The sequence below is a fragment of the Aegilops tauschii genome, chromosome 3 (assembly GCF_002575655.3).
Source record: "Aegilops tauschii subsp. strangulata cultivar AL8/78 chromosome 3, Aet v6.0, whole genome shotgun sequence".
NCBI lineage: Eukaryota > Viridiplantae > Streptophyta > Magnoliopsida > Poales > Poaceae > Aegilops > Aegilops tauschii.
The window spans coordinates 199,055,178-199,127,266 of NC_053037.3; positions in this window are offsets into that span (position 1 = coordinate 199,055,178).

Consider the following 72,089-nt stretch of genomic DNA (forward strand, 5'->3'; position numbering starts at 1 on the left):
TATTACTATTCTGCATTTTCCGCTCGAGGAGTCATTCAGACACTCGTTTGGCACCCAGTATTTTATTTTGGTATATTTTTATCCTTATGTGTGCATCATGGTTTCTCGTATATTTTCGTGACGGATGTATGATCGACTATTAAATCTGGAGTATGTTGGATATATTATACCCGTGTTCTTAATGTTTGCGAGTACATTCAAACGTACTCACTGGCTTGTCCCTGGCTATTGTCTTGGCCAGATTGCCTTGCGTGGAGGTATGCATCACGGTGACACCCTCGGAACCTACGCTGTTGACGTGTGCAGCCTCGCGAAGATAGGAGTTATCCTGGTCAGCTGTTCTTGTGGGAAATGGAGTCCCATAGACGCAGATGTTTCCAACCGCTTCCGCCCTCAACCATTAGAAACCAAGTGTTGTACTCCCAGGCCTAAATGGTCTTGTACTACATATTTTTGTTCCTTGCTTGGAATTCTTGTATCAAGTTGGTACCTCATCAGCTAACAGTAATCCTGGGGCTGGTGAGCACACATGCCGTTTTTCTGGGAATCTATATCCCAAAAATCCGGTCGTGACAGACTTGGTATCAGAGCCAGGCTGACCATTGGCTAATCCTATCTTAGCCGGGTCGATAAACTTAGGTTAACCAAACCATCAGACCTTAGCCTGACCCCGGTCAAGCTTCCCGCGTAAGGTAGCTCCACAGTGACCCGACGCCTTTTCGGCGGACGGTGCCCAACCTATCAACCTAGCCCGTCGATCACGCGCCAGTGACCGACGTCCAACCCGTCTCTATCGCAAGCGTGCGGAGGAAGACTCCGTCCCCTTTTCCTATAAAATGGGCACGCTAGCCTCGGCACAGCACAGCCTCTTTCCCCCAAACCCAGCCACGATGCCTGGCCCCATTGTTCACAATGAGACCACAACAACCAACCTTGGAGGTTTTGTGACCGTGCTCGCAAACCTCACCCGCCATGCCTACGCGTTAGAAGAACCTCGTGAGTATGTTGTGTACCAAGGACCCATGTACGGTGAAAGCCGTCAGTACTGGGCCACTGTGCACATCTACGGTAGGGGTCTGTCGCCAGAACGCCCCTACAGGTTCACTGGGAGGACAACTCCCTTCGAGCCTCAAGCCATCCAACTCGCAGCCCGAGAAGCTATAGTTCAACTCCGGCACTTGTCGCCCAGAGTTATCTGTCGCTCGTTCTACTACTACCCCAGTCGTGACGGGTATGGTAGGCCGCCCCAAGTTGCCGACGGAGACCACGAGACGGATCCTGCGCTGCTGCACCTGGTGCGCTATGTAAGCGCACTAGAGCAACTGTTCGACCAGGTCACTCTGGATCTGATCGCAGCTCGTGGAGAGCTGGTTCGCCGAGCCCTGGCGAGGAGAGAAGCGGAGCCCGACACCGACAACCCAGTCGTGCTGTTCGGACACCCGATCGATCCCCCGAGGTCTGCTCCAGCCATCCACCAGAGCACTTTGGTGACCCCAGAAGCGCTTCGTCGCCTTTTGGAAACTCATTCCAACGGGATTTGGGCCAACAACCCCCGGGATGGTCATCACCATCTCCCCGACCCTGCAGCACCTCAGCCTCAACCAGCAAATCCCGACGGTGAGAACCGTGGAGAAGCATCGGCGTCCGCAAGGCCAGCCCACTTGGACATTAACGAAGTAGACTAAGTCGCTCAGAGTTGTATCAAGCCTTAGTTTTCCTACGCTTTGTAATGTGTGGCCTTGTATCGCTTTTGTTGCATGCTGTCTGTTTGAGCGCTCTTATTTCTGGAGTAGTAGCTATGCATGTGTACGTTGGCGTACAATTGCATTTTTTTTTATTTCTCGGGTGCAGCCACCTAGACCAACCCCGTCAACTCCCACAGTAATGCGTCCCATTTATGTGACGTGTATATCTGTGGCTTTGACCCGAGTACAGGACCGTCAGCCAGTCGCCTTTTACCCTGGTAGATATCCCAGCCCCGGTGCTATATAAAGGCCACTCCGTGACCTTGCCCAGCACCCCTCACCTTTGTGCGCAGCACCCACAGCCATTCATTGCCATGTCGACCCCCAGCATTTATCTGAGAACCCCAGACGCAACCCCCGGCAGCTTTGTCAAACTACTGTGGGACTTTACCTGCAGTACTATGAGTGCCACCCGTCCACCCCAGTACGAGTTGCTCAAATCGAGGATCACTCCTTCCACCTCGAAATATTGGGCAGTGGTGCACATCCCTCCCGCATACCCAAACCAAGATCCCACGGAAGTCTCCTTCGTGGGGAAATCCATGCCGACTCCGCAGATGGCCATAGAAGCTGCTGTGTACGAGGCGCTCACCCGCCTTCGATTCGCGGTGCCCTACGCCAGTGAGCGAGGGTACTATTATTTTCCGAGCCGTGCAGCACCCGGAGAAGTTGCATCTTTCCCCGGTGGGCGCATTGAGAGAGATCCAGTACTGGCCAACCTTCCCCAGTACGTCATTGCCCAGGAGCGTTTAACTCAGCGGGTAATGGGTTATCTCCAGAGCCTCGCTGATTTAAATCCTCGGATCGCTATTGGCAGGCCCCTAAGGCCTGACCAAGAAGGGCGCATTCATCGTCTGGTCAACCCGCTTCCCCCGATAGAAGAAGAGTGTGCCCCAGTGCCAGAGGCGTTTTCTCAGGACCCTGTCGCTTTACCGTTTTCCATGTAAACGCCTCCGATGTATTTATTATCCCAGTACTTGTATTTATGTGTTGCAGCATGTTAGTAAAATCTTTGTGCAACGGATCCGATTTTTCTTTAGTTCCTGTTTTGTGAGCAGTGTTACTGTTGTTAGTGTTGTTTTAATTATTTCTTCTCTCGCAACGTGTCTTCGAGGAGATTTCTTTTCCCCGAGTTATTACTGCGCATATATGCATTTTTCCCGGCATAGAATTTTTTTTTTATTATTCGCGCAGCACCATTACAGCAGACTCTCAGCAACCACTACTCGACCTCGAGCACTGTTACACATCCCTGAGCACATTTTTGCGCCTATCTAACTACACTCGAAGACACCAAAGTCTCAGTGAGAAAGACTTGTGAGTGTTCATTTGAGCGCGAGCTGCCCCACCACTCCGACGGCAGTCAGCCCCGATGCCGCGCCTAATCCACATGATCGCCGCCACCGCGAAGAGCTAACACTCGTGCGGCAGCATCACGACGATCATCCAGGATCATCGCGCATAGGAGCACGGAGAACCCCAGCAGCACCGCCAAACCTCCACACACCAGGACCACATACCAGTCCGGCATTGCCTCCGCCATTGGAGCCTCGGCTCGAGCTCCTGCCAGCAGCTATGGAGGAGAAGGGAGGAGGAGTAGGAGCGAGGCCGGATGTGAGGAAGAAGAGAGGAGCACCGCGATCGTTTTATAGCCCGAGATCGGTGTACGGTGGGCGAGGTCCACCAGCGCCACCCGTCGCTCGGCCGCCGGTGTTCAGAGGCGAGCCCGCGATCAGTGCCGACAGCGCCCTGGCCCGCGAGGTGAGTGCACGCTGCACCAGCAGCACGCACGTCGCGCACTACCACGGTACGGCCTTGATGCCCTACGAGCTAGGCATCGCCGGTGGAGGAAGCGCGGGAGAACGCGCGAGGGAGAAGAGAGAGCCAAAGGAAGGAGAAGAGGCCGACAGTGGGCCCTGGGCCCACCTGTCAGCCAGAGAGAGCACTGTGCTCCCGGGTGCGACCAGCGTATTTTAGTAATTTAGAATTTATTCTAAATTACTGTATCCAGTAGAAATATCTCGTTTTCTCTAACCGTGGATTTTTCCACACCGCACCAGTGTGCCACACTGTGGTTTTACACCACTTATTGCCCTCTCACTGTAGCCTTTTGGTTTTTGTGCAACTAGAGGTTTTCATTGATAAAAGCGATTTTATTTCAAAAACAATTCTTGTCCAAAACAACTTTTAACAAATCTCGAGGACGAGATTTTTCTTAAGGGGGGTAGTGTTGTGACACCCAAAATTTTTGGCCTTATTTTGTTTATTAAAATATTGCCAGGAAATAAAAACTTTTCCCAATTATCAAGTTTTGCCTTTTTGTGATATTGGATTTTTGCCTCTAGTGGGAGAAACCTTCAAAGATATTGTTGGATTTGTTTACTCTCTTTTGTAAAACTATTATTTATCAGTGGATTCAAATGTTGCAAGATTTATTTATTCAAAAAGCTTTATCCCTTTAAAATGTTTTCCTTTTGCATTTGGGGCCTATTTGCACTACAACCTTTTGATAAATGCTCCTAAAAATTCCACTAAAATTTGGGGATGTCATGTGATGGTTCCACATCACTTTTATGCAAAGATACCTCTTGGCCATTGGAGATTTTGAGCTCTACACCAACTTTTCCAATCTGGTCCAGTAGGCACTTTTGCACTGCAACCCATTTAATTATTCTTCTGAAAATTCTTCCAAGTTTTTGGAGATGTCAGTGGATGCATACAATTCATCTTCAAGCAAAAACCCAATGATGTTCTTTGGAAAATTTGAGTGGATCAACCCCTTTTGCATTCTGGTTCAATTTGATGATTTGTACAGCAACCTTAATTTTCTTTGCTCTAGTAACCCTGAGCTTTTTCCTGCTTGTAGCCCTCCCTACCAAACTCTTAAGTCCAGGAGATTGGGCTCATTGGGGATTTTGAAGTGCATGTTCTAAACCCCTTTTCTTTCTGCCCAAAACTGGAGTTTTGCAAAACTTGCACTATCAACTTTCTGTTTTTGCCAAACTAATTTCACCACCATCTCCCGCATCTAGAGAGACACTGATCTGGGGACTTTGGCCACTCCAAGAGTTGCCTAAGTGCACTTGGCATTCTGTCGAACACATGGGGTGCACAGTCAGTTTTGGCAAGCTCTCTGGTTTGCATTTGTGGACTTGAACCCCTGGCCTATCAACCTTGTCCACAGAGTGCCTAGCCACCCCTACCCTCGATCTGTGCTTTGCCAGCTCCACCCTCGCGCTCTAGACCATGCTGGCATTCCGTCGAGCACCTGCCGTGCGTGCTCTGGGCGCGCCCCGAGCGCACGTTTTGCACGCGCGCGCACTACGCCGACACGCCGCACTGCCGCGCTCGACGTGACCCGACCCTGGCTCCCTCTGCATCGCTGAGCCACGCACTAGCCTCCCCCCTGCTCCACGATCCCTCTGGCGTCCTGCTGCACCGCTGGCCGCGCCCTTGGCGGCACGCCGGCGTCGGCAGCGGATTCCGCCGCGGACGGCGCCGCCCAAGCCACCAGCGCACGACAGCTGCCCCGGAGCACAGGCCGTGCTTATCCCCCGCTCGTCGGAACGCGTTCGTCGCCGCCCAGATGCCCTGCACCTACAGCAACGGCTGTCGCCGGCGATCCTATCCTCTGCCACCACGGGAACCTGCCTCGAGCGCTATATAAAGGGCCCCCGAGCCCCTCCGAGCACTCAGGCGACACCAGACTTCCCCCATGGAGCTTCCCGCGCAGTAGATCGGCCTGTAGTGGCCGTCCTCCCCAACTCCGGCCAGCTCGGCCGCCGCCAAGCCCCGGTGCGATTCGTCGCAACCGGCCACCCTCTCGCCCAACCAGCGCCACCAGAAGCTCCCCCGTAGTCTTGCGGAGCTGCCCAGCTGCCCAAACTCGATCGGAGGCCACCGGAGCAACAATGTCACTTCACCACCGTAGCTTTCCCCCGCCGCGGAGCTCGCCGCCGGCGATTCCTTCCACCTCCGACGACCCTTCAACCACCCAATGGACCGTCTCGGTCTAGCCGTTCCATCCCCGCCCGCAGATGCCCTCGAGGAGCCGCCGTCCGTCGCCGGCGATCGCCGGAGCCCCGCTCCCGTCGGGCAGAAGAAAGGAGATGGAGGGAAGACCAGTCAAACCTGACCAGTGGGCCCTCTGGACCCACTGTCAGTGACCCGCGCAGCGCCCTCTCTCTGTTTAAGTGGAGGCGCAAACCCCCGAGTACGTCTCTCTGCTGCGAAAGCGTATTTCTGCTGAAGCGTTTTCCTTTTTCTGGTTTTATTTAAAAAAACAGATTTGACTAAACTTTGACTAGCTATAACTTTTAAAATAAAACTCCAAATGAGTTGATTCTTTTTCCTACCTCTCTCAAATTTCATCTAGTTTATTTTAAGATTTATTTCAAAAATATTTGACACAGGTTTTGGTATTGTGTTTGAAATATTTGTATTTGTGTATTTTGCAAAATAGGATTTTTGGAGGAAAAGGAAAGCTTCCAATAAGTGCATCCTTTGCATACTCTTGAAGGCAAGCATTTCTGAACTCTGGCATAATATTTGTTGTGGTGTTTGGATACGATCACAGCACCTTTTGTCTTGGAGTATAAGTGACAGTTTATGTATCGATGTAGTCTCGTGCATGAGTGCACTTTCGAGTTGTTTGAGGCCAGCAATGGATACCCTAAGGATTTTGATCGCCCTCGTGAGCTTCTCTTGCACACCGGTAGGAAGCGGGAAAGTCGTGGTCTTGGGTAGACACGAGCTTGTCCCTAATCCCTCGTTGTGACGAGTATGCCCGGCATAGCATGGTGAGGCTCGAGGAGTGGTGATTTATTTCACTAGTGGTAATATTGTTGGTGGATACTTGGATCACCTGAGTCGGTTGTAGACCGAGTCTTATTTAGTAGCTTCCTTTTGTCGGTACCACCACTTGTCCCTGCAGGGGACAGGGTATGGTTCAGTAGGTTGTCAACCCCTTTCCAAAGCACACACCGTACAGAGGGGCCGTGATGAAGGTCCCGTGGCCACGGATTAAAGCCTGTCATTCGGTCCGGGGGCATGGGTGTTTTCGGTTGTAGCCGAAGGGGATAGCTTCCCCAGTTTGCGCGCGGTATAAATTTTGTGATCCCATGCTACGTCGAGGTTGTAGCCTCCCCACTTAGAGTTTTGCTTGGCAGGTGTCGTGGGTGATTCCAGGCACTGGTGAGTTAAGCTGGTGTGTGCAGGTCAGGCGTGTTTTCAATCAAAAGACCATAGACGGAATTAGTCCCGAGGGACTAAGTAATCCCGTTACTCGTGGAAAATGGTACTCCCTCTGCAGAGGATATATCCTGTCGGATAGTCATGTTCTTGAGTAGGACCACAGTCTGAGTTGAATCTTTGTAACGGTATTCGGATGGAGAACGATTTAACTAGAACCCTGTAACGGTATTCGGATGGAGAACGATTTAACTAGATCTTTGTAACGGTATTCGGATGGAGAACGATTTAGCTAGAGCTCTGTAACGGTATTCGGATGGAGACGCGGTTAACTGGATCGTAGTAACGGTATTCGGATGGAGAAACGACTGTACTAAACATTGTTTATGATTATGGCACATATGTATTGTGATCTTTATTGTTTTGGACTAACCATTTATTTTATGTATATTATTGAGTATCCCTGGGATGGTTCTACCTCCTGGATATTCACTGTGATTATCCTCGTATAAGCCCTTTCTGAGGTGTCGCTCAGACGCCCGACTGCGGCATGCTTGTTGTTCCTTTATCTTTTATAAGCCCTTTATGTGGTGTCGCCCCGACGCCCGACTGCGGCATTATTATTTCTGCATTTTCCGCTCGAGGAGTCATTCAGACACTCGTTTGGCACTAGTATTATTATTTCTGCATTTTCCGCTCGAGGAGTCATTCAGACACTCGTTTGGCACCAGTATTATTATTTCTGCATTTTCCGCTCGAGGAGTCATTCAGACACTCGTTTGGCACCAGTATTACTATTCTACATTTTCCGCTCGAGGAGTCATTCAGACACTCATTTGGCACCCAGTATTTTATTTTGGTATATTTTTATCTTTATGTGTGCATCATGGTTTCTCGTATATTTTCGTGACGGATGTATGATCGACTATTAAATCTGGAGTATGTTGGATATATTATACCCGTGTTCTTAATGTTTGCGAGTACATTCAAACGTACTCACTGGCTTGTCCCTGGCTATTGTCTTGGCTAGATTGCCTTGCGTGGAGGTATGCATCACGGTGACACCCTCGGAACCTACGCTGTTGACGTGTGCAGCCTCGCGAAGATAGGAGTTATCCTGGTCAGCTGTTATTGTGGGAAATGGAGTCCCATAGACGCAGATGTTTCCAACCGCTTCCGCCCTCAACCATTAGAAACCAAGTGTTGTACTCCCAGGCCTAAATGGTCTTGTACTACATATTTTTGTTCCTTGCTTGGAATTCTTGTATCAAGTTGGTACCTCATCAGCTAACAGTAATCCTGGGGCTGGTGAGCACACATGCCGTTTTTCTGGGAATCTATATCCCAAAAATCCGGTCGTGACAACAAACCCCTCGACGCGCCCCCGAGCCTCTGGACACCCCTATTCTCCCCCCATCGCCTCTCCCTCGCCTTCCTCCACCATGGTCAACGCAGCCGCAGCCACCTCGCCGGAGTAGCCGCCCCCACCGTCGACCTCGCGCCGTTCCACCGTGTCCAACAGCTCTGCCGCCATCCACTCCTTCGAGCAGGTCGAGCCCCGAGCGCTCGCTTGCCCCGAAGCCTCTGCTCTGACCTCGCCTCCGCCGCTCACCGTCGGAGATCCCCTCCGCCGTCACCACTGCAACAGCGCGCCCCCGATCTCGCCGTCCGCTCCGTCGCAACCACCGTGAGCATGGCCACCTTCCCATCCTCTCCTCTCTCCCTCTCGAGCTCTGCAGCCACTGCACGAAGCTCACCCGTACGCGCCGCCGCACGAGCTCGTCGCCGACGAGGCTCCGGCCATCCAACGGCCGCTCCACCGTGGCCATTAGCTCCACCGCAACGCCAGGAACCCATAGCACCATCGCATGTCCCTCGCCGTGCTCTCTAGCAACGGATTCAACCACGCCCGTACCCCGGCAGCTGCACGGCTCGTCGCCGGCGTCGATTCCGGCGACCCCGAGCTCCACCACCACCACCAGTCGACGCGGTTTGCCCCCAGCTACACGTAGGTACTCTCCGCCGTCCTTTTGGTCGCCGGAGGAGGGATCCCGCACTCCACCGCCGCGTCTGGACGTCGCCGGCGGCTAAACGCCGGCGAGTCAGCGTGGTTTGACCGCAGGTTGACCCCCCAGAGTCACTGACACGTGGGGCCCGCCTGCTAATTAATCTGAGTTAGAGATTAAAATTAATCCTAATTAGCTAATTACCTAACAGTGACACTGACACAGGGGACCCACACGTCAGGTTTGACCTGGACGACCCCGTTGACCTGCTGACGTCACACTGACGTCAGGCTGACGCAGTAAAGCATTACTGGAATTATTCTTATATTGGAAATTCCAGAAATTATCACAAACTTCAAAAAATCATAGAAAATAATCTATAGCTCAGAATGAAAAGATTTATATATGAAAAATGAGCAGAAAAATCCATTCTATCCATCTGTACTGGTTTCATGCATGATTAAGCAAGTTAACCTACTGTTTTATACAGAACAAGTTAAAGCACTAACATGGGCCATTTATGAACTTGGAATTTGAATCTTTGATTCAAAATAGTCCAAACCCATCTGGACTTAGTTGCACTAGCCCAATACATCCATCTTGCCATGTCTCATGCATGCATCATATTGTTGCACTTGATTGGTGTTCATTGTGCTTCGATGTGTTCATTGTGGTAGGTCCTGCCTCCGAGGATATTCACGAGTATCCAACCGAAGGGCAGTATCCCACCACCACTCCGTCAGGCAAGCAACCCATTGATCATTTCGATACAAACCCATCTTCTCGCTTCTGCTCTCGTTTACTGCATTAAGACAACGCGATTCAAACTGCTATTTGTTGCGGTAGTTGAACCCACATTCCTTTGCATGACCTGTCATTGCCACAGTAACTAGATGAAACCCACTAGCATGTGTAGGAGTTGATTGAGCCATGTTGTGTTCCTACAATGCTATGCTTGCTACGCTTAGAGTCGTGTCAGGTCTGGCTCATCAGGGCATCAGGGTGATGAACTAGAGTGAAAGTGTGTGTCGGTAATGAGAGTGAAGTGCTGAATACGATTTGGTAAAGGTATCGACGGGAGGCCATGTAGGAGTACATGGTGGGTTGTTTCATTGAGACCGTCCCTAAGAACTGAGATCTGTATGCGTGATTTAAGATTCAGCTACTACCATGCATTGGGCCCGAAACCAATGGACCCCCTCGGCTTCTTAATCACCCTTGTCCTCTGTCCAGGAGTTGCACGTAGTTTCTGGTGTTTGTAGTAAGCTGGAGGCCGTGGACAGCGCTGACCAAGGGGTGGGCTGTGATGCGGTAGGCTCATGGCACGGTGTACCGAGTCGCCCGTTTGGTGTCCGGGAACCCTGCACACATCGTTTGGGGCCGTATGTGGAAACCTCGGCCGGACTCCGTGCGGATGGAACCTAAATAGGCGATAAACCTGGACTAGAGACTCGAGTGTTTAGGTAGGCTGTGGCCGACACCCACGTTGGGCTTCCGCTTGAAGGTTGCCGAGTACACGTCGTGTACCAACTATAAGTGGTGAGAGCGTGTGTGATGAAGTACACCCCTGCAGGGTATAAAACTATTCGAATAGCCGCGTCCGCGGTAAAGGACTACTTGGTCGCTTATGCAGTTCATAGACAAGTAAATGGATACTACTAAAAGCCTCAAGATAAGTGTGAGTACCGTGGATGGCCCTCTCGTGGGATGACGAGGGAGGATCCACGGTGGGGTATTGAGATGGTGATTAGTGGACTCGTGTGCGAAAACTATTTCATAGCCAAGAGTCAAAGCTGGCTTGCTGCAATAACCCCACTACCTTCTTGAGAATGAACATGTGTAGTAGGATCTGTTGTAAGACTTGCTGAGTACCTTTGTACTCATGTTGCTTCAATTACTGTTTTCAGACGACAACACCGCCCCTTCTGATGGGTTCTACGTAGAACTCGACGACGACAAGTGACTTGCCACCCAGGTGGTGATCTAGGCTTGTGAAGGGCCTACGTAGATACACAGGCTTCATCAAGCCTTCTTTCTTTCTAGCGTCTGTACCCAAACAGTTTGCTTCCGCATGTGCTTGTATGATTGTATGACTTGAGTGTCGGGTCATGTGACCCCTATCTGTATGAACAAGTTATGTAAGGCTCTCTGGAGCCCTTTAAATAAAGTACTTTGAGTTGTAGAGTTTTGTTGTGATGCCATGTTGTATTTGCACATATCGAGCATATTGTGTGTATGTTTGAAATGCTTGGTATGTGTGGGATCCGATAATCTAGTTGTTTATCCTTGGCAGCCTCTCTTATGGGGAAATGTAGTCTAGTGCCTCCTTGAGCCATAGTAGTCCGCTACAGCCCGGTTCACCGGAGTCCTGCTAGCCCAGCACTACTGCTCTGGACACCTGACTGGCCGGCGTGTGATTCATATCGTTCCTGTGTCTGTCCCTTTGGCGGAATGTCACGCGGTGAGATCCGGAGTCCTGTTAGCCCAGTGCTACAACCCGGATTCACACGCTGCTGACTGACACGTTCGATGTTGATTCATGTATGCCTGTCCCCATACGTTAGTGCCGCTTTGGGTTCACGACTAGCCATGTCGGCCCGGGTTCTCTGTCATATGGATGCTAGCGACATTGTCATATACGTTAGCCAAAAGGCGCAAACGGTCGCGGGCCATGGTAAGGCGACACCCGTGGGAGTACCGTGCGTGAGGCCGCAATGTGATATGAGGTGTTACAGGCTAGGTAGGTGTGGCTTGGAATCGGGGTCCTGACAGCGTATCGCTGCTCTCTCCCGACCTCTTCCCCCTCCTCTGCTCCCTCTTCCTCTCTGCCCGAGCGGAGCTCGTCGACGCCGCTCGCCGTTGTCGTGGCCACTGAGCCCCCTCGCCTAGCTAGGATGCCCAGTAGCTCCGCCACCTCGCGCTACGCCTCTCCACCGAAAGAAGCCACTCCGGACGCCCTGCAACAAGCGCATCGTCATCGTCTTCGAGCTTCGGCCGCCGGCAACCCCACCGTCGATTCGACGTCGTCCGTGCCTCCCCGAGCTCGCCGAGAATCTCTTCGTGACCGCGGTGAGCCCCCGGTCATTTGCCCCTAACCCTGTCCCCGTTGGGTTGCCGTAGCACCATTCCCCACGAGCACCGAAGCTCGCCGCCATCATTGCCAACGAGCTCCGTGCTCCTGAGCTCGGCCGCTCGCCCGAGCATCACCAGTGTGCTCGCCGCGCCCCTGTGAACCTGAAGCCCCCACGGGGTCGCCCTGCCGTGCCCTGTAGCGCCATCTCCGCCGTTTCCCGAGCTCCGGCCGCCGCGGTCGAGCTCCTCGCCATCGCATCCGGCCACCGCAGGCCCGACTGGCGACACCGCCCGACGCGCGCTGGTCTGGGCTCTCGAACGAGCCCAGCCACGCTGCGAACGGGGCACCACAGCCCGCGCCCGAGTGCCCCGCCGCGTCTGCTACCACCGGCGGCTAAACACCGGCGTTTTAACCCCGGTTGACTAGGGGGTTTGACCTCCCCTCTGTCACTGACGCGTGGGCCAACCCCACTGACACTTTTAGTTAGTATTAGTTTAACACTAATTAACTTAGGTTAGTTAGTTAGTCACTGACGTGTGGACCCCACACGTCAGGTTTGACCTGGACGGCGTCTGTTGACCTGCTGACGTCAGCATGATGTCATGCTGACGCAGTATTGGTTTTCTGGATTTAAAATAATTCAGAAAATTCCAGAAAATAGTATAAACTTCTAAAAATCATAGAAAATAATCTATAGCTCAGAATGAAAAGATTTATATATGAAAAATTATCAGAAAAATGCAATCTATCCATCTGTATCATTTTCATGCATGTCAAACTAAGTTATACCTGCTGTATAGGTGAAAACATGATAATGACATTATAAATGCTAAATATGGAGTTTGCATATGAACCCTTAGTTCATATGGACCTCATTTAAACTGCTTCTAGATGCATTAGTGTAAATCATAACATTCTTGACATGTCATGACCATGCATCATATTGTCGCATTGCATTGATTGTGTGCTTCTCTGTTTGCCGGTAACCGTCCCCTCTCAGTAGCCGATGCTCCGATGACGTGGTCGATGACACCGATGAAGAACTATAATATCTTCAGAAGTGCCAGGCAAGCAAAACCCATTTGTTCATTCCGATACAATCCCACTCTCTCGCTCCTGCTCTCTTTTACTGTATTAGGACAACAACGATTCAACTGTTACATGCTGCGGTAGTTGAACCCCTTATCCTCTGCATGACCTGTCATTGCCACAGTAAATAGATGAAACCCACTAGCATGAGTAGGAGTTGTTTGAGCCCTGATGTGCCTACTCATTCATGCTTGTTTGTCATGCCTGCTACTGCTTAGAGTTGAGTCGGGTCTGATTCATCGGGGATGAATTGGAGTGGTGATGAACATGTCCTACTGTGTGTGAGCTAAGTGTGTGAACACGTTTTGGTTAAGGTAGCGGTGAGAGGCCATGTAGGAGTACATGGTCGGTTGTCTCATTGAAGCCGTCCTCAGGAACTGAGTTCTGTGTTTGTGATCCATGATACAGTTACTACCACGCATTGGGCCCGAAACCAATGGACCCTCTCGGCTTCTTAATCACCCTTGTCCTCTGTCCAGGAGTTGCAAGTAGTTTCTGGTGTTTGTAGTATGCTGGAGGCCGTGGACAGCGCTGACCGAGGTGTGGGCTGTGATGCGGTAGGCACGTGGCACGGTGTACCGGGCGCCCGTTTGGTGTCTCGGGAACCCTGCACACATCGTTCGGGGCCGTATGTGGAAACCTCGGCCGGACTCCCTGCGGATGGAACCTGAATAGGCGATAAACCTGTACTAGAGACTTGAGTGTTTAGGTAGGCTGTGGCCGACACCCTCGCTGGGCTTCCGCTTGAAGGTTGCCGAGTACATGTCGTGTAAACGGCGGTAAGTGGTGAGAGCGTGTGTGTCGAAGTACACCCCTGCAGGGTTAACATCATCTATTCGAATAGCCGTGTCCGCGGTAAAGGACTTCTGGGTTGCCTATAATAGTTCATAGACAAGTGAATTGTCACATCCCTAGCTTCTGACATTGCACTAGGCTAACTTCATGTGTGCATCATGTTTAAACTTTGAAAGAAACTTGAAATGGGGATTCCCTAAACCCTAGCATTAAAGGAATTCACTAGCTTCAACCAAAATATTTCCAGTAAATCCAAATGGCTTTAAAAAATGTTCATCATTCTTGGAAAATGCTGGAAACAGTAACCAGAGGTGATGCACATTTTTCCATGGCATATTTGGGCTCTGGATTAAATCATACTCTATTTGCATTTGGGCATTTAAATGCTATTAAATATTTGAAATGCTCAAGTAATCATAAACTACAATGTTTACTGTAGGATATATTCCCAACAGTGATCATGAGTAGTTTCATGATTTTTGGAAGTGTCTAAGTATTTTTAATAAAGCCCTAAAGACTACAGAATATTAGAAAACAGAAACAAATAAAAAAAGAGAGAAAGGAAACCTACCTGGCCTCACCTGTCGCAGCCCAGCTGGCCAGCCCAGCTGGCCGGCCCAGCCCAGCGCCGCTGCCAGTCATCTCCCACCTCTCGCCAGTAGGACGAGAGGCGTGTGGCCGCCGTGCGCGCCCACGCGCCGCGGCCACCTCCTGCTTGCCGCTTCTCCCTGGACGTCCCCGGAGACGGCACGCGCTCCCCTCGACCCCTCCCGCTCTCCCCCGTGCTCATTCCCTCCCCTGGACCTCACACTCTCACCCACCCGAACGGGTTCGTCGCCGCCGATCGCCACCACCGCGGCCATCGCCTCCCCCTCGCCTCTCCGACATGCCCAGGAGCTCCGCCACCGTCGCCTACGTCTCTCTGTCGACTTACGCGACACCAAACGCCCCGAAGTGCCGCCCCCGACCTCGTCTTCGTCGTTCGGCCGCCGAGATCGCCAGCGACCTCCCGTCTTCATCAGCTCCTCCCCGACCTCGCCGACCCGCTCGTCGTGACCGTGGTGAGCTGCTGGCCGTTCCCCCCCTCTCCGTTCTCTTCCTCGCATGCCGTAGCGACCGCACCAAGCTCGACCGCACCCGCCGCCGCTTGCGCCAGCCGCCGACGCGGCCCCGGCAACCAAACAGCCCGGGCGTCGTGTCCAACATGCTCGCCGCCTCGCGTAGTTGCTGTAGGTGCCATGAACGCGCTGCCACGGCCAGTGCAGCCCCGTAGACACAAACACCCGAACGCCAGCGCCGCCCCGAGCTCGTTTCCGGCGAGCTCCGTCCGTCCCCGCTGCTGCCGCATTCCGCTCTGGATGCGGGCGAGCCCCAGCTCCCCGCGCGTGCCCTCCTCTGCTCGATTGGGCGCCGGAGAAGCAATCCCGAGCCCTTTCACCGTGTCAGCTGCCCCCGGCGGCTAAACGCCGGTGGTTTAGCCCCGGTTGACCAGGGATTTGACCCCCCTTGGGTCATTGACATGTGGGCCCCGGCCCCACTGACATTTTGGTTAGGTTTAACTTAAGGCTAATTAACTATATTAATTAGCTGAGTCGATGATATATGGGTCCCACTGTCAGGTTTGACTCTGGTTAGGCGCTGTTGACCAGCTGACGTCACAGTGACGCAGTGCTGACGCAATAACTCATTTCTGGATTTATTTTTTATATAGGAAATTCCAAAAAATGTAGCAAACTTCTAAAAATCATAGAAAATAATCTATAACTCAGATTGAAAAGATTTATATATGAAAAATGATCAGAAAAATCCAATCTATCCATCTGTACTGGTTTCATGCATGTCTAAACAACCTAACCTTGCTGTTTAGTTCAAAACATGATAAGGCACTATTTAAATTCATAATTTGAGTTTGGGATTTAACCTTTGGTTCAAAATGACCCAAACCCATCTGTTTGTAGTTGCATTAGCCAAAACACATTCATATTGCCATGTCTTAGCATGCATCATAATTGTTGCATTGCATTGATTGTGTTTCCTTCTCTGTTGCCGGTAATTGTCCCCTCTCGATAGCCGTGATGCCGACGATGAGTTCAATGACACCGATGAAGAACTATAATATCTTCAGAAGTGCCAGGCAAGCAAAACCCCCTTGTTCATTCCGATACAATCCCACTCTCTCGCTCCTGCTCTCTTTTACTGCATTAGGACAACAACGATTCATCTGTTACTTGCTGCGGTAGCTGAACCCCTTTATCCTCTGCATGACCTGTCATTGCCACAGTAAATAGATGAAACCCACTAGCATGAGTAGGAGTTGTTTCAGCCCTGATGTGCCTACTCATTTATGATTGTTTGTCATGCCTGCTAAGCTTAGAGTTGTGTCAGGTCTGATTCATCGGGGATGAATTGGAGTTGTGTGAACATGTCCTACTGTGTGTGAGCTAAGTGTGTGAACACGATTTGGTAAAGGTAGCGGTGAGAGGCCATGTAGGAGTACATGGTGGGTTGTCTCATTGAAGCCGTCCTCAGGAACTGAGTTCTGTGTTTGTGATCCATGATACAGTTACTACCACGCATTGGGCCCGAAACCAATGGACCCTCTCGGCTTCTTAATCGCCCATGTCCTCTGTCCAGGAGTTGCACGTAGTTTCTGGTGTTTGTAGTAAGCTGGAGGCCTTGGATAGCGCTAACCCGAGGGGTGAGCTGTGATGCGGTAGGCTCGTGGCCCAGTGTACCGAGTCGCCCGTTTGGTGTCTCGGGAACCCTGCACACATCGTTCGGGGCCGTATGTGGAAACCTCGGCCGGACTCCCTGCGGATGGAACCTGAATAGGTGATAAACCTGGACTAGAGACTTGAGTGTTTAGGTAGGCTGTGGCCGACACCCTCGCTGGGCTTCCGCTTGAAGGTTGCCGAGTACATGCTGTGTAAACGGCGGTAAGTGGTGAGAGCGTGTGTGACGAAGTACACCCCTGCAGGGTTAATATGATCTATTCGAATAGCCGTGTCCACGGTAAAGGACTTCTGGGTTGCCTATAATAGTTCATAGACAAGTGAAAGTGGATACTCTAAAATGCGCAATATAAGCGTGAGTCCTATGGATGGCGTTCTCGTAGGGAGACGGGAGCGGATCCATAGTGGAGTATTGATATGGTGAATATGTGGACTCGTGTGCGCCACCTCAAAAGAGTTACTTGCAGTCGTAGTTAGGATACCCACCGAGTCAAAGCTGGCTTGCTGCAGTTAAACTCCACCACCCCCGTTGTTGATACCGATGCATATGTAGATAGTTCTGATGTAAGTCTTGTTGGGTACATTTGTACTCATGTTTGCTTATTTTATGTTTTGCAGAGAGACTTCAGTCTCGCTAGTAGTTCCGCGTGGACTTCGACGTTTAGCTTGTTACCTCAGCTACGATCTTGTGCCCTCGGCAGGATCTAGTAGATAGTCAGGCTTCTCAGCCTTTTTCATTTATAGTTGTCTGTACTCAGACATGTTAAGCTTCCGCATGTGTTTGACTTGTATGCTCTGAATGCTGGGTCGAGAGACCCATGTTTGTAATATCTGGCTCTCCGGGAACCCGGGCTGTAGCAGGCTAGGCAGGACTCCGGATGTCACCGCGTGACATTTCCCCGAAGGGACAGACATAGGAACGAAGTGAATCACATGCCGGCCAGTCAAGTGTTCCGGAGCAGTAGTGCTGGGCTAGCAGGACTCCGGTGAACCGGGCTGTAGCGGACTACTATGGCTCATGGAGCACAAGACTACATTTCCCCATAAGAGAGGCTACCAAGGATACACAACTAGGTTGTCGGATCCCACACATACCAAGCATTTCAATCATACACACAATATGCTCGATATGTGTAAATACAACATGGCATCACAACATAACTCTACGACTCAAGTATTTATTCATTAGGCTCCGAGGAGCGAGATATTACAAACATGGGTCTCTCGACCCAGCATTCAGAGCATACAAGTCAAACACATGCGGAAGCTTAACATGTCTGAGTACATACAACTATAAATGAAAAAGGCTAAGAAGCCTGACTATCTACTAGATCCTGCCGAGGGCACAAGATCGTAGCTGAGGTAACAAGCTAAACGTCGAAGTCCACGCGGAACTACTAGCGAGACTGAAGTCTCTCTGCAAAACATAAAATAAGCAAACATGAGTACAAATGTACCCAGCAAGACTTACATCAGAACTATCTACATATGCATCGGTATCAACAAAGGGTGTGGTGGAGTTTAACTGCAGCAAGCCAGCTTTGACTCGGTGGCTATCCTGAACTACGACTGCAAACAACTCTTTTGAGGTGGCGCACACGAGTCCACATATTCACCATATCAATACACCACTATGGATCCGCTCCCGTATCCCTACGAGAACGCCATCCATAGCACTCACGCTTATCTTGCGCATTTTAGAGTATCCACTTTCACTTGTCTATGAACTCTTATAGGCAACCCAGAAGTCCTTTACCGCGGACACGGCTATTCGAATAGATCATATTAACCCTGCAGGGGTGTACTTCGTCACACACGCTCTCGCCACTTACCACCATGTACACGTCGTGTACCTCGGCAACCTTCAAGCGGAAGCCTGGCGAGGGAGTCGACCACAGCCTACCTAAACACTCCAGTCTCTAGTCCAGGTTTATCGCCTATTCAGGTTCCATCCGCAGGGAGTCCGGCCGAGGTTTCCACATACGGCCCCGAACGATGTATGCAGGGTTCCCGAGACACCAAACGGGCACCCGGTACACCGTGCCACGTGCCTACCGCATCACAGCCCACCCCTCGGTCAGCGCTGTCCACGGCCTCCAGCATACTACAAACACCAGATACTACTTGCAACTCCTGGACAGAGGACAAGGGTGATTAAGAAGCCGAGAGGGTCCATTGGTTTCGGGCCCAATGCGTGGTAGTAACTGTATCATGGATCACAAACACAGAACTCAGTTCTTGAGGACGGCTTCAATGAGACAACCCACCATGTACTCCTACATGGCCTCTCACCGCTACCTTTACCAAATCGTGTTCACACACTTAGCTCACACACAGTAGGACATGTTCATCACCATTCCAATTCATCCCCGACGAATCAGACCCAACTCAACTCTAAGCAGTAGCAGGCATGAGAAACAAGCATGAATAAGTAGGCACATCAGGGCTCAAACAACTTCTACTCATGCTAGTGGGTTTCATCTATTTACTGTGGCAATGACAGGTCATGCAGAGGAAAAGGGGTTCAACTACCGCAACATGTAACAGTTGAATCGATGTTGTCCTAATGCAGTAGAAGAGAGCAGGAGCGAGAGAATGGGATTGTATCGGAATGAACAAGGGGTTTTTTGCTTGCCTGGCACTTCCGAAGATATTATAGTTCTTCATCGGTGTCATCGAACTCATCGTCGGAATCACGGCTATCGAGAGGGGACAATCACCGGCAAACAAGGAAGAACACAATCAATGCAATGCAACAATTATGATGCATGATTATGACATGGCAATATGACGTGATTTGGCCTAATGCAACTAGCAACAGAAAGGTTTGGGTTGATTTGAACTCAAGGTTCAAATTCAAATTCAAACTATGAATTCAAATAGTGCATTATCATGTTTTCACCTATACAGCAGGTATAACTTAGTTTGACATGCATGAAAATGATACAGATGGATAGATTGCATTTTTCTGATAATTTTTCATATATAAATTATTTCGTTCTGAGCTACGGTTGATTTTATATGATTTTTAGAAGTTTATACTATTTTCTGGAATTTCCTGAATAAAAATAAATTCAGAAAATACTTTATTGCGTCAGCTTGACGTCGGTGTGACGTCAGCAGGTCAACAGACCCGGTCAGGTCAAACCTGGCCAGTGGGGTCCACTGGTCAGTGACTCAGTCAACTAAGAGGGTTAATTAGCACTAACTAAAAGTTAATCTAAGCTAATTAGTCCATGGACCCACACGTCAGTGGCTGTGTGTTTAAACTTAAGTTAATTTAACACTTAGCTAATTAACAGGGGCCAGGGCCCACTAGTCAGCGGCTAACCTAACTAACCTAAATAGGATTAGCCCTAACTAACTTAGTTAGTCGGGCGGGGCCCGCAAGTAAGTGAGAGAGAGAGGTCAAACCTCTGGTCAGACGGGGTCAAACCCCAGGTCGAACGGGTCAAACACGCCGGCGACTCGACGCCGGCGAGTCCAGACGCGGCGGAGCACGTCGGAAATCGTCCACCGGCGACCATTTGGACAGCGGATTGGTGCTACACGCAGCTGAGGCTCGTGCGCAGCTAGCAGTGCAAGCGGGAGGGTCTGGGGTGGACGGAGTTGACGACGGCGGGCTCTTTGCGGCCGCCAGAGTTCGGGCGAGGTTGGGAATGGCGCTGTGGGGCACGGCGGAGCGAACGGCCGGGTGCTACGGCCTCCAGGTGATGTGCTGAGCACGGTGACGCGCTCCATGGTGAGCTTGCGCGGCTGTGGCCACGGCTGGCGGCGAGAAGCTCTCGGCCGCGGTGGGTACGAAGCTAGGGGACGAGCGTGGGCACGAGAGTAGAGGGGAAAAGAAGAGGGGCTCACGGCGAGTCTGCAGGGGTGGTTGGTAGGCTCGGGGGCGCACTGGTAGTGGCGAATCGACCGACGAGGAGCCTCGGTGGCCGGTGACGGAAACGGCGACGGTGGCGATGAAGCTGTGCGTCCGAGGCCGGGAGGATCGTCGAGGAGGAATAAGCATATGAGGCGGAGCTCTTGGACAGTTCGGAGAGGCGAGGTGGTGGCGATGGCCGCGGGTACGGCGATCGGCGTCGGTGAGCTCGCTCGGTGGCGCTCTGTTTTTGCGGGAGAGAGGGCCAGAGGGGAAAGTGAGAGAGAGGAGAGAGCGGTCGGGGCTGCGTGGCATCGCGAGGGAGGCCCAGGGCGACGAGGGGGAAGCGGCAGGAAGTGGGAGGTGGCCGGGGCGCGTGCGTGCGCGCGTCGGGCACGCGCCGTCCTCCTGGCAGGGGGAGGAAGACGACAGGGGAGGAGGAGGTGGGCTGGGCCGGCACAGGGCCAGGCCAGGTGGGCTGCACAGTAGGTAGGTCCAGGTAACTTTCTCTCCCTTCTCTTATTTGTTTTGGTTCAGTTTTTCTATTCTGCTTTTCTGTTTTTGATTTAGTAATAATACTAAACCATTTTTAAAACTCCTGAGAAAATTTGTGGGCACTTTTAAAATGTTTACTAACAGCCCTCAAATGTTTTCAGAATTATTGAAGCATTTAACATATTTATAGCCATTAAATGCTCCAATTCAAATACTTATGATTTAATCCAAAAACCTGAAATGACCTTGGGAAAATATGCACCACATTTTGTCAGAGGTTTCCACCAATGTCAAAAATGATGGACTTTTCCTGAAGTAACTTGGGTTTATTGGAAGTGATTTTATTTGAGCCTATTTGAATTTATTTGGTGCTAGGGTTTGGTCAGTCCCCATTTCAAGTTTCTGAGAATTTAAACATGATGCAAGATGATGATGCAATAACAAGCAAGGCCAAGTTAGGGCTGTGAGAACTCACCCCCACTAAACAAAAATCTCGTCCCGAGATTTAAGACGTGAGGTGAGAAGACAGAGTGGATGCAAAGCTAACACGATCTTCACGATCCAGGTTGCACTTCATAAGAACGTTGATTCGATCATCATCTTTGTCCCGACGTCTTGCTTTGAGAACTCCATCCAACATGATAACGAGAAGGAAGGGGAAATCTAGAAGAATCGATCTTCTCAAAGATCGAGCAACTGACAAACAACTCACGGAATGAGACATAAACCACCTCTTGAGCTAAGACACAAAACACACATCAGGGTGATGGGAAGAGACTGATGGCGAAAGTTCAAGTTGGTAGGCAACAATTCCACGCTTGGGTAAGATGGGACAAAAGTTCAAAATAGCGAGGGAATAATTGCTACGATTCCATAACGGGGCACCTTGGGGAAGGTGACCCGTAGAACTATTACTTAAGTGGCAAAAAGAATTACTTTTGATCCTAAGATCATTGAAACTCTTTATACTAGCCTAAGGCAATTTACAATTGATCGTTTCAAAAAACTCGAAGAAATGTCATACTTGGACTAGGATGGATGACGTGGACTACCTTGTTGAAGACAACGCAATGGATGACTTTTGCTTATCACCGGAAAGGTATGGGACCCATGGTAAGACCACTTGAAGATGATCTTGATCAGTAATTACAGAGAAGGGTAGTCCATAGTAGGACGGCACAATGACGGTGCACGCTGGGAACAAAAATGGAAATGCTAGGAATGATTCGAGTAACTGGGGAGAAGCTCAACAGTAGAGAGTGAATCTACTGTTTGAAAGGTTTAGCATAACCGAAGGAAACTGGGAGCTATCCCAGTTAGTGCCAATGATAACACCTAGTGCTTGTGCGTGCTCTCAAGAACTTGAGCATTTCCATATTCATCAAGGTTTTACCAACATCCGTGTCAAGGATCCTGGCAACACAACATACCACCATGATGAATAGTGATGGACGATGCAGATGCAAAGGAAGATAACACCTTCTCAGATTTCACCTTAGCGAGGCCAAGGAAGCAAAATCTGGATGATCGACCGAGTGACATTTAGCACTCCGCTTCTAATGTTCTCCTTGATGTACTAGCGTAACCCATTAGATGTGGTTTGGTATCTTGAACATCAAGTAGTAGGTCGGACTTCGGGAGCGCAGGAATCCATAAGGAACAACTTTTAGAATAGATCATACGAAATCCTCATGGAGAAGATGGTCAAATTGCTTAATCAAGAAGCTACAATAATGGATCTTTCGGCTAGGATGTGTTGGCCATGACATCCACTTTACTGGTTATCGAGAGGGCAATATTATAATTCTTGGGAAATATTCCAACCATCATGTCTGCCTGAGATTCAGATCTGGTTGGTGTCAGAATATTCCAGACTCATCCAGTCTAGAAGGAAAAATGAAAGTTTGCAACACAAATCGACGGGATGACGTTGCGAGATTCTCAGGGGATGAACTACGATAGCAAGCTCCAAAACATGAGCTGGTTCTACTACATACATGTGAGCACGTTGTCCCAGATAAGCATGATCACATGGTAGTCCTATAATAAAACACTACCGAGTTCAGCAGGGGAACCATCATCGCAGATAATGAAGTTCTCAATTAAGCCCGGGTTAGCTCTTAAGAGGAACTCCTTCTCCTGGAACAAATCAGTTAGTGGCTTGGTGTGCTAGGAACACATATAGAACGAAGGTTGCAAGTCTCCGAACCACAGAATACTTCGCACATATGCATGACTGACTTGGGATGATCCCAGAGGAAGCAAAACAAACTTTCTCGAATTCACGGCGGCAACTTGCATCTAATGCACATGAATTAGAGTAAGTCACTTCTTTCATCCAACATATGCTTCATGAACGGAACGCGAAGATAATGCTTGTAAAGTTTCCAATACTAGCTGGATGTTCAACATGAGTCATGGACAAGGTAGAAGTGTTGCTGATGGGCTCAACAACAATTCATCCAGGTTTCCATGGAGATGGAATTCCATAATTATGTGAACAAGTGATAGCATTGGTCAGACCCAAAAGGTATAATGGTGTATGCTCGAGGGATCAACCACGAGTAAGACAACATTATGAACATCGTTGGTTCTGATTTGACTTGATGATAGCCCATACTCAAATCAAAGTCTTGATATGAGAATAGGTCCAACAACTGATCACACGGACCAATCGATGAAGATATCATCTATCTTCAACACACGCAAATATATCCCTTGAAATGAACTAAGCTGGCAAGCTTTTATCTTCCAACTCTCCAAGTTATTGTTTGGCTTAACCAACTAGCTCAGGGGTATCCGACACGGATTCTTGGAGAAGGGGTGGTTACGCACTAAGGCCCTGCTAGCCTTCCTACGCGGCCTATCACCTCGAAGGCCCTGCTAGCCTTTGGTGGGAAAACTTTGAGGCTATGCGCCCAGCTGGCCAAATCACTACTTGGGCTGAATTCAGTGAGGCTTTCCGTGAGCATCACATTCCGGAGGGTCTCATAGATCGTAAGCGGGAAGAATTCTGCAACTTCACCCAAGGCAGACTGACCGTGGATGCATACAGCCATGAGTTTGGAAATCTAGCACGCTATGCTCCTGAAGAGGTATCCACCGACGCCAAGAAGCAGGCAAGGTTCCGCAAGGGACTTAGCCCCGAGCTTCGCCGTGATCTTCGTCTACACGAGTGCACCTCCTTCCAGAAGTTGGTCAATAAGGCCATCAGTGCTGAGACAGGACAGACTGACTATGACGCTACATGCAAACACTCTCGCGATTTTGGTTCCTCATCTGGCTCCGGATCCCAGAAATGCCGGGTCTGGATTCCAAACACTGCTCTGCCACCTAGGTTCACCCCGAGGCCATCCTTCGAGGCGCCTCGCCCCAACCAGCAGCATGCACCACCCAAGGTCTATGGTGGCCCCGCTGCTAATGCCGCTCCACGCCCCAATATTGTGACATGCTTCAAGTGTGGAGAAACGGGTCACTATTTGCGCGAGTGCCCCCGAAACAACCTCAATCAACCTGGACAGTCCGTTGGCCGTGGTAAGCCAGCAGGAAAGACTTATTACGCCAAGCCAGCCTCCACTACACGTGGCCATGTCAACTATGTTTCAGCTGAAGAAACTCATGAGGATCCCAACGTCGTCCTTGGTACGCTCCTTGTTAATTGCCATCTGGCAACTGTTCTTTTCGATACTGGAGCATCTCATTCATTTATCTCTGAGAGCTATGCTCGATTACACAACACCACATTTTGTGACATGCCCACCTCCATGGTAATTCAAACCCCTGGTTCTAAGTGGCAAACCTCTAGGATAAGCCATAGAAATGAAATTCTTGTCGACAGATTGGTCTTCCTTGCATCACTAATAGCTTTCAAGTCCTCGGACATAAACATCATCTTGGGTATGGACTGGATGTCAGCTCATTATGCTAAGATTGATTGCTCTACTAGAACTGTTCAACTCACCCATCCGTCGGGCAAGACAGTCAATGTTTTGACCCGAGTGTCTAAGCGTCAGCTTTACTCATTGAATGCCAACCCTCTTCCAGACCTCGAAGATGTGTCGGTAGTTTGTGACTTCCCGGATGTCTTCCCTGAAGAACTGCCAGGTATTCCACCTGACAAGGATGTTGAATTCGTGATAGACCTTGTTCCAGGAACCATCCCAATCTCTAGAAGACCCTATAAGATGGCACCCCTAGAGCTAGCCGAGCTTAGGAAACAACTCGATGAGTCCTTGAAAAAGGGTTTCATCCGTCCTAGTTCTTCTCCGTGGGCTTGCCCCATCCTCTTTGTCAAGAAGAAGGATGGTACGGATCGGATGGTTGTAGATTACCGACCTGTCAACCTAGTCACTATCAAGAATAAGTATCCGCTTCCCAGGATCAACGACCTGTATGATCAGCTCGCTGGATCCTCAGTCTTCTCTAAAATGGATTTGAGGTTGGGCTACCATCAAATCAAAATCAAGAACGGGGACATTCCTAAAACGGCCTTTGTTACTCGTTATGGCCAATACGAGTATACTGTCATGTCCTTCGGTTTAACCAATGCTCCAGCCACCTTCTCTCGGTTAATGAACTCAATCTTCATGGAGTATTTGGATAAATTCGTCGTAGTATACCTCGATGATATACTCATCTACTCCAAGAACGAGGCAGAACATGCCGAGCATCTAAGGCTAGTACTGACAAAACTTCGAGAGCACCGCCTTTATGCTAAATTCTATAAGTGTGAATTCTGGTTGCCAGAAGTGACCTATCTAGGCCATGTAATCTCTGGTAAGGGTATTGCTGTCAATCCCTACCGAGTTCAAGCCATCCTTGACTGGACTCCACCCGAATCGGTCAAGCAAGTTCGGAGTTTCCTTGGCTTAGCGAGCTACTGCCGCCGCTTCATCGAGAATTTCTCCAAGGTTGCTAAACCTCTAACCGAACTCCTCAAGAAAGATAAAAAGTTCGAGTGGACCCCACAGTGCGAGTTCAGCTTTCAGGAACTGAAAAGACGCCTGACATCTGCCCCCGTACTCGTACCACCAGATTTTTCTAAGGACTTTGTTATCTATTGCGACGCCTCGCGACAAGGACTAGGTTGCATACTCATGCAAGATCGTCATGTGATTGCCTACGCTTCCCGACAGTTGCGTCCACATGAGGATAATTATCCCACACATGATCTAGAGCTTGCAGCCGTAGTCCATGCACTCAAAACATGGCGACATTACCTTCTCCGTAATCGTTGCGAGATTTTCACCGACCACCAGAGTCTGAAATACATTTTCACCCAACCGGATTTGAATCTCAGGCAAAGACGTTGGGTCGAGTTGATCACAGACTACGACATAGGAATAACTTACACCCCGGGCAAAGCCAACGTCATGGCTGATGCGCTAAGCCGTAAATCCTATTGTAACAACTTGATGTTACAACAAAGTCAACCACTTCTCCACGAGGAATTCTGTAACCTTAACCTTGACATTGTTCCTCGAGGATTTCTATCCACCCTGGTGGCTTAACCTTCACATTGTTTCTCCGTTGATGACCAAGGTGTTGTGTTCTTTGGAGACCGTCTAGTGGTTCCCAAGGTACGCAACCTGAGGCGATTAATCCTTAAGGAAGCTCATGAATCTCCTCTCACCATTCATCCCGGTAGTACTAAAATGTATCAAGACCTACGCCAGAGGTTTTGGTGGACTAGGATGAAGAGAGAAATTGCTCAATACATTGCAAATTGCGACATCTGCTGTCGCGTTAAAGCAGAGCATCAACGGCCTGCTGGCACCCTTCAGCCTCTGGCTATTCCTGAATGGAAATGGGATAAAATTGGTATGGATTTCATTACCGGGTTTCCCAGGACCAAGAGAGGGAATAATGTTATCTTCGTTGTGGTCGATCGTCTTTCCAAGGTAGCCCACTCCCTACCTGTTCGTGAGAGTATAACCGCTAGCCAGCTAGCAGACTTGTACATCTCCCGAATAGTGTCTCTTCATGGTGTTCCATTGGAAATTAATTCAGACAATGGAAGTCTCTTCACCTCTCGATTTTGGGAAAGTTTCCAAAATGCAATGGGAACTCGTCTCTCCTTTAGCACCGCCTTTCACCCTCAATCAAGTGGTCAGGTAGAACGAGTTAATCAAATTCTGGAGGATATGCTCCGAGCTTCTGTCATCTCTTTCGGCATGGATTGGGAGAAATGCCTTCCATTCGCCGAGTTCGCTTATAACAATAGTTATCAAGCTAGTTTGGGCAAAGCCCCTTTCGAGGTTCTCTATGGACGAAAATGTCGAACGCCTCTTAACTGGTCAGAAACCGGGGAAAGACAACTCTTTGGCCCGGATATGATCCAGGAAGCAGAAGAGCAGGTTCGCATTATTCGTGAGAAATTGAAAACCGCCCAATCGCGCCAAAAGAGCCATTATGATCGCAAACATAAGGCTATGACTTTTGAGGTTGACGAGAAGGCTTACCTTCGGGTGACTCCTTTAAAGGGAACCCATCGATTCGGTATAAAAGGCAAATTGGCTCCCCGTTACATTGGACCCTTTCGCATTCTTGCCAAGCGAGGAGAAGTTGCCTACCAATTGGAACTACCTCCGCATCTTTCCAAGGTTCATGACGTCTTCCACGTTTCCCAACTCAGGCGTTGCTTCTCGGATCCTATCCGTGGAGTGGACCACCAAACGGTTGATCTCCAAGATAATCTCACATATCGGGAGTATCCCGTTCGAATCCTTGATCAAGCCGAGCGTACCACTCGACGCCAAAACATCAAGTTTCTCAAGGTTCAATGGTCACACCATTCTGAGAAAGAAGCTACTTGGGAAAGGGAGGATCGTCTTCAACTTGAGTACCCCACCTTCTTCCCAACGGATCCTAAATCTCGGGACGAGATTCTTTTGAGTGGGGGTGAGTTGTCACATCCTAGCTAGTTCATGCATTAGAGTGTTGCATCATGTCTATTTTTCATAGAAACCTGAAATGGGGATGCCAGAAACCCCCAGCACCCCCCTGAAACAACTAGGGTTTACTAAAATCCTTTTCAATGAACCTGAAATGCCCTCCATAAATGTTCACCATCTTTGGTCCTGGCTAAAACCTCTGCCAAAAATGGTTTCATATTTTTGGAGGCCATCTTGGATTTTTGCACAAGCCATAAGTATTTGCATTTGGGCATTTTAAATCCTATAAATATTTTCAAATGCCCAAATAATCTTGAAGGTATTTTTAGGCTGTTGAGAATAATTTCAAAGGTGCCTCAGAATATTTTCAGGATTTTCCCAAATGAAATAGTATTTTTACTATTTCAAAACACAGAACAGAAATAAATAAAAAGAGAGAAAATAGAAAGCAGAAGGACTTACCTGGCAGCCCACCTGGCGGCCCAGCACTGTGCTGGCCCGCGTGAGTCAGCTGGGTGCTCTCGCCAGAGCAGGCAGAGAGGTGATGGCGGTGAGCGCGAGCTCGCCACGGCGCCACCTGCTTGTCGCCTCGCCCGTGGATGCACTGGACGAACCCCTCGACGCGCCCCCGAGCCTCTGGACACCCCCATTCTCCCCCGTCGCCTCTCCCTCGCCTTTCCCCCACCATGGCCGACGCCGCCGCTGCCACCTCGTCGGAGTAGCCGCGCCCACCGTCGACCTCGCGCCGTCCCACCGTGTCCAACAGCTCCGCCGTCGCCCACTCCTTCGAGCAGGTCGAGCCCCGAGCGCTCGTTTGCCCCGAAGCCTCGCCTCCAACCTCGCCTTCGCCGTTCACCGTCGGAGATCCCCTCTGTCGTCGCCACTGCAACAGCTCGCCTCCGACCTCACCGTCCGCTCCGTCGCAACCACCGTGAGCCTAGCCACCTTCCCATCCTCTCCTCTATCCCTCTCGAGCTCCGCAGCCACTGCTCGAAGCTCACCCGTACGCGCCGCCGCACGAGCTCGTTGCTGACGAGGCTCCGTCCATCCAACGGCCGCTCCACCGTGGCCATTAGCTCCACCGCAACGCCAGGAACCGATAGCACCATCGCATGTCCCTCGCCGTGCTCTCTAGCAACGGATTCAACCATGCCCGTACCCTGGCAGCCGCACGGCTCGTCGCCGGCGTCGATTCTGGCGAGCCCGAGCTCCACCACCACCACCAGTCGACGCGGTTTGCCCCCAGCTACACGTAGGTACTCTCCGCCGTCCTTTTGGTCCCTGGAGGAGGGATCCCGCACTCCACCGCCGCGTCTGGACGTCGCCGGCGGCTAAACACCGGCGAGTCAGCGTGGTGTGACCACAGGTTGACCCCCCCAGAATCACTGACAAGTGGGGCCCGCCTGCTAATTAATCTGAGTTAGAGATTAAAATTAATCCTAATTAGCTAATTACATAACAGTGACATTGACACAGGGGACCCACACGTCAGGTTTGACCTTGACGACCCCGTTGACCTGCTGACGTCACACTGACATCAGGCTGACGCAGTAAAGGATTACTGGAATTATTCTTATATTGGAAATTCCAGAAATTATCACAAACTTCAAAAAATCATAGAAAATAATCTATAGCTCAGAATGAAAAAATCATAGAAAATAATCTATAGCTCAGAATGAAAATGATCAGAAAAATCCATTCTATCCATCTGTACTGGTTTCATGCATGATTAAGCAAGTTAACCTACTGTTTTATACAGAACAATTTAAAGCACTAACATGGGCCATTTATGAACTTGGAATTTGAATCTTTGATTCAAAATAGTCCAAACCCATCTGGACTTAGTTGCACTAGCCCAATACATCCATCTTGCCATGTCTCATGCATGCATCATATTGTTGCACTTGCTTGGTGTTGATTGTGCTTCGATGTGTTCCTTGTGGTAGGTCCTGCCTCCGAGGATATTCACGAGTATCCAAATGAAGGGCAGTATCCCACCACCACTCCGTCAGGCAAGCAACCCATTGATCATTTCGATACAAACCCATCTTCTCGCTTCTGCTCTCGTTTACTGCATTAAGACAATGCGATTCAAACTGCTGTGTGTTGCGGTAGTTGAACCCACTTTCCTTTGCATGACCTGTCATTGCCACAGTAACTAGATGAAACCCACTAGCATGTGTAGGAGTTGATTGAGCCACGTTGTGTTCCTACAATGCTATGCCTGCTACGCTTAGAGTCGTATCAGGTCTGGCTCATCAGGGTGATGAGCTAGAGTGAAAGTGTGTGTCGGTAATGAGAGTGAAGTGTTGAATACGATTTGGTAAAGGTATCGATGGGAGGCCATGTAGGAGTACATGGTGGGTTGTTTCATTGAGACCGTCCCTAAGAACTGAGATCTGTATGCGTGATTTAAGATTCAGCTACTACCACGCATTGGGCCCGAAACCAATGGACCCCCTCGGCTTTTTAATCACCCTTGTCCTCTGTCCAGGAGTTGCACGTAGTTTCTGGTGTTTGTAGTAAGCCGGAGGCCGTGGACAGTGCTGACCAAGGGGTGGGCTGTGATGCGGTAGGCTCGTGGCACGGTGTACCGAGTCGCCCGTTTGGTGTCCAGGAACCCTGCACACATCATTTGGGGCCGTATGTGGAAACCTCGGCCGGACTCCCTGCGGATGGAACCTAAATAGGCGATAAACCTGGACTAGAGACTCGAGTGTTTAGGTAGGCTGTGGCCGACACCCACGTTGGGCTTCCGCTTGAAGGTTGCCGAGTACACGTCGTGTAGCAACGATAAGTGGTGAAAGCGTGTGTGACGAAGTACACCCCTGCAGGGTATAAAACTATTCGAATAGCCGCGTCCGCGGTAAAGGACTACTTGGTCGCTTATGCAGTTCATAGAAAAGTAAATGGATACTACTAAAAGCCTCAAGATAAGTGTGAGTACCGCGGATGGCCCTCTCGTGGGATGACGAGGGAGGATCCACGGTGGGGTATTGAGATGGTGATTAGTGGACTCGTGTGCGAAAACTATTTCACAAGTGGTGTATCGTAGCATAGCTTAGCCAACAGTCAAAGCTGGCTAGCTGCAATAACCCCACTACCTTCTTGAGAATGAACATGTATAGTAGGATCTGTTGTAAGACTTACTGAGTACCTTTGTACTCATGTTGCTTCAATTACTGTTTTCGAACGACAACACCGCCCCTTCTGATGGGTTCTACGTAGAACTCGACGACGCCGGGTGACTTGCCACCCAGGTGCTGATCAAGGCTTGTGAAGGGCCTACGTAAATAGACAGGCTTCGTCAAGCCTTCTTTCTTTCTAGCGTCTGTACCCAGACAATTTTCTTCCGCATGTGCTTGTATGATTGTATGACTTGAGTGTCGGGTCATGTGACCCCTATCTGTATGAACAAGTTATGTAAGGCTATCTGGAGCCCTTTAAATAAAGTACTTTGAGTTGTAGAGTTTTGTTGTGATGCCATGTTGTATTTGCACATATCGAGCATATTGTGTGTATGTTTGAAATGCTTGGTATGTGTGGGATCCGACAATCTTGTTGTTTATCCTTGGCAGCCTCTCTTATGGGGAAATGTAGTCTAGTGCCTCCTTGAGCCATAGTAGTCCGCTACAGCCCTGTTTACCGGAGTCCTGCTAGCCCAACACTACTGCTCTGGACACCTGACTGGCCGGCATGCGATTCATATCGTTCCTGTGTCTGTCCCTTCGGGGAAATGTCACGCGGTGCCATGCGGAGTCCTGCCTAGCCTGCTACAGCCCGAGTTCCCGGAGTCCTGTTAGCCCAGTGCTACAGCCCGGATTCACACGCTGCTGACCGACACGTTCGATGTTGATTCATGTATGCCTGTCCCCATACGTTAGTGCCGCTTTGGGTTCACGACTAGCCATGTCGGCCCGGGTTCTCTGTCATATGGATGCTAGCGACGCCCATACGTTAGTGCCGCTTTGCGTTCACGACTAGCCATGTCGGCCCGGGTTCTCTGTCATATGGATGCTAGCGACCCCCATACGTTAGTGCCGCTTTGGGTTCACGACTAGCCATGTCGGCCCGGGTTCTCTGTCATATGGATGCTAGCGACCCCCATACGTTAGTGCCGCTTTGGGTTCACGACTAGCCATGTCGGCCCGGGTTCTCTGTCATATGGATGCTAGCGACAGTCGCTATCCTAACTACGACAGCAAGTAACTCTTTTGAGGTGGCACACACGAGTCCACATATTCACCATATCAATACTCCACTATGGAGCCGCTCCCGTCTCCCTACGAGAACGCCATCCATAGCACTCACGCTTATCTTGCGCATTTTAGAGTATCCACTGTCACTTGTCTATGAACTGTTATAGGCAACCCAGAAGTCCTTTACCGCGGACACGGCTATTCGAATAGATGATGTTAACCCTGCAGGGGTGTACTTCGACACACACACTCTCACCACTTACCGCCGTTTACACGACATGTACTCGGCAACCTTCAAGCGGAAGCCCAGCGAGGGTGTCGGCCACAGCCTACCTAAACACTCAAGTCTCTAGTCCAGGTTTATCGCCTATTCAGGTTCCATCCGCAGGGAGTCCGGCCGAGGTTTCCACATACGGCCCCGAACGATATGTGCAGGGTTCCCGAGACACCAAACGGGCGCCCGGTACACTGTGCCACGTGCCTACCACATCACAGCCCACCCCTCGGTCAGCGCTGTCCACGGCCTCCAGCATACTACAAACACCAGAAACTACTTGCAACTCCTGGACAGAGGACAAGGGTGATTAAGAAGCCGAGAGGGTCCATTGGTTTCGGGCCCAATGCGTGGTAGTAACTGTATCATGGATCACAAACACAGAACTCAGTTCCTGAGGACGGCTTCAATGAGACAACCCACCATGTACTCCTACATGGCCTCTCACCGCTACCTTTACCAAATCGTGTTCACACACTTAGCTCACACATAGTAGGACATGTTCATCACCACTCCAATTCATCCCCGATGAATCAGACCCGACTCAACTCTAAGCAGTAGCAGGCATGACAAACAAGCATGAATGAGTAGGCACATCAGGGCTCAAACAACTCCTACTCATGCTAGTGGGTTTCATCTATTTACTATGGCAATGACAGGTCAAGCTGAGGATAAGGGGTTCAACTACCGCAGCATGTAACAGTTGAATCGTTGTTGTCCTAATGCAGTAAAAGAGAACAGGAGCGAGGGAGTGGGATTGTATCGGAATGAACAAGGGGGTTTTGCTTGCCTGGCACTTCTGAAGATATTATAGTTCTTCATCGGTGTCATCGACCACGTCATCGGAGCATCGGCTACTGAGAGGGGACGGTTACCGGCAAACAGAGAAGGACACAATCAATGCAATGCGACAATATGATGCATGGTCATGACATGTCAAGAATGTTATGATTTACACTAATGCATCTAGCAACAGTTTAAATGAGGTCCATATGAACTAAGGGTTCATATGCAAACTCCATATTTAGCATTTATAATGTCATTATCATGTTTTCACCTATACAGCAGGTATAACTTAGTTTGACATGCATGAAAATGATACAGATGGATAGATTGCATTTTTCTGATAATTTTTCATATATAAATTATTTCATTCTTAGCTACGGTTGATTTTATATGATTTTTAGAAGTTTATACTATTTTCTGGAATTTTCTGAATTATTTTAAATCCAGAAAACCAATACTGCGTCAGCATGACATCATGCTGACGTCAGCAGGTCAACAGGCGCCGTCCAGGTCAAACCTGACGTGTGGGGTCCACACGTCAGTGACTAACTAACTAACCTAAGTTAATTAGTGTTAAACTAATACTAACTAAAAGTGTCAGTGGGGTTGGCCCACGTGTCAGTGACAGAGGGGAGGTCAAACCCCCTGGTCAACTGGGGTTAAAACACCGGCGTTTAGCCGCCGGCGGCAGCAGACACGGCGGGGCACTCGGGCGCGGGCTGTGGTGCCCCGTTCGCAGCGTGGCTGGGCTCGTTCGAGAGCCCAGACTAGCGCGCGTCGGGCGGTGGCGCCAGTCGGGCCTGGGGTGGCCGGAGGCGATGGCGAGGAGCTCGACCGCGGCGGCCGGAGCTCGGGCAACGACGGAGATGGCGCTACAGGGCACGGCAGGGTGAACCCGTGGGGGCTTCAGGTTCACAGGGGCGCGGCGAGCACGCTGGTGATGCTCGGGCGAGCGGCCGAGCTCAGGAGCACGGAGCTCGTTGGCAATGGCGGCGGCGAGCTTCGGTGCTCGTGGGGAATGGTGCTACGGCAACCCAACGGGGACAGGGTTAGGGGGAAATGACCGGGGGCTCACCGCGGTCACGAAGAGATTCTCGGCGAGCTCGGGGAGGCACGGACGGCGTCGAATCGACGGTGGGGTTGCCGGCGGCCGAAGCTCGAAGACGATGACGATGCGGTCGTTGCAGGGCGTCCGGAGTGGCTTCTTTCGGTGGAGAGGCGTAGCGCGAGGTGGCGGAGCTACTGGGCATCCTAGCTAGGCGAGGGGGCTCAGTGGCCACAACAACGGCGAGCGGCGTCGACGAGCTCCGCTCGGGCAGAGAGGAAAAGGGAGCAGAGGGGGGGGAAGAGGTCGGGAGAGAGCGGCGAGTGAGGGAGAGGAGAGAGGGGTCTCTGGGCGTCTCCATGGCGCCCTCAAAAGAGCCGGGCGTCGCGGTGGAAGCAGGAGCTGGCGCGCGCGCGCGGCGACCACGCGCCCCTGCTCCTACTGGCAGGAGGAGGAAGGCGACAGGAGCCGGGGAGGTGGGCTGGCCTAGCCACTTGGGCTGCAGGTAAGGCCCAGGTAAGGTTCTCTCTCTCTTCTGTTTTCTAATTTGTTTTTGTTTTCTAATTATTTGCCTCTGTTTTGAGCTTAGGAAAAATACCAAGGCATTTCCTAAAATCCTGAAAATATTCATGGACACTTGCTGAATTATTTCAGTGGCCCAAAAATAGTTCCAACATTATTTGAACATTTAAATTATTTATAGTATTTAAATGCCCAAAAGTCAGATACAATAAGATTTAATTCAAAAATCCAGAATGGCCTAGAAATAGGTGCATCATTTTTGGCAGAGGTTTTCACCTTTAACAAAAATCATGAACTTTTCTTAAGGGCATTGGGGTTCATTGAAAATGTTTTTAAGTTGAACCTAGTTGAGTTCTTTTGGGTGCTAGGGATTGATCACCCCTATTTCAAGTTTAAGCAAAATTTAAACATGATGCAGCAACCAAGACTAGTCCACAAGCAAAGCTAAAGCTAGGGCTGTGACAGCTCACCCCCACTAAACAAGAATCTCGTCCCGAGATTCAGGACGTGAGGTAAGAAATTAGAGGGGACACAAAGCTAACACAATCTTCACGATCCAGATGCACTTCATAAGAACATTGATTCGATCACCAACTTTGTCTCGATGTCTTGCTCTGAGAACTCCAACCGACAAGACAACAAGAGGAAAGGGAAAACTCTAGAAGGATCCATCTTCTCGAATATCGAACAACTCTGGATCAACTCATGGAGGGAGGCATTGAAACATCTCTCGAGCTGAGAGGCAAAACATGCACCAGGAGGGACGGAAGAAACAATTTGACGAGGGTTTCAAAGTAGCGAGGAAAATTGCCATGATTCCATAACGGGACACCTTGGGGAAGATGACTCGTAGAGTTATTCCATTAAGCGGCAAAAAGAATTACTTTTGATACAAAGATCATTGAAACTCTTCATACCAGCTTAGGGCAATTTACAATTGATCGTTTGAAAAAAACTCGAAGAAATGGCATACTCGGACTAGGATGGATGACGTGGACTACCTTGTTGAAGACAACGCAATGGATGACTTTTGCTTATCACCGGAAATGTATGGGACACATGGTAGGACCACTTTTGAAGATGATCCTGACCAGAGATTACCGAGAAGGGTAGTCCTTGGTAGAATGGCACAATGGCGGTGCAAGCTAGGAACAAAATGCTATTTCTGGGAATGATTCTGGTAGCTGGGACATAACTTAACAGTCGAGAGTGATTCCACTGCTTGAATGGTTATGGCCTAATCGAAGAAACTAAGAGCGGATCCCAGTTAATGCCGACGATAAATCCTAGTGCTTGCGCGTGCTCTCAAGAACTTGAGCATTTCCATATTCATCAAGATTCTACCAACATCCGTGTCAAGGATCCTGGCAACACAACATACCACCATGATGAATAGTGATAGAGGATGCAGATGCAAAGGAAGATAACACCTTCTCAGATTTCACCTTAGCGAGGCCAAGGAAGCAAAATCTGGATGATCTACCGAGAGACATTTAGCACTCTGCTTCTAATGTTCTCCTTGATGTTCTAGCGTAACCCATTAGATGTGGTTTGGTATCTTGAACATCAAGTAGTAGGTCGGACTTCGGGTGCGCAGGAATCCATAGGAAATAACTAGTGGAATAAATCCTAAGAAATCCTTATGGGGAGGTGGCCAACTTCCTCAATCAAGATACTACAATAATAGGCCTTCCGGCTGGATGTGTTGGCCACGACACACTTTACCGGTTATCGAGAGGGCAATATTATAATTCTTGGGAAATGTTCCAACCATCATATCTGCCTGAGATTCAGATCTAGTTGGTTTCAGTATATTCCAGACTCATCAAGTCTAGAAAGAAAATTAAGGTTTGCAACACAAATCGACGAGAAGACGTTGCAAGATTCTTGGGAGATGGACTACGGTAGTAAGCTCCAAAACATGAGCTGGTTCTGCTGCAAACATGTGAACACGTTGTCCCAGACAAGCATGCCCACATGGTAGTCTTACAATGAAACACTACCGAGTTCTGGTTGGGAACCATCAACGAGGATATCGAAGTTCTTTCATAAGTCCGGATTAGCTCTTATGAAGGAACTCCTTCTCCTTAAACAAGTCAGTTAGTGGCTTGGTGTACTAAGGATACATATAGAATGAAGGTTGCAAGTCTCCAAACCACGGTATACTTCGCACATATGCATGACTGACTTGGGATGATTCCAGAGGAAGCAAAACAAACTTTCTCGAATTCACGGCGGCAACATGCATCTAATGCACATGAATTAGAGTAAGTCACTTCTTTCATCCAACATATGCTTCATGAACGGATCACGAAGATAATGCTTATAAAGTTTCCAATACTAGCTGGATGTTCAACACGAGTCATGGAGAAGGTAGCAGCGTTGCTGATGGGATCAACAACAATTCATCCAGGTTTTCATGGAGATGGAGTTCCATAATTATGTGAACAAGTGATAGCATTGGTCAGACCCAAAAGATATAATGGTGTATGCTCGAGGGATCAACCACGAGTAAGACAACATTATGAACATCGTTGGTTCTGATTTGACTTGATGATAGCCCATACTCAAATCAAAGTCTTGATATGAGAATAGGTCCAACAACTGATCACACGGACCAATCGATGAAGATGTCATCTATCTTCAACACACGCAAATATATCCCTTGAAATGAACTAAGCTGGCAAGCTTTTATCTTCCAACTCTCCAAGTTATTGTTTGGCTTAACCAACTAGCTCAGGGGTATCCGACACGGATTCTTGGAGAAGGGGTGGTTACAGAAAACCAACTTGCTCGCAACTCAACAGAGCGGCCAGGTGACGACCTAGTGATACTTCCGAGAAGATATTCGGAAAATCACGATCCCCTGGTATGTTACTAATCTCGAGAACAATCTTGCTTTTAAGGGCAGGACGATATGATCAATTAGGCAAGGATTGACACAATCTTAACTCTTGATCGAAAGGTGCACCAGGAAAAATGGACTAGGTAGCACGATCCATCTTAGGATGATGATTCAATAACGAACATGCTAAGAATGAGAATATTGTCCACTAACTACCAAGCAACGGAGTTGCTAGGAGTATTGATTTCACACATCACAGTTCACTTGTCGGTATTCCGGTTATAATAACACGGAGACCGAGGAATGAATGATGATGGCGAGGAGTATCACTAAATCAAGAATTCATAAGAGGTGGTGCAATTCTCATGACACTCTTGACATAAAGATGGTAACACTCCAAGGTAGAACAGAACAAACACTGGATTGGCATTTGATCAGTGGAATACAACTACTTTGACCCAATCCCAGAGATGGATGAGGTACTGGAGTTTGTTTCTTCTAGTCATTCTGAATAGAACGGCTTGACAGACCACAAGGATAATAATCATCGATAACACGAATGCACAATAAATCCTGACTATCAATTGATAGACGAGGGTCAGGATACAACTAAACGGGGACAACTCAAAGGAACATATGTTTTTTTCTGAGTTGTGGATGCATAGATTAGTATGTCGGGCGAAGCTCAACATTTCTTCCGGATAACCCATGGAGAAAGGGTAGAACTGGCAGATTCACAATGTAGAATGGAGAACTCACTAAGAGCACTCTGGTCGTGACCTTTTGGTTCAAAAGAACTCCTGCCAAGAATGGTTCATGGTATTTGGAAGAACGATATACCACGGACCTCGTGGACTAATGCAAAGGTTACTAATAACCTAAAGGAACGAGCAAACACTATCAACAGGAGGTAAGTGGAGTGAATCTTGGGTTCAAGAACCCAGAAATAGAATGCCTACTAACTAAATGGCATCACGGGATGCTTTCGAGAATAATGGCCAGAATCATCACACTGGGGATGCAAGCATTGCTAGATTACTAAGTGGTCCTCTAAGACACCTAGGGTCATGATAATATCTCCAATATATATGTCAAGGAAACAGAGTACCTCAACTCAACAATTAGTGTGGTTAATCTGGCCCAAAGGAACATCGAGAACAGAAAGAAGGGATTTGCAAATGCATCAGATTATTTAGAAGCCTGGGATGACTCGGACAGCATAACGGCTGTAAATGCTCAAAGGATTTGAGACATCCTGCAAAAATGGTGGCATAACCACTTAGAAGCACAATATCAAGGTTCCAAGTCCAACTAATAACACACTGTAGTGGTAGAAACTGAACTGAGGCTTGAGACCAACAATCCTACGAGTCTACAGATTAGTAACACGTGATCCTGATAGAAAGATGAGAAGCCTAGTTCTTAATCCCCGTAGAAGAGAAGAGGGTGACTCAGATCAGAAGGGCATAAGATATAAGAAGTAAAAAGAGCCTTACGTTCCCTCCCACAATCAATTCCCTTACATAACTAAAGCATTTCTAGACACAACTTCGACCAGTTTGGCTTGGTAATCCTACAGGCAGTCAGGCTCTGATACCAACGCTGTCGGGACCCCACTGGTCAGGTTTGACCTGACCGGGTTAGTTGACCTGCTGATGTCACACTGACGTCAGGCTGATGCAGTAAAGCATTATCTGGATTTAAGTTTATTCAGGAAATTCCAGAAAATAGTATAAAATTCTAAAAATCATATAAAATCAACCGTAGCTCAGAATGAAATAATTTATATATGAAAAATGATCAGAAAAATGCAATCTATCCATCTGTATCATTTTCATGCATGTCAAACTAAGTTATACCTGCTTTATAGGTGAAAACATGATAATGACATTATAAATGCTAAATATGGAGTTTGCATATGAACCCTTAGTTCATATGGACCTCATTTAAAATGTTGCTAGATGCATTAGTGTAAATCATAACATTCTTGACATGTCATGACCATGCATCATATTGTCGCATTGCATTGATTGTGTCCTTCTCTCTTTGCCGGTAACCGTCCCCTCTCAGTAGCCGATGCTCCGATGACGTGATCGATGACACCGATGAAGAACTATGATATCTTCAGAAGTGCCAGGCAAGCAAAACCCCCTTGTTCAATCCGATACAATCCCATTCTCTCCCTCCTGCTCTCTTCTACTGCATTAGGACAATCGATTCAACTGTTACATGCTGCGGTAGTTGAACCCCTTTTCCTCTGCATGACCTGTCATTGCCACAGTAAATAGATGAAACCCACTAGCATGAGTAGGAGTTGTTTGAGCCCTGATGTGCCTACTCATTCATGCTTGTTTGTCATGCCTGCTACTGCTTAGAGTTGAGTCGGGTCTGATTCGTCGGGGATGAATTGGAATGGTGATGAACATGTCCTACTGTGTGTGAGCTAAGTGTGTGAACACGATTTGGTAAAGGTAGCGGTGAGAGGCCATGTAGGAGTACATGGTGGGTTGTCTCATTGAAGCCATCCTCAGGAACTGAGTTCTGTGTTTGTGATCCATGATACAGTTACTACCACGCATTGGGCCCGAAACCAATGGAACCTCTCGGCTTCTTAATCACCCTTGTCCTCTGTCCAGGAGTTGCAAGTAGTTTCTGGTGTTTGTAGTATGCTGGAGGCCGTGGACAGCGCTGACCGAGGGGTGGGCTGTGATGCGGTAGGCACGTGGCGTAACACCTCATATCACTTTGCGGCCTCACGCACGGTAGTCCCACGGGTGTCGCCTTACCATGGCCCGGGACCGTTTGCGCCTTTTGGCTCACGTATGTGACAGTGTCGCTAGCATCCATATGACAGAGAACCCGGGCCGACATGGCTAGTCGTGAACCCAAAGCGGCACTAACGTATGGGGACAGGCATACATGAATCAACATCGAACGTGTCGGTTAGCAGCGTGTGAATCCGGGCTGTAGCACTGGGCTAACAGGACTCCGGGAACCCGGGCTGTAGCAGGCTAGGCAGGACTCCGGATGTCACCGCGTGACATTTCCCCGAAGGGACAGACACATGAACGAAGTGAATCACATGCCGGACAGTCAAGTGTTCCGGAGCAGTAGTGCTGGGCTAGCAGGACTCCGGTGAACCGGGCTGTAGCGGACTACTATGGCTCATGGAGCACAAGACTACATTTCCCCATAAAAGAGGCTACCAAGGATACACAACTAGGTTGTCGGATCCCACACATACCAAGCATTTCAATCATACACACAATATGCTCGATATGTGCAAATACAACATGGCATCACAACAAGACTCTACGACTCAGAGTATTTATTCATTAGGCTCCGAAGAGCCAGATATTACAAACATGGGTCTCATGACCCAACATTCAGAGCATACAAGTCAAACACATGCGGAAGCTTAACATGTCTGAGTACAGACATCTACAAAAGAAAAAGGCTGCGAAGCCTGACTATCTACTAGATCTTGCCGAGGGCACAAGATCGTAGCTGAGGTAACAAGCTAAACGTCGAAGTCCACACGGAACTACTAGCGAGACTGACGTCCCTATGCAAAACATAAAATAAGCAAACGTGAGTACAAATGTACCCAGCAAGACTTACATCAGAACTATCTACATATGCATCAGTATCAAGAAAGGGGGTGGTGGAGTTTAACTGCAGCAAGCCAGCTTTGAGTCGGTGGCTATCCTAACTACGACAGCAAGTAACTCTTTTGAGGTGGCGCACACGAGTTCACATATTCACCATATCAATACTCCACTATGGACCCGCTCCCGTCTCCCTACGAGAACGCCATCCATAGCACTCACGCTTATCTTGCGCATTTTAGAGTATCCACTTTCACTTGTCTATGAACTGTTATAGGCAACCCAGAAGTCCTTTACCGCGGACACGGCTATTCGAATAGATGATGTTAACCCTGCAGGGGTGTACTTCGACACACACGCTCTCACCACTTACCGCCGTTTACACGACATGTACTCGGCAACCTTCAAGTGGAAGCCAAGCGAGGGTGTCGGCCACAGCCTACCTAAACACTCAAGTCTCTAGTCCAGGTTTATCGCCTATTCAGGTTCCATCCGCAGGGAGTCCGGCCGAGGTTTCCACATACGGCCCCGAACGATGTGTGCAGGGTTCCTGAGACACCAAACGGGCGCCCGGTACACCGTGCCACGTGCCTACCGCATCACAGCCCACCCCTCGGTCAGCGCTGTCCACGGCCTCCAGCATACTACAAACACCAGAAACTACTTGCAACTCCTGGACAGAGGACAAGGGTGATTAAGAAGCCGAGAGGGTCCATTGGTTTCGGGCCCAATGCGTGGTAGTAACTGTATCATGGATCACAAACACAGAACTCAGTTCCTGAGGACAGCTTCAATGAGACAACCCACCATGTACTCCTACATGGCCTCTCACCGCTACCTTTACCAAATCGTGTTCACACACTTAGCTCACACACAGTAGGACATGTTCATCACCATTCCAATTCATCCCCGACGAATCAGACCCGACTCAACTCTAAGCAGTAGCAGGCATGACAAACAAGCATGAATGAGTAGGCACATCAGGGCTCAAACAACTCCTACTCATGCTAGTGGGTTTCATCTATTTACTGTGGCAATGACAGGTCATGCAGAGGATAAGGGGTTCAACTACCGCAACATGTAACAGTTGAATCGTTGTTGTCCTAATGCAGTAAAAGAGAGCAGGAGCGAGAGAGTGGGATTGTATCGGAATGAACAAGGGGGTTTGGCTTGCCTGGCACTTCTGAAGATATTATAGTTCTTCATCGGTGTCATCGACCACGTCATCGGATCATCAGCTACTGAGAGGGGACGGTTACCGGCAAACAGAGAAGGACACAATCAATGCAATGCGACAATATGATGCATGGTCATGACATGTCAAGAATGTTATGATTTACACTAATGCATCTAGCAACAGTTTAAATGAGGTCCATATGAACTAAGGGTTCATATGCAAACTCCATATTAAGCATTTATAATGTCATTATCATGTTTTCACCTATACAGCAGGTATAACTTAGTTTGACATGCATGAAAATGATACAGATGGATAGATTGCATTTTACTGATAATTTTTCATATATAAATTATTTCATTCTGAGCTACGGTTGATTTTATATGATTTTTAGAAGTTTATACTATTTTCTGGAATTTTCTGAATTATTTTAAATCCAGAAAACCAATACTGCGTCAGCATGACATCATGCTGACATCAGCAGGTCAACAGGCACCGTCCAGGTCAAACCTGACGTGTGGGGTCCACACGTCAGTGACTAACTAACTAACCTAAGTTAATTAGTGTTAAACTAATACTAACTAAAAGTGTCAGTGGGGTTGGCCCACGCGTCAGTGACAGAGGGGAGGTCAAACCCCCTAGTCAACTGGGGTTAAAACACCGGCGTTTAGCCGCCGGCGGCAGCAGACGCGGCGGGGCACTCGGGCGCGGGCTGTGGTGCCCCGTTCGCAGCGTGGCTGGGCTCGTTCGAGAGCCGAGACCAGCGTGCGTCGGGCGGTGGCGCCAGTCGGGCCTGGGGTGGCCGGAGGCGATGGCGAGGAGCTCGACCGCGGCAGCCGGAGCTCGGGCAACGGCGGAGATGGCGCTACAGGGCACGGCAGGGCGAACCCGTGGGGGCTTCAGGTTCACAGGGGCGCGGTGAGCACGCTGGTGATGCTCGGGCGAGCGGCCGAGCTCAGGAGCACGGAGCTCGTTGGCAATGGCGGCGGCGAGCTTCGGTGCTCGTGGGGAATGGTGCTACGGCAACCCAACGGGGACAGGGTTAGGGGGAAATGACCGGGGGCTCACCGCGGTCACGAAGAGATTCTCGGCGAGCTCGGGGAGGCACGGACGGCGTCGAATCGACGGTGGGGTTGCCGGCGGCCGAAGCTCCAAGACGATGACGTTGCGGTCGTTGCAGGGCGTCCGGAGTGGCTTCTTTCGGTGGAGAGGCGTAGCGCGAGGTGGCGGAGCTACTGGGCATCCTAGCTAGGCGAGGGGGCTCAGTGGCCACGACAACGGCGAGCGGCGTCGACGAGCTCCGCTCGGGCAGAGAGGAAGAGGGAGCAGAGGAGGGGCAAGAGGTCGGGAGAGAGCAGCGAGTGAGGGAGAGGAGAGAGGGGTCTCTGGGCGTCTCCGTGGCGCCCTCAGAAGAGCCGGGCGTCGCGGTGGAAGCAGGAGCTGGCGCGCGCGCGCGGCGACCACGCGCCCCTGCTCCTACTGGCAGGAGGAGGAAGGCGACAGGAGCCGGGGAGGTGGGCTGGCCTAGCCACTTGGGCTGCAGGTAAGGCCCAGGTAAGGTTCTCTCTCTCTTCTGTTTTCTAATTTGTTTTTGTTTTCTAATTATTTGCCTCTGTTTTGAGCTTAGGAAAAATACCAAGGCATTTCCTAAAATCCTGAAAATATTCATGAACACTTGCTGAATTATTTCAGTGGCCCAAAAATAGTTCCAACATTATTTGAACATTTAAATTATTTATAGTATTTAAATGCCCAAAAGTCAGATACAATAAGATTTAATTCAAAAATCCAGAATGGCCTAGAAATAGGTGCATCATTTTTGGCAGAGGTTTTCACCTTTAACAAAAATCATGAACTTTTCTAAAGGGCATTGGGGTTCATTGAAAATGTGATTGATCACCCCTATTTCAAGTTTAAGCAAAATTTAAACATGATGCAGCAACCAAGACTAGTCCACAAGCAAAGCTAAAGCTAGGGCTGTGACAGCTCACCCCCACTAAACAAGAATCTCGTCCCGAGATTCAGGACGTGAGGTAAGAAAATAGAGGGGACACAAAGCTAACACAATCTTCACGATCCAGATGCACTTCATAAGTACATTGATTCGATCACCAACTTTGTCTCGATGTCTTGCTCTGAGAACTCCAACCGACAAGACAACAAGAGGAAAGGGAAAACTCTAGAAGGATCCATCTTCTCGAATATCGAACAACGCTGGATCAACTCATGGAGGGAGGCATTGAAACATCTCTCGAGCTGAGAGGCAAAACATGCACCAGGAGGGACGGAAGAAACAATTTGACGAGGGTTTCAAAGTAGCGAGGAAAATTGCCATGATTCCATAACGGGACACCTTGGGGAAGGTGACTCGTAGAGTTATTCCATTAAGCGGCAAAAAGAATTACTTTTGATACAAAGATCATTGAAACTCTTCATACCAGCTTAGGGCAATTTACAATTGATCGTTTGAAAAAAACTTGAAGAAATGGCATACTCGGACTAGGATGGATGACGTGGACTACCTTGTTGAAGACAACGCAATGGATGACTTTTGCTTATCACCGGAAATGTATGGGACCCATGGTAGGACCACTTTTGAAGATGATCCTGACCAGAGATTACCGGGAAGGGTAGTCCTTGGTAGAATGGCACAATGGCGGTGCAAGCTAGGAACAAAATGCTATTTCTGGGAATGATTCTGGTAGCTGGGAAATAACTTAACAGTCGAGAGTGATTCCACTTCTTGAATGGTTATGGCCTAATCGAAGAAACTAAGAGCGGATCCCAGTTAATGCCGACGATAAATCCTAGTGCTTGCGCGTGCTCTCAAGAACTTGAGCATTTCCATATTCATCAAGATTCTACCAACATCCGTGTCAAGGATCCTGGCAACACAACATACCACCATGATGAATAGTGATGGACGATGCAGATGCAAAGGAAGATAACACCTTCTCAGATTTCACCTTAGCGAGGCCAAGGAAGCAAAATCTGGATGATCGACCGAGAGACATTTAGCACTCCGCTTCTAATGTTCTCCTTGATGTTCTAGCGTAACCCATTAGATGTGGTTTGGTATCTTGAACATCAAGTAGTAGGTCGGACTTCGGGTGCGCAGGAATCCATAGGGAATAACTAGTGGAATAAATCCTAAGAAATCCTTATGGGGAGGTGGCCAACTTCCTCAATCAAGATACTACAATAATAGGCCTTCCGGCTGGATTTGTTGGCCACGACTCACTTTACCGGTTATCGAGAGGGCAATATTATAATTCTTGGGAAATGTTCCAACCATCATATCTGCCTGAGATTCAGATCTAGTTGGTTTCAGTATATTCCAGACTCATCAAGTCTAGAAAGAAAATTAAGGTTTGCAACACAAATCGACGAGAAGACGTTGCAAGATTCTTGGGAGATGGACTACGGTAGTAAGCTCCAAAACATGAGCTGGTTCTGCTGCAAACATGTGAACACGTTGTCCCAGACAAGCATGCCCACATGGTAGTCTTACAATGAAACACTACCGAGTTCTGGTTGGGAACCATCAACGAGGATATCGAAGTTCTTTCATAAGTCCGGATTAGCTCTTATGAAGGAACTCCTTCTCCTTAAACAAGTCAGTTAGTGGCTTGGTGTACTAAGGATACATATAGAATGAAGGTTGCAAGTCTCCAAACCACGGTATACTTCGCACATATGCATGACTGACTTGGGATGATTCCAGAGGAAGCAAAACAAACTTTCTCGAATTCACGGCAGCAACTTGCATCTAATGCACATGAATTAGAGTAAGTCACTTCTTTCATCCAACATATGCTTCATGAACGGATCACGAAGATAATGCTTATAAAGTTTCCAATACTAGCTGGATGTTCAACACGAGTCATGGAGAAGGTAGCAGTGTTGCTGATGGGCTCAACAACAATTCATCCAGGTTTCCATGGAGATGGAATTCCATAATTATGTGAACAAGTGATAGCATTGGTCAGACCCAAAAGATATAATGGTGTATGCTCGAGGGATCAACCACGAGTAAGATAACATTATGAACATCGTTGGTTCTGATTTGACTTGATGATAGCCCATACTCAAATCAAAGTCTTGATATGAGAATAGGTCCAAGAACTGATCACACGGACCAATCGATGAAGATATCATCTATCTTCAACACACGCAAATATATCCCTTGAAATGAACTAAGCTGGCAAGCTTTTGTCTTCCAACTCTCCAAGTTATTGTTTGGCTTAACCAACTAGCTCAGGGGTATCCGACACGGATTCTTGGAGAAGGGGTGGTTACAGAAAACCAACTTGCTCGCAACTCAACATAGCGGCCAGGTGACGACCTAGTGATACTTCCGAGAAGATATTCGGAAAATCACGATCCCCCGGTATGTTACTAAGCTCGAGAACAATCTTGCTTTTAAGGGCAGGACGATATGATCAATTAGGCAAGGATTGACACAATCTTAACTCTTGATTGAAAGGTGCACCAGGAAAAATGGACTAGGTAGCACGATCCATCTTAGGATGATGATTCAATAACGAACATGCTAAGAATGAGAATATTGTCCACTAACTACCAAGCAACGGAGTTGCTAGGAGTATTGATTTCACACATCACAGTTCGCTTGTCGGTATTACGGTTATAATAACACGGAGACCGAGGAATGAATGATGATGGCGAGGAGTATCACTAAATCAAGAATTCATAAGAGGTGGTGCAATTCTCATGACACTCTTGACACAAAGATGGTAACACTCCAAGGTAGAACAGAACAAAAACTGGATTGGCATTTGATCTGTGGAATACAACTACTTTGACCCAATCCCAGAGATGGATGAGGTACTGGAGTTTGTTTCTTCTAGTCATTCTGAATAGAACGGCTTGACGGACCACAAGGATAATAAGCATCGATAACACGAATGCACAATAACTCCTGACTATCAATTGATAGACGAGGGTCAGGATACAACTAAACGGGGACAACTCAAAGGAACATATGTTTTTTTCTGAGTTGTGGATGCATAGATTAGTATGTCGGGCGAAGCTCGACATTTCTTCCGGATAACCCATGGAGAAATGGTAGAACTGGCAGATTCACAATGTAGAATGGAGAACTCATTAAGAGCACTCTGGTCGTGACCTTTTTGTTCAAAAGAACTCCTGCCAAGAATGGTTCATGGTATTTGGAAGAACGATATACCACAGACCTCGTGGACTAATGCAAAGGTTACTAATAACCTAAAGGAACGAGCAAACACTATCAACAGGAGGTAAGTGGAGTGAATCTTGGGTTCAAGAACCCAGAAATAGAATGCCTACTAACTAAATGGCATCACGGGATGCTTTCGAGAATAATGGCCAGAATCATTCCCAGAAATAGCATTTTGTTGCTAGCTTGCACCGCCATTGTGCCATTCTACCAAGGACTACCCTTCTCGGTAATCTCTGGTCAGGATCATCTTCAAAAGTGGTCCTACCATGGGTCCCATACATTTCCGGTGATAAGCAAAAGTCATCCATTGCGTTGTCTTCAACAAGGTAGTCCACGTCATCCATGCTAGTCCGAGTATGCCATTTCTTCGAGTTTTTTTTCAAACGATCAATTGTAAATTGCCCTAAGCTGGTATCAAGAGTTTCAATGATCTTAGGATCAAAAGTAATTCTTTTTGCCACTTAAGGAATAGTTCTACGGGTCACCTTCCCCAAGGTGCCCCGTTATGGAATCGTAGCAATTATTTCCTCGCTACTTTGAACTTTTGTCCCATCTTACCCAAGCGTGGAATTGTTGCCTACCAACTTGAACTTTCGCCATCTGTCTCTTCCCATCACCCTGATGTGTGTTTTGTGTCTCAGCTCAAGAGGTGGTTTATGTCTCATTCCGTGAGTTGTTTGTCAGTTGCTCGATCTTTGAGAAGATTGATTCTTCTAGATTTCCCCTTCCTTCTCGTTATCATGTTGGATGGAGTTCTCAAAGCAAGACGTCGGGACAAAGATGATGATCGAATCAACGTTCTTATGAAGTGCAACCTAGATCGTGAAGATCGTGTTAGCTTTGCATCCCCTCTGTCTTCTCACCTCACGTCTTAAATCTCGGGACGAGATTTTTGTTTAGTGGGGGTGAGTTGTCACAGCCCTAGCTTGGCCTTGCTTGTCATTGCATCATCATCTTGCATCATGTTTAATTTCTCAGAAACTTGAAATGGGGACTGACCAAACCCTAGCACCAAATAAATTCAAATAGGCTCAAATAAAATCACTTCCAATAAACCCAAGTGACTTCAGGAAAAGTCCATCATTTTTGAAATTGGTGAAAACCTCTGACAAAATGTGGTGCATATTTTCCCAAGGTCATTTCAGGTTTTTGGATTAAATCATAAGTATTTGAATTGGAGCATTTAATGGCTATAAATATGTTAAATGCTTCAATAATTCTGAAAACATTTGAGGGCAGTTAGTAAATATTTTAAAAGTGCCCACAAATTTTCTCAGGTGTTTTAAAAATGGTTTAGTATTATTACTAAATCAAAAACAGAAAAGCAGAATAGAAAAACTGAACCAAAACAAATAAGTATTTGAAGGGATAGAAAGTTACCTGGACCTACCTACTGTGCAGCCCACCTGGCCTGGCCCTGTGCCGGCCCAGCCCACCTCCTCCTCCCCTGTCGTCTTCCTCCCCCTGCCAGGAGGACGGCGCGTGCCCGACGCGCGCACGCACGCGCCACGGCCACCTCCTGCTTCCTGCCGCTTCCCCCTCGTCGCCCTGGGCCTCCCTCGCGACGCCACGCAGCCCCGACCACTCTCTCCTCTCTCTCACTTTCCCCTCTGGCCCTCTCTCCCGCAAAAATAGAGCGCCACCGAGCGAGCTCGCCGACGCCGATCGCCATACCCGCGGCCACCGCCACCACCTCACCTCTCCGAACTGTCCAAGAGCTCCGCCTCATCTGCTTCTTCCTACTCGACGATCCTCCCGTCCTCGGACGCGCTGCTTCATCGCCACCGTCGCCGTTTCCGTCACCGGCCACCGAGGCTCCTCGTCGGTCGATTCGCCACTACCAGTGCGCCCCCGAGCCCACCAACCACCCCTGCAGACTCGCCGTGAGCCCCTCTTCTTTTCCCCTCTACTCTCGTGCCCACGCTCGTCCCCTAGCTTTGTTCCCACCGCGGCCGAGAGCTTCTCGCCGCCAGCCGTGGCCACAGCCGCGCAAGCTCACCATGGAACGCGTCACCGTGCTCAACACATCACCTGGGGGCCGTAGCACCCGGCCGATCGCTCCGCCATGCCCCACAGCCCCATTCCCAACCTCGCCCGAGCTTCGGCGGCCGCAAAGAGCCCGCCGTCGTCAACTCCGTCTACCCCAGACCCTCCCGCTTGCACTGCTAGCTGCGCACGAGCCTCAGCTGCGCGTAGCACCAATCCGCTGTCCAAATGGTCGCCGGTGGACGATTTCCGACGTGGTCCGCCGCGTCTGGACTCGCCGGCGTCGAGTCGCCGGCGTGTTTGACCCGTTCGACCTGGGGTTTGACCCCGTCTGACCAGAGGTTTGACCTCTCTCTCACTTACATGCTGGCCCCGCCCGACTAACTAAGTTAGTTAGGGCTAATCCTATTTACGTTAGTTAGGTTAGCCGCTGACTAGTGGACTCTGGCCCCTGTTAATTAGCTAAGTGTTAAATTAACTTAAGTTTAAACACACAGCCACTAACGTGTGGGTCCATGGACTAATTAGCTTAGATTAACTTTTAGTTAGTGCTAATTAACCCTCTTAGTTGACTGAGTCACTGACAAGTGGACCCCACTGGTCAGGTTTGACCTGACCGGGTTAGTTGACCTGCTGATGTCACACTAACGTCAGGCTGACGCAGTAAAGCATTATCTGGATTTAAGTTTATTCAGAAAATTCCAGAAAATAGTATAAACTTCTAAAAATCATATAAAATCAACCGTAGCTCAGAATGAAATAATTTATATATGAAAAATGATCAGAAAAATGCAATCTATCCATCTGTATCATTTTCATGCATGTCAAACTACGTTATACCTGCTGTATAGGTGAAAACATGATAATGACATTATAAATGCTAAATATGGAGTTTGCATATGAACCCTTAGTTCATATGGACCTCATTTAAACTGTTGCTAGATGCATTAGTGTAAATCATAACATTCTTGACATGTCATGACCATGCATCATATTGTCGCATTGCATTGATTGTGTCCTTCTCTGTTTGCCGGTAACCGTCCCCTCTCAATAGCCGATGCTCCGATGACATGATCGATGACACCGATGAAGAACTATAATATCTTCAGAAGTGCCAGGCAAGCAAAACCCCCTTGTTCAATCCGATACAATCCCATTCTCTCGCTCCTGCTCTCTTCTACTGCATTAGGACAATCGATTCAACTGTTACATGCTGCAGTAGTTGAACCCCTTTTCCTCTGCATGACCTGTCATTGCCACAGTAAATAGATGAAACCCACTAGCATGAGTAGGAGTTGTTTGAGCCCTGATGTGCCTACTCATTCATGCTTGTTTGTCATGCCTGCTACTGCTTAGAGTTGAGTCGGGTCTGATTCATCGGGGATGAATTGGAGTGGTGATGAACATGTCCTACTATGTGTGAGCTAAGTGTGTGAACACGATTTGGTAAAGGTAGCGGTGAGAGGCCATGTAGGAGTACATGGTGGGTTGTCTCATTGAAGCCGTCCTCAGGAACTGAGTTCTGTGTTTGTGATCCATGATACAGTTACTACCACGCATTGGGCCCGAAACCAATGGACCCTCTCGGCTTCTTAATCACCCTTGTCCTCTGTCCAGGAGTTGCAAGTAGTTTCTGGTGTTTGTAGTAAGCTGGAGGCCGTGGACAGCCTGACCAAGGGGTGGGCTGTGATGCGGTAGGCTCGTGGCCCGGTGTACCGAGTCGCCCGTTTGGTGTCTCGGGAACCCTGCACACATCGTTCGGGGCCGTATGTGGAAACCTCGGCCGGACTCCCTGCGGATGGAACCTGAATAGGCGATAAACCTGGACTAGAGACTTGAGTGTTTAGGTAGGCTGTGGCCGACTCCCTCGCCAGGCTTCCGCTTGAAGGTTGCCGAGGTACACGACGTGTACATGGTGGTTAGTGGCGACAGCGTGTGTGACGAAGTACACCCCTGCAGGGTTAATATGATCTATTCGAATAGCCGTGTCCGCGGTAAAGGACTTCTGGGTTGCCTATAACAGTTCATAGACAAGTGAAAGTGGATACTCTAAAATGCGCAAGATAAGCGTGAGTGCTATGGATGGCGTTCTCGTAGGGAGACGGGAGCGGATCCATAGTGGTGTATTGATATGGTGAATATGTGGACTCGTGTGCGCCACCTCAAAAGAGTTGCTTGCAGTCGTAGTTCAGGATAGCCACCGAGTCAAAGCTGGCTTGCTGCAGTTAAACTCCACCACCCCCTTTGTTGATACCAATGCATATGTAGATAGTTCTGATGTAAGTCTTGCTGGGTACATTTGTACTCATGTTTGCTTATTTTATGTTTTGCAGAGAGACTTCAGTCTCGCTAGTAGTTCCGCGTGGACTTCGACGTTTAGCTTGTTACCTCAGCTACGATCTTGTGCCCTCGGCAGGATCTAGTAGATAGTCAGGCTTCTTAGCCTTTTTCATTTATAGTTGTCTATACTCAGACATGTTAAGCTTCCGAATGTGTTTGACTTGTATGCTCTGAATGCTGGGTCGAGAGACCCATGTTTGTAATATCTCGCTCCTCGGAGCCTAATGAATAAATACTTGATTCGTAGAGTTATGTTGTGATGCCATGTTGTATTTACACATATCGAGCATATTGTGTGTATGATTGAAATGCTTGGTATGTGTGGGATCCGACAACCTAGTTGTTTATCCTTGGTAGCCTCTCTTATGGGGAAATGTAGTCTTGTGCTTCCATGAGCCATAGTAGTCCGCTACAGCCCGGTTCACCGGAGTCCTGCTAGCCCAGCACTACTGCTCCGGAACACTTGACAGGCCGGCATGTGATTCACTTCGTTCCTGTGTCGTCAGGACCCCGATTCCATGTCACACCGATCTAGCCTGTAATACCTCCTATAACATTGCGTCCTCACGCACGGTACTCCCACGGGTGTCGCCTTACCATGGCCCGGGACCGTTTGCGCCTTTTGGCTCACGTATATGACAATCTCGCTAGCATCCATATGACAGAGAACCCGGGCCGACATGGCTAGTCGTGAACCCAAAGCGGCACTAACATATGGGGACAGGCATACATGAATCAACATCGAACGTGTCGGTCAGCAGCGTGTGAATCCGGGTTGTAGCACTGGGCTAACAGGACTCCGGGAACCGGGCTGTAGCAGGCTAGGCAGGACTCCGGATGTCACCGCGTTAAATTTCCCCGAGGGGACAGACACGGGAACGATGTGAATCACATGCCGGCCAGTCAGGTGTCCAGAGCAGTAGTGCTGGGCAAGCAGGACTCCGGTGAACCGGGCTGTAGCGGACTACTATGGCTCAAGGATGCACTAGACTACATTTCCCCATAAGAGAGGCTGCCAAGGATAAACAACTAGATTGTCGGATCCCACACATACCAAGCATTTCAATCATACACACAATATGCTCGATATGTGCAAATACAACATGGCATCACAACAAAACTCTACAACTCAAAGTACTTTATTTAAAGGGCTCCGGAGAGCCTTACATAACTTGTTCATACAGATAGGGGTCACATGACCCGACACTCAAGTCATACAATCATACCAGCACATGCGGAAGCAAACTGTCTGGGTACACACGCTAGAAAGAAAGAAGGCTTGACGAAGCCTGTCTATCTACGTAGGCCCTTCACAAGCCTAGATCACCACCTGGGTGGCAAGTCACTCGTCGTCGTCGAGTTCTACGTAGAACCCATCAGAAGGGGCGGTGTTGTCGTCTGAAAACAGTAATTGAAGCAACATGAGTACAAAGGTACTCAGCAAGTCTTACAACAGATCCTACTATACATGTTCATTCTCAAGAAGGTAGTGGGGTTATCGCAGCAAGCCAGCTTTGACTCTTGGCTAAGCTATCCTACAATACACCACTTGTGAAATAGTTTTCGCACACGAGTCCACTAATCACCATCTCAATACCCCACCGTGGATCCTCCCTCGTCATCCCACGAGAGGGCCATCCGCGGTACTCACACTTATCTTGAGGCTTTTAGTAGTATCCATTTACTTGTCTATGAACTGCATAAGCGACCAAGTAGTCCTTTACCGCGGACGCGGCTATTCGAATAGTTTTATACCCTACAGGGGTGTACTTCGTCACACACGCTTTCACCACTTATCGTCGCTACACGACGTGTACTCGGCAACCTTCAAGCGGAAGCCCAACGTGGGTGTCGGCCACAGCCTACCTAAACACTCGAGTCTCTAGTCCAGGTTTATCACCTATTTATGTTCCATCCGCAGGGAGTCCGGCCGAGGTTTCCACATACGGCCCCAAACGATGTGTGCAGGGTTCCCGGACACCAAACGGGCGACTCGGTACACCGTGCCACGAGCCTACCGCATCACAGCCCACCCCTTGGTCAGCGCTGTCCATGGCCTCCAGCTTACTACAAACACCAGAAACTACGTGCAACTCCTGGACAGAGGACAAGGGTGATTAAGAAGCCGAGGGGGTCCATTGGTTTCGGGCCCAATGCGTGGTAGTAGCTGAATCTTAAATCATGCATACAGATCTCAGTTCTTAGGGACGGTCTCAATGAAACAACCCACCATGTACTCCTACATGGCCTCCCATCGATACCTTTACCAAATCGTATTCAACACCTCACTCTCATTACCGACACACACACTTTCACTCTAGTTCATCACCTCTGATGTGCCAGACCTGACACAACTCTAAGCGTAGCAAGCATAGCATTGTAGGAACACAACATGGCTCAATCAACTCCTACACATGCTAGTGGGTTTCATCTAGTTACTGTGGCAATGACAGGTCATGCAAAGGAAAGTGGGTTCAACTACAGCAACACACAGCAGTTTGAATCGCGTTGTCTTAATGCAGTAAACGAGAGCAGAAGCGAGAAGATGGGTTTGTATCGAAATGATCAATGGGTTGCTTGCCTGACGGAGTGGTGGTGGGATACTGCCCTTCGGTTGGATACTCGTGAATATCCTCGGAGGCAGGACCTACCACAATGAACACATCGAAGCACAATCAACCCCAAGCAAGTGCAACAATATGATGCATGCATGAGACATGGCAAGATGGATGTATTGGGCTAGTGCAACTAAGACCAGATGGGTTTGGACTATTTTGAATAAAAGATTCAAATTCCAAGTTCATAAATGGCCCATGTTAGTGCTTTATCTTGTTATGTATAAAACAGTAGGTTAACTTGCTTAATCATGCATGATACCAGTACAGATGGATAGAATGGATTTTTCTGATCATTTTTCATATATAAATCTTTTCATTCTGAGCTATAGATTATTTTCTATGATTTTTTGAAGTTTGTGATAATTTCTGGAATTTCCAATATAAGAATAATTCCAGTAATGCTTTACTGTGTCAGCCTGACGTCAGTGTGATGTCAGCAGGTCAACGGGGTCGTCCAGGTCAAACCTGACGTGTGGGACCCCTGTGTTAGTGTCACTGTTAGGTAATTAGCTAATTAGGATTAATTTTAATCTCTAGCTCAGATTAATTAGCAGGCGGGCCCCACTTGTCAGTGACTCTGGGGGGGGGGGGTCAACCTGTGGTCAAACCACGCTGACTCGCCGGCGTTTAGCCGCCGGCAACGTCCAGACGCGGCGGTGGAGTGCGGGATTGCTCCTCCGGCGACCAAAAGGACGGCGGAGAGCACCTACGTGTAGCTGGGAGCAAACCACATCGACTGGTGGTGGTGGTGGAGCTCGGGGTCGCCGGAATCAACGTCGGCGATGAGCCGTGCGGCTGCCGGGGTACGGGCGTAGTTGAATCCGTTGCTAGAGAGCACGTCGAGGGACATGCGATGGTGCTACGGGTTCCTGGCGTTGCGGTGGAGCTAATGGCCACGGTGGTGCAGCCGTTGGATGGCCGGAGCCTCGTCGGCGACGAGCTCGTGCGGCGGCGCGTACGGGTGAGCTTCGAGCAGTGGCTGCGGAGCTCGAGAGGGATAGAGGAGAGGATGGGAAGGTGGCCAGGCTCACGGTGGTTGCGACGGAGCGGAAGGTGAGGTCGGAGGTGAGCTGTTGCAGTGGCGACGGCTGAGGGGATCTCCGACGGTGAACGGCGAAGGCGAGGTCGGAGGCGAGGCTTCGGGGCAAACGAGCGCTCGGGGCTCGACCTGCTCGAAGGAGCGACGGCGGAGCTGTTGGACACGGTGGGACGGCGCGAGGTCGACGGTGGGCGCGGCTACTCTGACGAGGTGGCAGCGACGGCGTCGGCCATGGTGGGGGAAAGGTGAGGGAGAGGCGATGGGGGAGAATGGGGGTGTCCAGAGGCACGGGGGCGCGTCAAGGGGTTCGTCCAGCACATCCACGGGCGAGGCGGCAAGCAGGTGGCGCCGTGGCGAGCTCGCGCTCGCTGGCGTCACCTCTCTGCCTGCTCTGGCGAGAGCAGGCAGCTGACTGGCGCGGGCCAGCACAGTGCTGGGCCGCCAGGTGTGCTGCCAGGTAAGTCCTTCTGCTTTCTGTTTTCTCTCTTTTTTATTTATTTCTGTTCTGTGTTTTGAAATAGTAAAAATACAATTTCATTTGGAAAAATCCTGAAAATATTCTGAGGCACCTTTGAAATTATTCTCAACAGCCTAAAAATACCTTCAAGACTATTTGGGCATTTGAAAATATTTATAGGATTTTAAATGCCCAAATGCAAATACTTATGGCTTGTGCAAAAATCCAAAATGGCCTCCAAAAATATGAAACCATTTTTGGCAGAGGTTTTAGCCAGAACCAAAGATGGTGAACATTTATGAAGGGCATTTCAGGTTCATTGAAAAGGATTTTAGTAAACCCTAGTTGTTTCAGGGGGGGTGCTGGGGGTTTCTGGCATCCCCATTTCAAGTTTCTGTGAAAAATAGACATGATGCAACACTCTAATGCATGAACTAGCTAGGATGTGACAACTCACCCCCACTCAAAAGAATCTTGTCTCGAGATTTAGGATCCGTTGGGAAGAAGGTGGGGTACTCAAGTCGAAGACGATCCTCCCTTTCCCAAGTAGCTTCTTTCTTGGAATGGTGTGACCATTGAACCTTGAGAAACTTGATGTTTTGGCGTCGAGTGGTACGCTCGGCTTGATCAAGGATTCGAACGGGATACTCCCGATATGTGAGATTATCTTGGAGATCAAGCGTTCGTGGTCCACTCCACGGATAGGATCCGAGAAGCAACGCCTGAGTTGGGAAACGTGGAAGACGTCATGAACCCTGGAAAGATGCGGAGGTAGTTCCAATTCGTAGGCAACTTCTCCTCGCTTGGCAAGAATGCGAAAGGGTCCAATGTAACGAGGAGCCAATTTGCCTTTGATACCGAATCGATGGGTTCCCTTTAAAGGAGTCACCCGAAGGTAAGCCTTCTCGTCAACCTCGAAAGTCATAGCTTTATGTTTGCGGTCATAATGGCTCTTTTGGCGGGATTGGGCTGTTTTCAACTTCTCACGAATAATGCGAACCTGCTCTTCTGCTTCCTGAATCATATCCGGGCCAAAGAGTTGTCTTTCCCTGGTTTCTGACCAGTTAAGAGGCGTTCGACATTTTCGTCCATAGAGAACCTCAAAAGGGGCTTTGCCCAAGCTAGCTTGGTAACTATTGTTATAAGCGAACTCGGCGAATGGAAGGCATTTCTCCCAATCCATGCCAAACGAGATGACAGAAGCTCGGAGCATATCCTCCAGAATTTGATTAACTCGTTCTACCTGACCACTTGATTGAGGGTGAAAGGCGGTACTGAAAGAGAGTCGAGTTCCCATAGCATTTTGGAAGCTTTCCCAAAATCGAGAGGTGAAGAGACTTCCACGATCTGAGTTAATTTCCAATGGAACACCATGAAGGGACACTATTCAGGAGATGTACAAGTCTGCTAGCTGGCTAGCGGTTATACTCTCATGAACAGGTAGGAAGTGGGCTACTTTGGAAAGACGATCGACAACGACGAAGATAGCATTATTCCCTCTCTTGGTCCTGGGAAACCCGGTAATGAAATCCATACCAATTTTATCCCATTTCCATTCAGGAATAGCCAGAGGCTGAAGGGTGCCAGCAGGCCGTTGATGCTCTGCTTTAACACGACGGCAGACGTCGCAGTTAGCAACGTATTGAGCAATTTCTCTCTTCATCCTAGTCCACCAAAACCTCTGGTGTAGGTCTTGATACATTTTAGTACTACCGGGATGAATGGTGAGAGGAGTTTCATGGACTTCCTTAAGGATCAATCGCCTCAGGTTGCGTACCTTGGGGACCACTAGGCGGTCTCCAAAGAACACAACACCTTGGTCATCAACGGAGAAACAATCCACAACTCCTTTCTTGATGTTTCTCTTAATATGGGAGATTCCCGGATCTACCTTCTGAGCTTTGATGATCTGATCCGTGAGGGTAGGTTTCGCCACCAGGGTGGATAGAAATCCTCGAGGAACAATGTGAAGGTTAAGCTTACAGAATTCCTCGTGGAGAAGTGGTTGACTTTGTTGTAACATCAAGTTGTTACAATAGGATTTACGGCTTAGCGCATCAGCCATGACATTGGCTATGCCCGGGGTGTAAGTTATTCCTAAGTCGTAATCTGTGATCAACTCGACCCAACGTCTTTGCCTGAGATTCAAATCCGGTTGGGTGAAAATGTATTTCAGACTCTGGTGGTCGGTGAAAATCTCGCAACGATTACCGAGAAGGTAATGTCGCCATGTTTTGAGTGCATTGACTACGGCTGCAAGCTCTAGATCATGTGTGGGATAATTATCCTCATGTGGACGCAACTGTCGGGAAGCATAGGCAATCACATGACGATCTTGCATGAGTATGCAACCTAGTCCTTGTCGCGAGGCGTCGCAATAGATAACAAAGTCTTTAGAAAAATCTAGTGGTATGAGTATGGGGGCAGATGTCAGGCGTTTTTTCAGTTCCTGAAAGCTGAACTCGCACTGTGGAGTCCACTCGAACTTTTTATCTTTCTTGACGAGTTCGGTTAGAGGTTTAGCAACCTTGGAGAAATTCTCGACGAAGCGGCGGCAGTAGCTCGCTAAGCCAAGGAAACTCCGAACTTGCTTGACCGATTCAGGTGGAGTCCAGTCAAGGATGGCTTGAACTCGCTCGGGATTGACAGCAATACCCTTACCAGAGATTACATGGCCTAGATAGGTCACTTCTGGCAACCAGAATTCACACTTAGAGAATTTAGCATAAAGGCGATGCTCTCGAAGTTTCGTCAGTACTAGCCTTAGATGCTTGGCATGTTCTGCCTCGTTCTTGGAGTAGATGAGTATATCATCGAGGTATACTACGACGAATTTATCCAAATACTCCATGAAGATTGAGTTCATTAACCGAGAGAAGGTGGCTGGAGCATTGGTTAAACCGAAAGACATGACAGTATACTCGTATTGGCCATAACGAGTAACAAAGGCCGTTTTGGGAATGTCCCCGTTCTTGATTTTGATTTGAAGGTAGCCCAACCTCAAATCCATTTTAGAGAAGACTGAGGATCCAGCGAGCTGATCATACAGGTCGTTGATCCTGGGAAGCGGATACTTGTTCTTGATAGTGACTAGGTTGACAGGTCGGTAATCTACAACCATCCGATCCGTACCATCCTTCTTCTTGACAAAGAGGACGGGGCAAGCCCACGGAGAAGAACTAGGACGGATGAAACCCTTTTTCAAGGACTCATCAAGTTGTTTCTTAAGCTTGGCTAGCTCTAGGGGTGCCATCTTATAGGGTCTTCTAGAGATTGGGACGGTTCCTGGAACAAGGTCTATCACAAACTCAACATCCCTGTCAGGTGGAATACCTGGCAGTTCTTCAGGGAAGACATCCGGGAAGTCACAGACTACCGGCACATCTTCGAGGTCTGGAAGAGGGTTGGCATTCAATGAGTAAAGCTGACGCTTAGACACTCGGGTCAAAACATTGACTGTCTTGCCCGACGGATGGGTGAGTTGAACAGTTCTAGTAGAGCAATCAATCTTAGCATAATGAGCTGACATCCAGTCCATACCCAAGATGATGTTTATGTCCGAGGACTTGAGAGCTATTAGTGATGCAAGGAAGACCAATCTGTCGACAAGAATTTCATTTCCATGGCTTATCCTAGAGGTTTGCCACTTAGAACCAGGGGTTTGAATTACCATGGAGGTGGGCATGTCACAAAATGTGGTGTTGTGTAATTGAGCATAGCTCTCAGAGATAAATGAATGAGATGCTCCAGTATCGAAAAGAACAGTTGGCGGATGGCAATTAACAAGGAGCGTACCAAGGACGACGTTGGGATCCTCATGAGTTTCTTCAGCTGAAACATAGTTGACATGGCCACGTGCAGTGGTGGCTGGCTTGGCGTAATAAGTCTTTCCTGCTGGCTTACCACGGCCAACGAACTGTCCAGTTTGATTGAGGTTGTTTCGGGGGCACTCGCGCAAATAGTGACCCGTTTCTCCACACTTGAAGCATGTCACAATATTGGGGCGTGGAGCGGCATTAGCAGCGGGGCCACCAAAGACCTTGGGCGGTGCATGCTGCTGGTTGGGGCGAGGCGCCTCGAAGGATGGCCTCGGGGTGAACCTAGGTGGCAGAGCAGTGTTTGGAATCAAGACCCGGCGTTTCTGGGATCTGGAGCCAGATGAGGAACCAAAATCACGAGAGTGTTTGCGTGTAGCGTCATAGTCAGTCTGTCCTGTCTCGGCACTGATGGCCTTATTGACCAACTTCTGGAAGGAGGTGCACTCGTGCAGACGAAGATCACGGCGAAGCTCGGGGCTAAGTCCCTTGCGGAACCTTGCCTGCTTCTTGGCGTCGGTGGATACCTCTTCAGGAGCATAGCGTGCTAGATTTCCAAACTCACGGCTGTATGCATCCATGGTCAGTCTGCCTTAGGTGAAGTTGCAGAATTCTTCCCGCTTACGATCTATGAGACCCTCCAGAATGTGATGCTCATGGAAAGCCTCACTGAATTCAGCCCAAGTAGTGATTTGGCCAGCTGGGCGCATAGCCTCAAAGTTTTCCCACCAAAGGCTAGCAGGGCCTTCGAGGTGATAGGCAGCGTAGGTAAGCTTATCAGCTTCAGCTACGTTGGCAGAACGTAGCTTATGGGTGATGCTGCGAAGCCAATCATCCACATCAAGGGGCTCGACGGAATGGTTAAACTTCGGTGGGTACAACTTGATAAAGTCATTGATGGACACCAGGTCGTTCCTCTGGTGACGTGCAGTATTCTGCTCAATTCGCTCTAGCAAGCGGTTAGTCTCACGCTTGTTTCTTTCTACCTCCAGCATAACTTCGGCCAGTGAAGGCGGTTGGGGCAGATTCTCCCCCCTGGCTGCATTGGCTTCACCCTGCGCCTGGACAGCAGGGTTGTTGCGGGTGTTAACCATCCTAGGAGAAACAAGGCAACGGTTTAGACAAGGATGGCTAAATCTTGGTAGGGAAATGCGGAATGTAATGGATAACACGGAATGCAGAGATGATCATCAGTATGACATGGTAACATAGCAACATACATATACCAACGGTCATACACGCCATACATAGTTTAGTACAAGCCCAGGCTAAGGTACAACTACGATGAAAGACGATAAATCTCATCAGAGGCATTCCAAGCTCCTATACATTATTTTTCTACACCTCCGGAACGTGATACACACCAAGTCGTATCCCACAAGACACGCAGGACTGTGGAGATTACAACTGTTACAATACTAGTGGAACTACTACCAACTCAGACGTCTCCGTAGTAATCTTCATAGAAGTCACCACCATGTCCTGGGAGCTGAACATGATCATCTGGAAACAGTCGGTCCTGTGGAGCTTGCGGTCCATAGGGACTCGGGTGTGGCCTTGGTCCAACAAACGGTGGCAGACGGGGTCCACGAGGAGGGGTGATGCCTCCTACATCACACCATTCCATACATTCTGGCAGACCAGATCGCACGGATTGTGGACGAACCCCTGAAGTGAGCCACTCTGTCTAAGCATGTCCTCTCTATGCACAGTAAATAGTTGAAACCCACTAGCATGGTAAGTTGAGTCTAGAAATGCTTTAGTTATATAAGGGAATTGATTGTGGAAGGGAATGTAAGGCTCTTTTTACTCCTTTACCTTATGCCCTTCTGATCTGAGTCACCCTCTTCTCTTCTACGGGGATTAAGAACTAGGCCTTCTCATCTTTCAATCAGGATCACGTGTTACTAATCCGTAGACTCGTAGGATTGATGGATTTAAGCCTCAGTGCGGTTCCTACTACTTCCATGTGTTCTTAGTTGATCTCAGAACATTGATATTGTGATGTTAAGTGGTTATGCCACCATTTTTGCAGGATGTCTCAAATCCTTTGAGCATTTACAGTCGTTATGCTGTCCGAGTCATCCCAGGTTTCTAAATAGTCCGATGCATTTGCAAATCCCTTCTTTCCGTTCCCGATGTTCCTTGGGCCAGATTAATCACACTAACCAGTGTTTTGAGGTACTCCGTTACCTTGTCATATATATTGGAGCTATTATTATGACCCCAGTCGTCTTAGAGAACCACTTAGTAATCTAGCAATGCTTTGCATTCCCAGTGTGCGGATTCTGGCCATCATTCTTGAAAGCGTCCCGTGATGCCACTTAGTTAGTAGGCATTCTATTCCCGGGTTTCTGAACTCGAGATTCACCCTACTTACTTCATGTTGATAGTGTTGCTAGTTCCTTTAGGATAATAGTAACCTTTGTGATAGTCTTCGAGGTCCGTGGTATATCGTTCTTCCAAATACCATGAACCATTCTTGGCAGGAGTTCTTTTGAACCAAAAGATCACAACCAGGGCACTCTTGAGGAGTACCCCATTCATATTGTGACTCTGCCAGTCCTTCCTCCTCTGCATGGGTTATCCGGAAGAAATATGTTGAATTTGTTCGACATACTAATTCATGCATCCACAACTCAGAAAAACATATGTTCCTTTGGGTTGTCCCTCTTTAGTTATTTTCTGGCCCTCGTCTATCAATTGATAGTCAGGAGTAATTGTGCATTTGTGTTATCGATGCTTATTATTCTTGTGGTCCGTCAAGCCGTTCTATTCAGAATGACTAGAAGAAACAAACTGCAGTACCTCATCCATCTCTGGGATTGGGTCAAAGTAGTTGTATTCCACAGATCAAATGCCAATCCAGTTTTTGTTCTGTTCTACCTTGGAGTGTTACCATCTTTATGTCAAGAGTGTCATGAGAATTGCACCACCTCTTATGAATTCTTGATTTAGTGATACTCCTCGCCATCATCATTCATTCCTCGGTCTCCGTGTTATTATAACCGGAATACCGACAAGCGAACTGTGATGTGTGAAATCAATACTCCTAGCAACTCCGTTGCTTGGTAGTTAGTGGACAATATTCTCATTCTTAGCATGTTCGTTATTGAATCATCATCCTAAGATGGATCGTGCTACCTAGTCCATTTTTCCTGGTGCACCTTTCGATCAAGAGTTAAGATTGTGTCAATCCTTGCCTAATTGATCATATCGTCCTGCCCTTAAAAGCAAGATTGTTCTCGAGCTTAGTAACATACCGGGGGATCGTGATTTTCCGAATATCTTCTCGGAAGTATCACTAGGTCGTCACCTGGCCGCTATGTTGAGTTGCGAGCAAGTTGGTTTTCTGTAACCACCCCTTCTCCAAGAATCCGTGTTGGATACCCTGAGCTAGTTGGTCAAGCTAAACAACAACTTGGAGAGTTGGAAGATAAAAGCTTGCCAGCTTAGCTCATTTCAAGGGATATATCTGCGTGTGTTGAAGATAGATGATATCTTCATCGATTGGTCCGTGTGATCAGTTGTTGGACCTATTCTCATATCAAGACTTTGATTTGAGTATGGGCTATCATCAAGTCAAATCAGAACCAACGATGTTCATAATGTTGTCTTACTCGTGGTTGATCCCTCGAGCATACACCATTATATCTTTTGGGTCTGACCAATGCTATCACTTGTTCACATAATTATGGAATTCCATCTCCATGGAAACCTGGATGAATTGTTGTTGAGCCCATCAGCAACACTGCTACCTTCTCCATGACTCGTGTTGAACATCCAGCTAGTATTGGAAACTTTATAAGCATTATCTTCATGTTCCGTTCATGAAGCACATATATGTTGGATGAAAGAAGTGACTTACTCTAATTCATGTGCATTAGATGCAAGTTGCCGCCGTGAATTCGAGAAAGTTTGTTTTGCTTCCTCTGGAATCATCCCAAGTCAGTCATGCATATGTGCGAAGTATACCGTGGTTTGGAGACTTGCCACCTTCATTCTATATGTATCCTTAGCACACCAAGCCACTAACTGACTTGTTTAAGGAGAAGGAGTTCCTTCATAAGAGCTAATCCGGACTTATGAAAGAACTTCGATATCCTCGTCGATGGTTCCCAACCAGAACCCGGTAGTGTTTTATTCTAAGACTACTATGTGGTCATGCTTGTCTGGGACAGCGTGTTCACATGTTGTAGCGGAACCAGCTCATGTTTTGGAACTTGCTATCGTAGTTCATCCCCTGAGAATCTCGCAAAGTCATCTCGTCGATTTGTGTTGCAAACTTTCATTTTTCCTTCTAGACTTGATGAGTCTGGAATATCCTGACACCAACCAGATCTGAATCTCGAGCAGATATGATGGTTGGAACATTTTCCAAGAATTATAATATTGGTCTCTCGATAACCGGTAAAGTGTATGTCGTGGCCAACACACCCAGCCGGAAGACCTATTATTGTAGTATCTTGATTAAGTAAGTTGGCCACCTCCCCATAAGGATTCCGTAGGATTTACTCCCGCAGTTATTCCTTATGGATTCCTGCGCACCCGAAGTCCGACCTACTACTTGATGCTCAAGATACCAAACCACATCTAATGGGTTACGCTAGAACATCAAGGAGAACATTAGAAGCGGAGTGCTAAATGTCTCCCGGTCGATCATCCAGATTTTGCTCCCTTGGCTTCGCTAAGGTTAAATCTGAGAAAGTGTTGTCCTCCTTTGCACCTGCATCCTCCATCACCGTTCATCAGGGTAGTATGATGTGTTTCCCGGATCCTCGGCACGGATGTTGGTAGAACCTTGATGAATATGGAAATGCTCAAGTTCTTGAGAGCACGCGCAAGCACTAGGATTTATAGTCGGCATTAACTGGGATCCGCTCTCAGTTTCTTCGATTAGGCCATAACCATTCAAGCAGTGGAATCACTCTCGACTGTTAAGTTATTTCCCAGCTACCAGAATCATTCCCAGAAATAGCATTTTGTTGCTAGCTTGCACCGCCATTGTGCCATTCTACCAAGGACTACCCTTCTCGGTAATCTCTGGTCAGGATCATCTTCAAAAGTGGTCCTACCATGGGTCCCATACATTTCCGGGGATAAGCAAAAGTCATCCATTGCGTTGTCTTCAACAAGGTAGTCCACGTCATCCATCCTAGTCCGAGTATGCCATTTCTTCGAGTTTTTTTTCAAATGATCAATTGTAAATTGCCCTAAGCTGGTATGAAGAGTTTCAATGATCTTAGGATCAAAAGTAATTCTTTTTGCCACTTAAGGAATAGTTCTATGGGTCACCTTCCCCAAGGTGCCCCGTTATGGAATCGTAGCAATTATTTCCTCGCTACTTTGAACTTTTGTCCCATCTTACCCAAGCGTGGAATTGTTGCCTACCAACTTGAACTTTCGCCATCCGTCTGTTCCCATCACCCTGATGTGTGTTTTGTGTCTCAGCTCAAGAGGTGGTTTATGTCTCATTCCGTGAGTTGTTTGTCAGTTGCTCGATCTTTGAGAAGATCGATTCTTCTAGATTTCCCCTTCCTTCTCGTTATCATGTTGGAGGAGTTCTCAAAGCAAGACGTCGGGACAAAGAAGATGATCGAATCAACGTTCTTATGAAGTGCAACCTGGATCGTGAAGATCGTGTTAGCTTTGCATCCCCTCTGTCTTCTCACCACACGTCTTAAATCTCGGGACGAGATTTTTGTTTAGTGGGGGTGAGTTGTCACAGCCCTAGCTTGGCCTTGCTTGTCATTGCATCATCATCTTGCATCATGTTTAAATTCTCAGAAAGCTGAAATGGGGACTGACCAAACCCTAGCACCAAATAAATTCAAATAGGCTCAAATAAAATCACTTCCAATAAACCCAAGTGACTTCAGGAAAAGTCCATCATTTTTGAAATTGGTGAAAACCTCTGACAAAATGTGGTGCATATTTTCCCAAGGTCATTTCAGGTTTTTGGATTAAATCATAAGTATTTGAATTGGAGCATTTAATGGCTATAAATATGTTAAATGCTTCAATAATTCTGAAAACATTTGAGGGCTGTTAGTAAACATTTTAAAAGTGCCCACAAATTTTCTCAGGAGTTTTAAAAATGGTTTAGTATTATAACTAAATCAAAAACAGAAAAGCAGAATAGAAAAACAGAACCAAAACAAATAAGAGAAGGGAGAGAAAGTTACCTGGACCTACCTACTATGCAGCCCACCTGGCCTGGCCCTGTGCCGGCCCAGCCCACCTCCTCCTCCCCTGTCATCTTCCTCCCCCTGCCAGGAGGACGGCGCGTGCCCGACGCGCGCACGCACGCGCCCCGGCCACCTCCTGCCTCCTGCCGCTTCCCCCTCATCGCCCTGGGCCTCCCTCGCGACGCCACCCAGCCCGGACCGCTCTCTCCTCTCTCTCACTTTCCCCTCTGGCCCTCTCTCCCGCAAAAACAGAGCGCCACCGAGCGAGCTCGCCGACGCCGATCGCCGTACCCGCGGCCACCGCCACCACCTCGCCTCTCCGAACTGTCCAAGAGCTCCGCCTCATCTGCTTCTTCCTCCTCGACGATCCTCCCGGCCTCGGACGCGCTACTTCATCGCCACCGTCGCTGTTTCCGTCACCGGCCACCGAGGCTCCTCGTCGGTCGATTCGCCACTACCAGTGCGCCCCCGAGCCCACCAACCACCCCTGCAGACTCGCCGTTAGCCCCTCTTCTTTTCCCCTCTACTCTCGTGCCCACGCTCGTCCCCTAGCTTCGTTCCCACCGCGGCCGAGAGCTTCTCACCGCCAGCCGTGGCCACAGCCGCGCAAGCTCACCATGGAGCGCGTCACCGTGCTCAGCACATCACCTGGAGGTCGTAGCACCCGGCCGTTCGCTCCGCCGTGCCCCACAGCCCCATTCCCAACCTCGCCCGAACTCCGGCGGCCGCAAAGAACCCGCCGTCGTCAACTCCGTCCACCCCAGACCCTCCCGCTTGCACTGCTAGCTGCGCATGAGCCTCAGCTGCGCATAGCACCAATCCGCTGTCCAAATGGTCGCCCGTGGACGATTTCCGACGTGCTCCGCCGCGTCTGGACTCGCCGGCGTGTTTGACCCGTTCGACCTGGGGTTTGACCCCGTCTGACCAGAGATTTGACCTCCCCTTTGTCACTGACGCGTGGGCCAACCCCACTGACACTTTTAGTTAGTATTAGTTTAACACTAATTAACTTAGGTTAGTTAGTTAGTCACTGACGTGTGCATCCCACACGTCAGGTTTGACCTGGACGGCGCCTGTTGACCTGCTGACGTCAGCATGATGTCATGCTGACGCAGTATTGGTTTTCTGGATTTAAAATAATTCAGAAAATTCCATAAAATAGTATAAACTTCTAAAAATCATATAAAATCAACCGTAGCTCAGAATGAAATAATTTATATATGAAAAATTATCAGAAAAATGCAATCTATCCATCTGTATCGTTTTCATGCATGTCAAACTAAGTTATACCTGCTGTATAGGTAAAACATGATAATGACATTATAAATGCTAAATATGGAGTTTGCATATGAACCCTTAGTTCATATGGACCTCATTTAAACTGTTGCTAGATGCATTAGTGTAAATCATAACATTCTTGACATGTCATGACCATGCATCATATTGTCGCATTGCATTGATTGTGTCCTTCTCTGTTTGCTGGTAACCGTCCCCTCTCATTAGCCGATGCTCCGATGACGTGGTCGATGACACCGATGAAGAACTATAATATCTTCAGAAGTGCCAGGCAAGCAAAACCCCCTTGTTCATTCCGATACAATCCCACTCTCTCGCTCCTGCTCTCTTTTACTACATTAGGACAACAACGATTCAACTGTTACATGCTGCGGTAGTTGAACCCCTTATCCTCTGCATGACCTGTCATTGCCACAGTAAATAGATGAAACCCACTAGCATGAGTAGGAGTTGTTTGAGCCCTGATGTGCCTACTCATTCTTGCTTGTTTGTCATGCCTGCTACTACTTAGAGTTGAGTCGGGTCTGATTCATCGGGGATGAATTGGAGTGGTGATGAACATGTCCTACTGTGTGTGAGCTAAGTGTGTGAACACGATTTGGTAAAGGTAGCGGTGAGAGGCCATGTAGGAGTACATGGTGGGTTGTCTCATTGAAGCCGTCCTCAGGAACTGAGTTCTGTGTTTGTGATCCACGATACAGTTACTACCACGCATTGGGCCCGAAACCAATGGACCCTCTCGGCTTCTTAATCACCCTTGTCCTCTGTCCAGGAGTTGCAAGTAGTTTCTGGTGTTTGTAGTATGCTGGAGGCCGTGGACAGCGCTGACCGAGGGGTGGGCTGTGATGCGGTAGGCACGTGGCATAAAGTACCGGGCGCCCGGTTGGTGTCTCGGGAGCCCTGCACACATCGTTCGGGGCCGTATGTGGAAACCTCGGCCGGACTCCCTGCAGATGGAACCTGAATAGGCGATAAACCTATACTAGAGACTTGAGTGTTTAGGTAGGCGGTGGCCGACACCCTCGCTGGGCTTCCGCTTGAAGGTTGCCGAGTACATGTCGTGTAAACGGCGGTAAGTGGTGAGAGCGTGTGTGTCGAAGTACACCCCTGCAGGGTTAACATCATCTATTCGAATAGCCGTGTCCGCGGTAAAGGACTTCTGACTTGTATGCTCTGAATGTTGGGTCATGAGACCCATGTTTGTAATATCTGGCTCTATGAACTATTATAGGCAACCCAGAAGTCCTTTACCGCGGACACGGCTATTCGAATAGATGATGTTAACCCTGCAGGGGTGTACTTCGACACACACGCTCTCACCACTTACCGCCGTTTACACGACATGTACTTGGCAACCTTCAAGCGGAAGCCCAGCGAGGGTGTCGGCCACCGCCTACCTAAACACTCAAGTCTCTAGTACAGGTTTATCGCCTATTCAGGTTCCATCCGCGGGGAGTCCGGCCGAGGTTTCCACATACGGCCCCGAACGATGTGTGCAGGGCTCCCGAGACACCAAACGGGCGCCCGATACTTCATGCCACGTGCCAACCGCATCACAGCCCACCCCTCGGTCAGCGCTGTCCACGGCCTCCAGCATACTACAAACACCAGAAACTACTTGCAACTCCTGGACAGAGGACAAGGGTGATTAAGAAGCCGAGAGGGTCCATTGGTTTCGGGCCCAATGCGTGGTAGTAACTGTATCATGGATCACAAACACAGAACTCAGTTCCTGAGGACGGCTTCAATGAGACAACCCACCATGTACTCCTAAATGGCCTCTCACCGCTACCTTTACCAAATCTTGTTCACACACTTAGCTCACACACAGTAGGACATGTTCATCACCACTCCAATTCATCCCCGATGAATCAGACCCGACACAACTCTAAGCAGTAGCAGGCATGACAAACAAGCATGAATGAGTAGGCACATCAGGGCTCAAACAACTCCTACTCATGCTAGTGGGTTTCATCTATTTACTGTGGCAATGACATGTCATGCAGAGGATAAGGGGTTCAACTACCACAGCATGTAACAGTTGAATCATTGTTGTCCTAATGCAGTAAAAGAGAGCAGGAGCGAGAGAGTGGGATTGTATCGGAATGAACAAGGGGGTTTTGCTTGCCTGGCACTTCTAAAGATATTATAGTTCTTCATCGGTGTCATCGACCACGTCATCGGAGCATCGGCTACTGAGAGGGGACGGTTACCGGCAAACAGAGAAGGACACAATCAATGCAATGCGACAATATGATGCATGGTCATGACATGTCAAGAATGTTATGATTTACATTAATGCATCTAGCAACAGTTTAAATGAGGTCCATATGAACTAAGGGTTCATATGCAAACTCCATATTTAGCATTTATAATGTCATTGTCATGTTTTCACCTATACAGCAGGTATAACTTAGTTTGACATGCATGAAAATGATACAGATGGATAGATTGCATTTTTTTGATAATTTTTCATATATAAATTATTTCATTCTGAGCTACGGTTGATTTTATATGATTTTTAGAAGTTTATACTATTTTCTGGAATTTTCTGAATTATTTTAAATCCAGAAAACCAATACTGCGTCAGCATGACATCATGCTGACGTCAGCAGGTCAACAGGCGCCGTCCAGGTCAAACCTGACGTGTGGGGTCCACACGTCAGTGACTAACTAACTAACCTAAGTTAATTAGTGTTAAACTAATACTAACTAAAAGTGTCAGTGGGGTTGGCCCACGCGTGAGTGACAGAGGGGAGGTCAAACCCCCTGGTCAGTCGGGTCTGATTCGTTGGGGATGAATTGGAATGGTGATGAACATGTCCTACTGTGTGTGAGCTAAGTGTGTGAACACGATTTGGTAAGGTTAGCGGTGAGAGGCCATGTAGGAGTACATGGTGGGTTGTCTCATTGAAGCCGTCCTCAGGAACTGAAAAGACGCCTGACATCTGCCCCCGTACTCGTACCACCAGATTTTTCTAAAGACTTTGTTATCTATTGTGACGCCTCGCGACAAGGACTAGGTTGCATACTCATGCAAGATCATCATGTGATTGCCTACGCTTCCCGACAGTTGCGTCCACATGAGGATAATTATCCCACACATGATCTAGAGCTTGCAGCCGTAGTCCTTGCACTCAAAACATGGCGACATTACCTTCTCGGTAATCGTTGCGAGATTTTCACCGACCACCAGAGTCTGAAATACATTTTCACCCAACCGGATTTGAATCTCAGGCAAAGACGTTGGGTTGAGTTGATCTTAGATTACGACTTAGGAATAACTTACACCCCGGGCAAAGCCAACGTCATGGCTGATGCGCTAAGCCGTAAATCCTATTGTAACAACTTGATGTTACAACAAAGTCAACCACTTCTCCACGAGGAATTCTGTAAGCTTAACCTTCACATTGTTCCTCGAGGTTTTCTATCCACCCTGGTGGCGAAACGTACCCTTACGGATCAGATTATCAAAGCTCAGAAGGTAGATCCGGGAATCTCCCATATTAAGAGAAACATCAAGAAAGGAGTTGTGGATTGTTTCTCCGTTGATGACCAAGGTGTTGTGTTCTTTGGAGACCGCCTAGTGGTTCCCAAGGTACGCAACCTGAGGCGATTGATCCTTAAGGAAGCTCATGAAACTCCTCTCACCATTCATCCCGGTAGTACTAAAATGTATCAAGACCTACGCCAGAGGTTTTGGTGGACTAGGATGAAGAGAGAAATTGCTCAATACATTGCAAATTGCGACATCTGCCGTCGTGTCAAAGCAGAGCATCAACGGCCTGCTGGCACCCTTCAGCCTCTGGCTATTCCTGAATGGAAATGGGATAAAATCGGTATGGATTTCATTACCGGGTTTCCCAGGACCAAGAGAGGGAATAATGTTATCTTCGTTGTTGTCGATCGTCTTTCGAAAGTAGCCCACTTCCTACCCGTTCGGGAGAGTATAACCGCTAGCCAGCTAGCAGACTTGTACATCTCCCAAATAGTGTCTCTTCATGGTGTTCCATTGGAAATTAATTCAGACCGTGAAAGTCTCTTCACCTCTCAATTTTGGGAAAGTTTCCAAAATGAAATGGGAACTCATCTCTCCTTTAGCACCGCCTTTCACCCTCAATCAAGTGGTCGGGTAGAACGAGTTAATCAAATTCTGGAGGATATGCTCCGAGCTTCTGTCATCTCTTTCGGCATGGATTGGGAGAAATGCCTTCCATTCGCCGAGTTCGCTTATAACAATAGTTCCCAACTAGCTTGGGCAAAGCCCCTTTCGAGGTTCTCTATGGACGGAAATGTCGAACGCCTCTTAACTGGTCAGAAACCGGGGGAAGACAACTCTTTGGCCCGGATATGATCCAAGAAGCAGAAGAGCAGGTTCGCATTATTCGTGAGAAATTGAAAACAGCCCAATCGCGCCAAAAGAGCCATTATGACCGCAAACATAAAGCTATGACTTTTGAGGTTGACGAGAAGGCTCACCTTCGGGTGACTCCTTTAAAGGGAACCCATCGATTCGGTATCAAAGGCAAATTGGCTCCTCGTTACATTGGACCCTTTCGCATTCTTGCCAAGCGAGGAGAAGTTGCCTACCAATTGGAACTACCTCCGCATCTTTCCAAGGTTCATGACGTCTTCCACGTTTCCCAACTCAGGGGTTGCTTCTCGGATCCTATCCGTAGAGTGGACCACGAAACGCTTGATCTCCAAGATAATCTCACATATCGGGAGTATCCCGTTCGAATCCTTGATCAAGCCGAGCGTACCACTCGATGCCAAAACATCAAGTTTCTCAAGGT